At 32.3% G+C, this 72,089-nt stretch overlaps 5 protein-coding genes across 6 annotated transcripts; 4 read left to right on the top strand and 1 right to left on the bottom strand.

Annotated features, from left to right (window-relative positions):
- Positions 1-3,954: 3,954 nt before the first annotated feature.
- LOC103497426 (60S ribosomal protein L26-1-like) lies at positions 3,955-4,727 on the bottom strand. Its single transcript, XM_008459615.3, has one exon. It carries the CDS (start codon positions 4,528-4,530, stop codon positions 4,090-4,092), a length of 441 nt encoding a protein of 146 aa, XP_008457837.1. The 5' UTR covers positions 4,531-4,727; the 3' UTR covers positions 3,955-4,089.
- Positions 4,728-11,040: 6,313 nt separating this feature from the next.
- Positions 11,041-13,729, top strand: LOC103497425 (mitochondrial outer membrane protein porin 2). Its single transcript, XM_008459614.3, has 6 exons — positions 11,041-11,387; positions 11,464-11,531; positions 12,417-12,527; positions 12,643-12,729; positions 12,846-13,054; positions 13,165-13,729. Exons 1-6 carry the CDS (start codon positions 11,339-11,341, stop codon positions 13,469-13,471), a joined length of 831 nt encoding a protein of 276 aa, XP_008457836.1. The 5' UTR covers positions 11,041-11,338; the 3' UTR covers positions 13,472-13,729.
- A 9,322-nt stretch (positions 13,730-23,051) lies between these two features.
- LOC103497520 (precursor of CEP6) lies at positions 23,052-23,438 on the top strand. The gene has a single exon (XM_008459733.1). It carries the CDS (start codon positions 23,052-23,054, stop codon positions 23,436-23,438), a length of 387 nt encoding a protein of 128 aa, XP_008457955.1.
- A 15,163-nt stretch (positions 23,439-38,601) lies between these two features.
- LOC127144004 (uncharacterized) lies at positions 38,602-40,909 on the top strand. Of its 2 annotated transcripts, XM_051079387.1 has the most exons (5): positions 38,602-38,782; positions 38,872-38,950; positions 39,030-39,131; positions 39,218-39,334; positions 40,226-40,909. In XM_051079387.1, exons 3-5 carry the CDS (start codon positions 39,048-39,050, stop codon positions 40,484-40,486), a joined length of 462 nt encoding a protein of 153 aa, XP_050935344.1. In that variant the 5' UTR covers positions 38,602-38,782; positions 38,872-38,950; positions 39,030-39,047; the 3' UTR covers positions 40,487-40,909. The 2 variants fall into 2 exon arrangements, with proteins under 2 accessions (XP_050935344.1, XP_050935343.1); XM_051079386.1 differs by having other exon boundaries at positions 38,602-38,950.
- A 9,467-nt stretch (positions 40,910-50,376) lies between these two features.
- On the top strand, positions 50,377-65,726 carry LOC127143831 (uncharacterized). The gene is made up of 7 exons (XM_051079040.1): positions 50,377-50,556; positions 50,779-50,888; positions 53,377-53,506; positions 63,738-63,986; positions 64,083-64,160; positions 64,398-64,539; positions 65,545-65,726. Exons 1-7 carry the CDS (start codon positions 50,377-50,379, stop codon positions 65,724-65,726), a joined length of 1,071 nt encoding a protein of 356 aa, XP_050934997.1.
- The last annotated feature ends 6,363 nt before the right edge of the window (positions 65,727-72,089 follow it).

A 72,089-nucleotide genomic window follows, 5' to 3' on the forward strand; every position in this document is an offset into this window, starting at 1 on the left:
TTGGAGTCTTCTTCTTAAGGGAAGAAAATAGAATAGGATGAGTCTTGACATTTTGTTTAATTGTTCAATTATTTGAAATTTTATAAACATTATTTCACTTTCCAACTAGAAACCCATATATATATAAAACTTGAAAAATCCTAAGTCAAAATACAAATTTTAAATTTAATAATTAAGGAAAAGAAAGACCAAAAGACTTGGAAAAAATGTTTGATTAAATTAATGTTGTCCCTCCCTTAATCTCTCACCTAATTAATTATATAATCAAGGCATGTTCCAATAATTACAAGTAACAATAGTTAATTATATATTAGGGATAAATAAAGACCAAAGAAGTTTTTTAATTTGGATATAATTTTAGAATATATATATATATTGTGTGTGTGTGTGTGATAATGACAAATTTGTAAGCTTATTGTATAATGATTCTTTCTCAACTTTTAGAGTTTTGATTTTGATTTTGATTTTAGTTAAAATCATTGAATGAATTTATTTTATATGAAGCGTTGATCAAATTAAAAAAGAAAATTTTACAAGTATTAATCATTAAAAATCAATTAGGTTGGGCTATATATTTGATTAATTAGAAGTTTGGATTAAAATTGAGGGATATTGTAGGATATACATTATTGATACAATAGGAGTTATTTATTAGAAGTTTTGGTAATGACAATGATGGTTTTTATTGTAACCAAAAAAAAAAAAAAGATTTTCATGTTTAGGATTTGGAATGCATTACGATATATGTCTCTTGGTTATTTGTACCATAAAGTCTCGTAATATATATGTTATTTAAGAATTATTTGACTAATTTAATTGTGATGTTATACTATTCCATTGCATACAAAGTTCAAGGTTATTAGTATAGTCTTGAATAGTATGTGATTGACATATGGGGAATCGCGTACAAGAAATAACAAGATATGATGTGTAATAGATAAGGTTTAGTGAGCTTTTACTTTGATAACACTATAGATATTAGCTTTACGAGCATAACTCAACACTTATGTAGGATCAGAATCTCAATATCTGAAATTTGATCTCTCACCCTATATTATAAAAATATTGATTTGATTCAAATCATTTCTATGGAGATATGTGAGTTAGGGTATTCGAAGTTTGAGTAAGACAACAAAACCACAAAATATGCCATCCTTAAAATTTGAAGATTTAACCAAATAGGGAGTTGGAAACATATATATTGACAAGACAAAATTGATCATTTTCCGTGTAGATTATAAACCGTTCACTTAAGTGTTAATTTAAAAAATTTAATAAAAGGATCCTCACCCGTTTCATTAGTTCAAGGAAGACTTAAGTTTGTAACAGACAAATTGTCCATTACACTTTAGAGACAAAATGAAATTTGGATCCCACAGTAGTAACAAACAACTCACAAAGGAACTTGATTGACATACAACGATTATATTCATAAACATAACTTGTCCTGCAGTGGAGTGCTCTACTTAAAAGAATGCAAGATCATTTAGTTAAATACTTTAATTAACAATCAACTTTGTATCGCTATAGCTTATAATCTGTCTGTTTGCAAGGTCTCCCTGCTATGGATCAAACTAGTTGGAAGAAAAATTTAGATATTTGAAAGTATTATATAACAGTATTTTAGGGGTTTCTTCAAAGCAAAACCCAATAACCCGATTTGGGCAACCTAAATTTGTTACCTTTATTGGGTCTAAAGGTGAAATGAATGATTGGAGACACAATGGCCATGGTGGCAAGTCGACTATAGCAGCAAGGGGAGGAAGTCGGTGACACCCTGTGGAGAGTCACCACTTTGACAACGACCACTTCAATCTCAAACGTAATCTCTGTCCTCAGCTACCAAGATGATCAAGGTTGATAGCATCATAGTTTTACACCTTGGATTACGTTTGCAACTCGAGTTGAAGTTGTTTATGGGGAAATGGTTAAGATATAATGTTATACATTATCAAATCCTTACTGAAATGAGAATAATGTGTTCATTTAGTCGTGATTTATGATTTTTATTCAAGATGTTAGATTAATTGAAATTTCATTCGATTTGTTACAAGTGTGAACATCGATAAAGAAAAAACAAATAAAAAACACACTTTAGCGACAATGAAAAAGCAACACAACTAAGAATAGACTTATCAAGTGGTAAAAAAATTTAAATCTCTTAAATCTTCATAATTCATAATCACTCAAATATAATGGCTAAAACTTTTCACACTGTACTTAACTCCTAATATTTGTTAGCTTAAAGCTTAAATGAACATAGAACTACTGTAATCGAATCTACATCAAAGACAAATATCAAGCATCAATTATAACATTCACAAGGTCCTGGAAGAAAAGTACACAGTGATGATGATAACTAATGGTTATGCAAATTGATTATATTTGTTTTGGGATGGAAAACCAGATATCGATCGAGGAAAGAATGGAAGAAAATAAAAAACAAGGTGAACTACAAAGACAAACAACAAGATTAATCAATATAAGCTTTTCAATATTAATATCTTTTATTTCAACTTTTGCGTCATAAAAATGGAAGGTTATGTTTGGACGTAAATTTAAAATTGATAAAAACATGTTAAAAATCAATCATTCAAAATTCCATACTCCAATAATTCAGCAAGAGAAAAAAAAAAACAAACCAAACATAGAATCAAATTACAAATAACTCTACTCCGTGGAATACCTCTCCAAGAACTTTTCAAAAAGAGAAAAATCAATCAGACATTCTTCTTCGATAGTGTGAAATTACAACTTCAACTTTTCGAAAGCAAAGAATCGAGCTTCGGTTCAAAATTCATTCACAAGAAAACTACTAAAAACAATTTTCAATCAGTATAGATAAACGAAAAGCAAATAATTTGAGTCCTGAGTTTGCAGAAAGAGCAATTCTTAAACGTATGGACTCATTTAAAGAGCCACAGCAACTAACCATACAAAGAAAACCTCTAAACCAAAAGAATATGAACAAAAGAATTATTACAGAATTCTAGTAATCAAAGTCCATTGATTACATTGATTAACGATGCTTCAGTTGAGAAAAAGATAACTATCAATCTAAATTCAACAATATAGGCCACCCCTCCTAAAGGAATGAGTCAATGAAGTACACTCCTAACGAATATAATGCAATTTCCTAATGATATGAAAATCTTAAAGAGGGGAATGTGAAAGGCATTTCTAGGCTTCATACCATTATGAAAACAAACCAAATCCTTCACAGCATAACATGATATATATGAAGACTACAGTGCAGGTAACATAGTCGAATGACTCCCAAGATCAGTAACTATTTGGTTTTTAGTTTCTGAAAATAAAGCCTACAATTATCCCTTTTCAAATCTAAATTTATTGTTTTGTTCATTTGGGTATGTGCTTTGGCTTGATGTTCCTTGGATTGTTGTTTTGTTTGGTTTCTCCATTTTTGTAGGCTTCTTGTCATCCCCTCCTATTCATTTCATTGTATTTTTTCTTCTTTCGATGGGGTTTGTTCATCTTGCTCTCGGGTGTCTATGGTACCCTTTAGATATTTCATTTATCAAGGAAATGGTTTCTTACTAAAAAAATAGGTAGCTTTTTTTAGAATTTGACTAAGAATTCAACTCTTTTAATAATAAATGGAGAGAAAATAGACTTAAATTTTCAAAAACCAAAACCAAAATAGTTAGCATCCGGCTAAGGGATGAAACATTGGATAAAAGCAACATAGAAAATTCTTCAATTAGAAAATAGGAACCCAAAAGGCCAAAGTTCAAATCAAACTGATAATTGCTTTATGTCAATCAACAACAATGCCTGTCGCCCAGAAACTAAATCAATATCAATTCTTAATTCAAATGACAAGAACAGAGATATTAAGAAAGGAATCTTATGATATTGCATTGAAAAATTAAAAAAAAAAAAAAAAAAAAAAAACAGGTATTGAGAGCAAAGGCAGAACTCGAAGCATCAAAATTAAAAACAATAAAACATTGTCTCCTCATTCCAGAACAAATAAAGACAAAGCCTCAAGTTTGAAAGCAAATCAAAACAGAGAAAGAACTAAAAAAGAACTAAGAGGAAATTTCAAAAATTTTCACCAGATTAAAATTAGTCGACGCTTTGCATAATATCCTCAGCAGTGAATTTAGTGCCCTTATCCTTATCTGCAGAAGCACGACCCTTAGCCTTACGATCAAGCAACGACTTCCTATCCTTATCCAACTTGAGCTTCGTAATCATAACCTTCGACGGCTTAATTCCAACATTAACAGTGGAGCCATTCACCTTCTCTCTAGTGATGCGCTCAATGTGAATGATCCACTTGCGACGGTAGACCTGTACGACCTTACCTTCACGGCCTTTGTAAGTTCCTCTCAAGACCTGAACTTCGTCGTCCTTCCGGATCGGCATGGAGCGAACATTGTACTTGGAACGAAGGTCGCCGGAGAGAGGCGCACTCATCAAAATCCGCCGTACGCTCGACGGCGCGGAGAAGTGAGCCTTCCGATTCTTACGGCGGGAGCTGGAGACTCTGGGGTTGTACTTCATTGTGATTGATTAGGGTTTTTGGGTCTCGGAGGGAATTGAAGTTAACCAAAGGCAAAGAGGAAGAAAAACCTAATTTTAAAGCTTCATTTTATATTTAGGGGATTGTAGATATTGGACTTGAATTTACCAAAATACCCCTAACTCAACCAACGATCTACAAGCCTCTTTATGAGTCAATAACACAAAAGAGAGAACACCCACCCGGCAACTCCTACATACAGAGGGAAGGAGAAGGGTATTTACTTATGCATAAAAGAACTATCTCCTTTCTTAAAGACGAATTTCGTTATCCAAATCCGTGTTAAATAAATTATTGAATTTACATACTAATAACAAGTTTTAGTGGCAAGAACGAGTTGAATTTAGAGAGCATGTTAATTTCTCAAATAAACTAGTTTTTAATCGAAGTAACTAGGGGTTGAAGTTGTTTTGAATTGGAAAAGATTATTGAATGAAACAAAAGAGGATTGTAAACTTCAATGAATGAAAGATCCTAGCTTGGGTCTAAACGACATTCCATATTTTTATTTGTTCGATCATGGCAATTTCATTACTTGATCTAAATGTTAAATCCCAACCAATTTGATTAGAGACGCTAACCAAATTGTCCTAAGTAACTAATTGATACAAATTGAACCGATGGTGCATACAAAATTCAAATTAATACTAATCACGAGGGGAGTAATTTACTTTCAAACGTCTAGTTAATTATTCTATTGATTTGATTCTAAGTTTGGTTAGATCGAGACTCTTCTAATTGATTAGAATTGTAAGCTAACTCAACTTCTAGAAAAATATACTATCCAGTGTCATGATATTGTATATGAATTCAAACAAAAGTGTTTGAAATATAATATGCTTTACTAAAGATTAAAACTAAATCAAATCATCCAATACATCAAATCAAGTGCAAAGGCTCACAAACAATGAAATATGAGAAGAATCCAAACGACCCAAGCTAGAGAAGTATACCTTAGCCTCTTATCCACACGTCAGATGATGAGAAATTTGTTTGGGGACATAAACTAGTTGAAAGAGATAAGAAATAGGGAGAAAACAGTAGCAAGTCGGATGGAATCTGATATTTTAAAACTTAGCGACGAAAAAAGGTATATATAAAAACTATATGGCGTCGCGACATTGGCAGTCACTTGTGCGCAACAAGTGTTCGGAGCACCACGACACCAAAGCCCTTTCACAATAATGCGCCTTACTGCCTTACAGTGTCTTAATGCTACAAAGCAGAAGCCTAATTGGCTTCTTTTGATCACCTATTTGCGTCGGTTGATGCCATTTAACCTTGTATTTGCTCGATTAAGTCTCAAACGAACATAATATTGATTTCTACCATTGAATTGCTCAAAACCTACAACATAGCCAAATAGGATCATAAAATACTCTAACAATTCTGGTTTAAGCAGAATAAGATAACGTATTTTCGACGTTATCACTTTCAGTAATGTTACGCATGCCTTAATGCAAATCGTATAAACCGGTAGCTTCTAAAGTTCATACAACATCCATTTTGAATATGCAGTTCTTAAAGACAAGTTGAAATTCAGAGAATAAATACTCATACCTAAAAAGAAAGTCAAGAAAGAAACTAAAAATAATTACCTTTTAGACATGAAAGTTCTCTATGGTACAATTTTGCTTTTTCATATTTGAAAATAAATAGTTATTTCTCAAATTTCTGTAACAAAAAAAATGTAACTATCCAACTTTTTATACTAAGCTGAGGTCATTACTAAAAAGAAACAATAACAAGAGACACTTTCTTGAAAATAGGGAAACTAAATTTTCATTAAAAACGGAATATTGAAACACTGATACATATACGCGGAAGCAAGACTGAGTCCCCATATGGCATGCCACGGATCCTTATTTGTCGCTCGCCAGCTTTCCTCTACCTTTACCTTTACCTGAAATATTAAACATAGAAAGAGTGAGTATAAACATCTACTCAGTAAGGGACCTGCTACTAGTCCCGCTAGGTGTTTGTTAACTTCCCATTAGAGTCCTGTAAAGAAGTACCCCTAAATTGGCACGTTCTTGAACACGTGCAAACTGTGATTCCATAGGAACAAATCTGATTTTCGGTGAACCCAAAGGAACACCTAGGACAATCTGGTTTTTAGTGTACCCGAAGGAAACACTAAGACAATCGGGCTGTGAGTTACCCCGTCGAATCACTCATAATCATGTCTATGTCAATGTCAATGTCATAAGGGACTGGTAATCACTTCAGACTACATAGTCATAAAAAAAGTGGTGATCTCGAGGGACACCCATGTGGGTACGACTCTAATAGACAAAGTTAACAGAACGCCCATTCATAGCATGTAGCATATCATAAACATCATAAACAAGACATGGATTTAATCTTAACGTCCTTAATCATGTGATTAATACACCATGCATCATCATCAACGTAAATCAGTCATCATCATCAACATAAATTTAATTTAATTTTAGATTTATTTGAGGATTCTTTAAAGGTTCAACTGGCTAATTTTTTTAGATTTAAATCTTGGATTTTTCCCAACCAAGGTTGAATTGGTTTCAACCCCATTTTCTTTAAGTTAATTAATTTGGGAGAATTTTTGGATGTTAGCCAATTGCTATTTTTATTAATTAAGATATTGAGTTTTTCCTTTTATGATTAGGATAAAGTTAATTGGAGAATTTTTACTGTCAGCTAGGCAGTACTTTGTTTGGCTAAAATATCCAGATAAGAGATTCTCCTACTAGACATTCGAACTGAATCTAAGAGAACGCATGTAATTATTATTATGCATTGTTGGTATCTAAAATGCATAACTTGATGCTATTGATAATGAATGTCATTATATGGATGATTGATGATGATGATGATTGATATTATGTTTATGACTGATTTATGTTGATGATAATGACTGATTTACGTTGATGATGATGCATGGTATATTAATTACTTGATTAAGGACGTTAAGATTAATATTCATGTCTTGTTTACAATGTTTATGATATGCTACATGCTATGGATGAGTGTTCTGTTAACTTTGTCTATTAAAGTCGTACCCACTTGGGTGTCCCTCGGGATCACCACTTTTTTTTTGACTATGTAGTCCGACGGGATTACTAGTCCATTATGACATTGACATTGACATAGACATGATTACGAGTGATTCGACGGGATAACTCATAACCCGATTGTCTTAGTGTTTCCTTCGGGTACACTAAAGACTAGATTGTCCTAGGTGTTCCTTTGAGTTCACCGAAGACCAGATTTGTTCCTATGGGATTACAGTTTGCACGTGTTCGGGAACGTGCCAATTTAGGGGTACTTCTTTACATGACTCTAATGGGAAGTTAACAAACACCTAGTGGGACTAGTAGCGGCCTTACTGAGTATATGTTTATACTCACTTTTTCTATGTTTAATATTTCAGGTCAAGGTAAAGGTAGAGGAAAGCTGGCAAGCGACAGAGAAGGATCCGTGGCATGCCATATGGGGACTCAGTTTTGCTTCCGCGTCTATGTATCAATGTTTCAATATTCTGTTTTTAATGAAAATTTAGTTTCCCTCTTTTCAAGAAAGTGTCTCTTGTTATTGTTTCTTTTTAGTAATGATCTCAGCTTAGTATAAAAAGTTTGGTCGTTACAAAAAATAAAACAAAAAAGTTCTTCGAATACGTTGATAGTTGAGGGACTTAACAACAAACTCTCACCTTGTCCACTTTGGCAAATTACTCAAACACCTTTAATGTTTATGTTCACTTCCCGACTTATAATCTTTCAATATAGGGTAACTAAAGTATCTTCTATGTAAAAATTTGGTACAGAGCTTTACAGTGAGCAACCGTATTACAATTGTGAATGTAAAATGAAAAGAAAACATAACTTCTTCAGCTTATCAATACAAAAAATTTCATCAACTGCATTCTTTATCTCATTAAAACTTTGGCAAGCAAATGTTGACCATATTAACCACCTTTCTTACATCAAATCCAACAACCAATAAACAACAAGGGAAGGGGATATCAAAAGATGAGGGAAGATTAAGCTCTCAAAGATGGCTTGTGCTTCTCAAAGTTTGATAGATCATTCCCAAGAAATCTTCTTGAAGTCGATACTAACAGAAAATTTAGAAGAGTCATGAACCACGCAGCCAACACTAATAAGAGATTTAATTTAGAAAAGTCATGAACCACTCTCTCCACGTTGTCACTCATTTCTCTCTTTGTTCTAAGATGTTTTGTCATTAAACTTTCACTTGTTTTAACTATCCAGACCTGAACTTAGACACTTTATGTGGGGGGATGCATGTCAACAAAGAGATCAACCTTTCTTTGTAGATGTTCCAAGCATTCCACGAGACTTTATAAAATTTCTAAAGCTCCAATATGCACCCAAACAAAAGCAAAATTGCAAGCCTTATTGCAGTTTGCAAAGTTTTCAGCATCCACCTTCAAAATTCCAAAGGATGCCAACCAGCCTTATCCACCATAAAAATATGCCACATATTGGGATAGACTAAAGCCAAATAATCTTGTCCAGCTACAATTCCATAGAACATTGGATGTGGACTCCCAATCTTTCCTGCAAAACATACAAAGAAGAATAGTACTCGTTCTTTGCAATATTGTCATTTGTGGGAATAATATCTTGAACGATCTTCGAGACACAATGTTTTGTATTAGGAAGGGTCGACTCATAGCATTTCAAATAGATTTTCACGACGAAATTTTAAGATTCTCAATAGAAGATGATGCTTCATTAAGAGTAAATAAATAAATGCCTAAACAATAGTCACTTTTTATAGAGAACTACCCTTTTGGGTCATAGTTCCAAATGATTTTGTTTCTAAAAAGCTCATGTTTCGACATGCATTTTGAAAATGACCTCGACATCAAGGAAAAAATTACATCTTATTAAATCTTCATTCCTTCCCCATCAATGTCCCTTAAAAGGTTATTCATCACACGTTAGGACACATCTTCTTCTTCTTCTTTTTTTGGTTAATCCATGGGTCTTTCAATAAGAATGCACCAACCGTCACCCATTTTTAACCTCAACTTTTTCTTGAAAAGTTGTCTACCGCAGACTATGTTTCTACATGTGTGAAAAAGATGGTTGTTGCAAATTTGAGCCATCAAGAAGTCTTCACTTTTATAGTACCATTCTCTAAGGATCCTAGCCAATAAACAAATAGAAGATGTACTGTCAACTAATTTAGCAAGTATGACTTAGCTGAAAAGGTTAAGGTCTTGAAAACCAAATCCACGATTTTCCTTGCTAATGCATAAACTTCTAATTTCTCTAGTGAAGCTTTTGCTTACCCTCATCAGACTCCACCAAGAAACGTGCACATATCTTATCGCCAAAATATTCTGCTTTCTCAAATAAATATGAAAATTTTAAAATAAGTGAGAGTAAACTGCATGTGCTCCACCCATCTCCTTGTTTTGTAATGCTCCAAATGTTCTAAAAATGACATTGACAAAAGAAGGAAAGTTAAATTTAGTTAAATTGCAACTACCTCAATTGAAGTTGAAGAATATTGAATAAAGATATTCAATAACATTAAAAGTACTTTTGAACCATGATACTAAGGGATCGTTGATTTCAACAGACATCTTAGATTCCTAATTTTCATGGAGTGGCTGGCATCTGGACTACCATATTTGTTTTGCACTATTGTAAGATGTCCCAACATCTGAAGATTTTTGGGGATCTTAAGATCCCCAGACAGAAAACGTCTTGAGAGTTTTGGATGCCCTTTTGAAAGATGAGTTTCTAAATTCTCGACATATCTCATGTTGAGTGCAAACCAATAAGATTCCCCCAATCTATTTGTACAAGTCCCTTTGAGCTATTTGACCATTTGTGAGATGAAGGATCAAACCTCAATCCTCGAAGTTGATAATACATGTTTATGCTATTTGAGCTATATGTCTTATTAAATGACCAGTTAATCCAAACATTTAAACTAATAGGTGAAAATAAATCTAATATTATATCATCTAACATTCTCCTCACTTGTGAGCTTGACGTATATAGAATACCCAATAAATGAAAATCAATATTAATTATTGTGGACAAAGTAATATCACAAACAATTTAACACATAACTTTTTGTACCATCTACTACAATACCATGTTTAAACAACCAAGTATTAATTTAGACTACATTTAGTTTCGGGAAAATTTAATAAATTAATGATAATCTTAAAAAGTAAGTCTCATTTGATTACATTTGTTCATTAACTGTTTAGCACTTGAGGTCACCTACAAATCTATTATCAAAACAACGAAGAGTGCTTAATTTGATTGCACTTGAAAATTACGTAAGACCTACTACATTACCGTTATAAAAAATAAGAATTTGTCACATTTACAATTACAGTTACTATTATCGTTATTGGTAGGGCCAAGAGTGAAAGATAACAACAATGATAAATGCCAAATTCAAAGGGTAAATAAAATATTATAAAAAATAATCCAATCATACTTATAATTAAGATCTATTACAATTAATCTATGGATAAAAACTTTGTATGACAATGGGACGAAATTTGATTACAAATTGGTTTATGTGGTAAAAAGGGTACATTGGTGTAGTAGAAAGGAGAGATGAGGAGCGGACCATGAGAAGGCCAAAAAAATCGCGTAACTCATGGTGAAAGTGATAGGCCCCATCACTCTAAATTTCTTTATGCTTTAAAATACTTCACATTTCCCCATTTCCTTTTCTCTCTCCCCAATTCTCCGGCGGATCTTCTTCTCTCTCTCTCTCTCGTTTCTCTCTGCAATTCCGATCCCCAAGATGAGCAAGGGACCCGGCCTTTTCTCCGACATCGGCAAGAAAGCTAAAGGTAATTCCTCTTCATTCCTTTCCTTCCGATTCTTCATTCATTCATTCTTACTTACTCTTTTCCTTTTTCTTTCCAGATCTTCTGACCAGGGACTACATCTCCGATCAGAAATTCTCCGTCTCTACTTACAGCCATGCTGGAGTGGTAACAGTCATTTACTTCTTTTCTTTCCATTTCTCTGTCTCATGATTCCATAGCTCTAGTTTCAACGCATGGTTCGTTTGAGGAAGGCGTTGGTTTTCAGTTTTAATGTAATCGTATTCGATTTGGTAGTTTTAATTGTTCTTTGAAGTGATTCTGCTCTCACTGTTTCGGATAATTGTGCTATTGTACTGTTTTCGTTTCAAATTTGATTAATACTTTGCCCTCGTTTTATGGATTTTCTTTAGAAAATGTTTTCGAACTTTTATGGTAGAGATGCCTGTTTGGATCTATTAACTAATCTGAAATGTTGATGGATTTTTGTTATGTTGAAGAAATAAGAGAGAATAATTTAAGTGTCTAGCAACATTTTAAAGTTATTGTAGATCTAACAAAATATATCCTGTATGGATTTCTTCTAGTAATATGGCCTACTACTGATCTACATTTCGCTATATTTGCAAATTCTTTTGCATTTTACTATATTTGCAATTACTTTGGGTTTGATTGCTATATTTGCAACTGCTTCAAGAAATAATGAAGAAAATGTATGCATTTTTCTGGCTGATGGTACATTTCAGCTGTTATATGTTGTTATTGCTGTTGGATTTTGTTTTACCTTGTCTAAATTCTTCAGCTGTTACTGTCCTTTTCTCTTCCTCGTAGCTTAAAGTGTTGTTATTGCTGTTGAATACTCACTAACTTTAATTATATACGTTTTCTTAGCTGAAATTGTAGTTTTTGAGTAGTTTGATGAATACCATAAGTTCATTTCAGCCATCCTGCTACTAGATTCTTTCTTCAATTGCTGGTGCATGTTTGGTAATCTGATTATGCAGTGACTTCATGTCAAATTATGTTGATTCATTATTATCCTTACTCTTATAGGTCCTTACCTCAACCGCAGTGAAGAAAGGGGGACTATCAACTGGGGATATTGCAGCACTGTATAAGTACAAGAATGTTACATTTGATGTTAAAGTTGATACAGAATCAAATGTGAGTTATTTTGCTTCCTCGCTTGTGTTCATTTCACGTTTCTTTTTCCTGACTTAGGTTCATTCTATGTATTCTTGTGTTTCCATCTGACTCATTCTTCTTTTTTTTTTCTTAGATATCTACCATCGTCACTTTAAATGAAATAGTTCCATCCACAAAGACTATTGCTTCAGTCAAGATCCCCGATTCTAACTCTGGCAAGGTAAAGTCTAGCATTCTTTTTATTGGAGTATTGGAGATTTGTACTAAAATCAGAGTTGGAGATCTCTTTTATACTTCAAATAGCCTGTTTCTGATTATTCATCCTTGTTGTTGTAGTTGGAGGTTCAATATTTCCATGATCACGCAACCCTTGCTACTGCAGTTGCCTTGAATCAAAATCCCTTTGTCGATGTTTCAGCCACCATTGGTACTCCAACCATTGCCTTCGGTGCAGAAGCAGGCTACGACACCACTTCTGGTAACTTCACAAAGTACGCTGCTGGCATTAGCGTGACAAAACCTGACTCATCTGCATCAATAATCTTGTAAGATATCATTCCTATTGGGAGAAAATATCACTTTTGCCAAACCTACAAGTTCTTTTGTTATGTTGGATCTGTTGCACATTCTAATTTATAGTCTCTCCCTATCATAGAGGTGACAAGGGAGACTCAATAAGAGCTTCCTACGTGCACTATTTGGATCAATTCAAGAGGAGTGCTGCTGTGGGAGAGATCACCCGAAAATTCTCCACAAACGAGAACACTTTCACAGTAGGCGGGTCGTATGCCGTTGATCATCTGACAGTGGTGAAGGGGAAGCTGAACAACAATGGGAAGCTTGGGGCACTTCTACAACATGAAATTATTCCGAAATCTTTGTTGACGATCTCGGGCGAGATCGACACAAAGGCATTGGACAGAGTTCCCAAGTTTGGTTTGTCTGTTGCCCTCAAGCCATAATTATTTCAAAGGTTTTCTTTGAGAAAGGGACTAAAATTCTTGCGTTGCTCGTGGAAGAAGAGCACTCAATAAGTAGTTCCACAGATTCATTTCTTTAGGTACTGTGGATTTGTTTGTTTTTTCATTTACCCCCTCCCCTCTATTTTGTTTGTTTTTTCCTTTTTAGGCTTTGGAGGAATTTGGTTATTTTGACAATCTATATCCTTAATTATATTGGAGAGAGTTAATGATTTTTGATTGGTTGAAAAATATTCTAAATTCTGATTTCATTTCTTATTGCTTTTAGTTTTTTTTATTTTGTTTACAAAAGTTGTGGAGTCTATAGACTTTTATTTTCAAATATGATGAGAGGAAAATTAGTGTAAGTGAACATACTTGATCATCCAAATTGACAAAGGATGCATTGTTGGAATGAATTTGGTTTCTATTTGTTTCTTCAAAGAAAGAAAATTGATGTTCTTTTAATCTCTATTTGTTCTGTTTTGATTTGATTAGTAATTTATTTTTCTTTATTGTATAAAATTGTTTTGACAAAATTTCCCAACTTTCTCAACCATATTCAAATTGGAAATATAAAGTTGTCTATGTTTGGGTTTTTTTAGAACATTTTTTTTATGAACTATGTTTGAATTTTTTAATCATTAAAATTATGATAAAATTCATACCATGACAAATTTTTCAAACTATATTTTAATTAAATCAATTCATAACATTGTTTTTAACTAAAATGGGATCTAATATAGTTCTATCTTACTTCTAATTTAAACCTTAAATGTATCAACATGAAATAAATTTCTATTTTCGAAGGGTTCGGTTTATTGTAAAAAATCACTTGGAAGACAAAAATTTATTAAACTTTCTCCTTTTTTTACCATTTCTGTTTTTAGTATCTGCTACTAAACTGTTTTCATTGAATTTGAAAATATTTTTACCAAAACCGACTCTAATTTTCTTTTTGCCCTTTTGCTTATACTAGTAAACAACACACATGAAAAAAATTATAATTTTAACTTAATTTTATAGAACTGAAACAATCAATTCAATATTCTCCAAATTCATTATCTTCTTCTCTTATGTCTTTTTTTTTTTCCTATCGGTCGAATGTTGAATTTGATTTGTTTGCACAATTCAAATTCTATGTCTTAAAGTGGAAGATAGAAGGGTTGTTAATTGTGTAATAATATAACATTATTTAATATATGGAAGATGTGAAAGTTAGGTAGAACATTAACTAATATCGGTTATGGAATTAAAACTTTTCTTTTTTTAATAAGAAGATGAAAAGTTAACAAAGTGTAACTTTTATCTTATTGAATGTGAAAATGACTACAAACATTAAATCTATGTAAATGAGAAAAAACAAGACTAAAAAAAGTTATAATAAAATGGTAAAACATCCACCAAAATCATTTTTTTTAAATTATAAAATTATAAATTTGAAATCATAAATTTTTAAATGATTTTGTAGGTAAAAAAATTAAAGGAAAGACTTTAATATTTTTTGCTTTACACATTTTATTATCTTCATGCACACTTAATAAATCTAACAACTCTTACATAGTTTTAACAAAATCAAAGTATAAGTCACTCAACCATTTTATTAATAAAATAGCTTTAATAAAAAAATAAATGAACGAAAAAAACATAAGCAAGATTCTCATGGTTACATTAAAAAAAAAATCTCAATATTACATGATTTAAACATAAAGCGCATAGATATATGTATATGTCAACCACGAAGTTGGTTCAAGTTTTCCTAACTTCTGTTGTGTACTAAAAAAAAAATCTGTAAATGAAGAAATATACATAAGCATACTTCTATATTATACAAAAAGGTAGGCAACAAAATAAAAAAAAGAAAAAAATTAGAAGAGAATAAAAAAACATGATTTGATTTCTTCTTCACCCTAAAGAGATACAAAAGAGTTAATATGTGATTTGTGAACATGAATGGAAAAAAAGAAGATATTTATACCCAAAGATTTGAAAAGGAAGAATTTGAAAAGTTAAAAGAGATACAAAAGAGTTAATATAAGAGAAGGGAATGCGAATAGTTGGAAGATTGAAGATTAAAAGAGAGAAGAATGTGAATGGATTTGGATAAATTTAAATGACATAATTAAATGGATATAAATTTTAAAATTTTGAGAAAAGTTATATAAGGAGATGAAAAGTTAAGAAAGTATAACTTCTATCTGGTGGAATGTGAAAATGACCAAAAACATTAAATATATGTGAATGATAAAATTGCCTTTAAAGCAAAACTAAAAAAAGATATAATGAAAAAGTAAAATGAACCTAAAAAGTTTCTTTACTTTTATCCTTTTATATATACTATAGATTACTTCATCATGAAGTGAAATTACTGAATACAACCAATGATGCACAAGGGAGGAGCGAAGATCTAGCCCACGCTTCTCAATTCTTGCTCCTATTATCCCCCTCAATTTCCTTCTTCCATGGTCATAAAGTTTTTTGCTCCTCAATTCTCACTCTCATTCTTGCTCCCTGATCCATGCTTGGGTTCCTTATTTCTAAAGAAAAAAAAGAGCATATTTAGCTATTTGGGAAAGAGTTTAAAGAATTTGAAGAAGAAAATTAAATAATAATAATAATAATAAAAATAAAGTATGCAACACCTTCGATCTTGAAAATGGAAGAAACACTCGCAACCAGAAAAAAGAGGTCGAAGAAGCAAAAAAAACGACAATATGTTTCAACCATGTTCAACAGTCTAAGTTGCATGATTAGATTTTTATAAAAACAAGTTGCAAATGGAATAAGAAGGAAGAAGGGCAAACAACGAGTAAACTCCATCACACTTTCATTTTCGACTGATCTAGAAATTTTACCCAATGATAATGTAAACAAAAGAATAAAAAAGCATAGATCTTTAAAAGTTAGAGCCTCTCAAAATATGCAATCAGCTTTTTACTTACATCTGTTCTAGTAGAATCAACTAAAACAATCAATTTTATTGAAAACATTACTCCCGTCTTAATAGAATTGTATCTTATCATAACGACATAGAATAATTTGTAAAGTTGTCGTAACATTCAAGCTAATGAACTATAGTAAAACCAATAAGTGCCAAATTGAACCGATGTATGTCCAAACCATAGGGAATTAACCAAGCTCGTAATTTGACCAATTATTAATTTTTTTAAATATATGTTTTATGGTTACATAAATATCTATTTGAAAAAGGAAATTGCTATACATGAAACCAAGAAGATAACTACAATAATAATTATCAAGTTTATAATGGTAAATAAGCATAGAAGCAAACCTTTGACTTTTTTATTTATTTTGTTATTATAGTTTTTCCTCTTTTAGAAGTTTCCAACTTTTCTTCCATAAAAAAATTATCAACCAAGTAATATTTTTCATTTTATTATTAATTTTAAAATACTAAATATCTAACAAAGATTCTTTTGAATGGGGACCAACCAACCTTGTGGCAAAAACCTTTGTAGTTCGTTACATATTTATCCTTATTTTCTAGATTCTACATGTCAACACAAATAAGTTGAAAATGAAATAAGTGGTCATAGTTGGGTAACGTACAGATTCCCTAAAAGTTAAGACAATGGCACAATTACCCAAAAAAAAAAAAATTCAAAACTTATGACTTTCGTGTTTTCAGGTTTACCAAAAATGACGGGAACATCCCACCCAACCCAATTACTAAACTTGACACGATCCAAAAAAACTCCTTAAAAGTTGGTTGGATATCTGATGTATTGTTGATACTGTAACACACGTTGAGTTTAGGAGAGGGACGTGAATAAACTGAATATTACATCTAAATGAGAGGGATTCTAAGTACATGAAAATAAAGTTAAGAAAGACTTAAAAGAATTAAGAGTTAATAGTACCTATATCAACAAGATGCATCCTCATTTTTTGTGGCTCAATCATAGAAACTCTAAAGTTAAAGATGTTTAACTTGGAACAATTCTATGTTGGGTAACCTTCTTGGAAATTTTCCTAGGATGCATGTAAGTGAGAACAAAACATGCTAAAAGACAAGTAAGAATGATATTGTCAGGTCGCAAAGGAATGTTGGGGATCCAAATTCCAAATCTTGGTCTGAATTATGGGCCTAGGGTATTGAACTTGAACGTTGTTTGATAAGTGATATATCGTTGATATGTTGGTTGATTGTTAATATACTGTTGATCTACTATTAACAACAAACATAAGTTGTTTGATATGTATTGATATATTGTTGATATACTTGAAAGTTGTTTGATATATAAAATCGATTGATATGTGATATACAACTTATACTACATTATAATTGATATTCTTCAAAGAGTTGGTTGATATGTACTAATTAATATATTGTACGTTGATATAACTTTCGATAGACTTGATATACTAAAACATTCTTTAAATTTTTGGTTAATTTATTGTTGGTATACTATTGATACACTTGAAAATTTATTTATATGAGATATATATTATTACTGATACATTATTGAAGTTCTTTAAAGTTATTAAATATTTATTGATATATACGTCTAATATGCTATTAAGATAGACTTAAAAGATGATTAATACGTGATACACATTTGTTGATACACATATAATGTTGGCTTTTTGGACGATATGGTTTAGTTGAGTGAGTTGGTTGTGTGCTTACATTTCATAAGATGCCTTAATTTCAAGTTCATGTGATGATCAAATTGCATAGGATTAACCTCCCTTCCTCTTAGTTAGATTGTTCAATTACATCACACCTCTATCCCTTTTTCCTTGTCATTGTTGTTAAATCGTCTATTTCATATTCTAACCCCTTTATTATATCGTTTAAAACTTTAGAATTATCTCGTGAGAAACTACTCTTTAGGCTCCCTATAGTTGAACCATGTCTTCTATTAATTACTATAAATATTTAGTTTTTATAAATTTCTTAGGGTTGTTGATCTGGTTTCTTTTGTAGACAGTGTTGGACCTCTTGATGGAAAAGAAGATCTTTGGAAAGAACAAGTAGTATTGCCCCATGCACGACCAATTTCCAAGTAGGGTTTTATGTTTTTTTGAGATTATGTCCTTGTCCCACTACAATTTGTGATGCTTTAATTTCATTGATTGATTCTATAATGTCAGTGACCAACGATGCATGTTAAATATGTTTGACATTGCATGCTTTATCAATATGTTTGACATTCCTCTTCAATTTCATTCTAAAAATCAAAAATTGAATATGTGATTGCTTCCTTCATTTAATAGTTCCATAAAATTTATTCTATCGTAAAATGATAAATCATGCTATAGTTGTAGATATTTTAATTGAGCTCTCATCAATAATCAAATGCAATGGTGCCTAAACTAATCGTTGTTTAGGCTTTGAATTAAAGAAATCATATTTTTGTGATAAACCGATGAACAAAATAACTAATCCATCTGTTTACCTCTAAATTATCTTGGTATATCTTCTAAACAAAATCACATGCTTCCATCATCTGACCAATATTAAAGTGAACCATCGTTGTAAAACTACAATAACACACATATTGATAAATGATATCGATCAATTATCTGCCAATGTTTCTCTTTAATGTTTGGGCACTGACCAATATTAAAAGCTGAAATTTAATAATATTGTTGCATTTTATTTCTTTTGTATACTTTGAGAAACGATAATACTCACGTTTTAGGTTTAGATGATTGTATGTTTGGGTTAATTAAGTCTCTGGATATGAGCTTTATGACTTATAAGTATGCATGAATAATTTAACAATTAGATTGCATGTTATGATACCAAAAGCATTTATGATACAAATCTGTCTTATTTAATTTGGTACCATCAAACTTTGAACATGTGGTCCAAAATTGAGCATATTAATTTTCTTCTCTCTTTAGTTTGCTTTCATCTTTGAGTCAAGAATGAATAACCCAATCCAAATTTAATAATGGTTCTTTTACAAATCTTCAATTTCAAACCCCACAAGACAAAGTTTTAGTGAATAGAGATATATATTATGTAAAAACTAATCAAGTGATTCTCTCAAATTAGAATAATAGAAAGTACTTAATTCACTAACTTCATGGAGGGTGTGGAGAAAACGAAAAAAAGTCGATGAAAAAGTGAAGATATCATCGAGCTCTCTACTATATAAAAATAAACAAAATCAATAAAATAAATTTACTATATATATATATACATAAATGAAACAAAATCAATTAAAGTAAAATTGACAACATAGAATATGAGGAAAGCTCATGGTCTCATAATGAACAATGAATCTTATCCTATATTTAAATATAATGTTTAGTTACCATAATTTAGTGAATAAATAACAACAAAAATTTTAATCAAAGATCTAAAAAGTGATGCGAAAATGGCCATAGCCACCACCTTAAATATGATAAAGTGTTCAACCCACTTTCTTTTGTCCAACTCTTTTCTTTTCCCCAACTGATTCTTACTTTGAATAATAATAGACAACTTCAAGTAGAATCAATTTGTGTCATTCCTAAAAACTACTCTAAAAGATATGTACTTATTTTCAATTTAAAATGGAATCTTTATTTTATATATAGGTACATAAAAAAAAAAAAAAAGAAGAATGTAAAAGAGAAGTCTTCCTCGAGTTGGGGAAGAAAGTTTATATAAATTACACAAAAAGGTATCTATCAACTATCAAAGTAGTTTTATTCTTCTACAAGTTGCTGATGGACTGTATAGCACATGTGATCTTAGTTTAATTTTCATCCAATGCTTTAACCTTAGTTTCATTTTTGGTTTAGATGCATACTTAGTATGTAATATTATCTCTAGACAAATAAAGAATATAAAAAATGTTAAATATAGAGAATCAATACACAAATTTAAATCGTTGTCTTTTATTTATTTATTTATATATATATATATATATATATATATATATATATATATATATTTATGAGTAATGAAAGAATAATTTTATTTATTAGAGAGAATGTTACATGATACTTAATAAAATAATATCTATAAAGTTTATGTGTACTAAGGTGCTTTGTTAATCTTACTCTTTTTGCATGTGTAGTTTTCCTCTACTATTAATGAGGAGATTTCTTAGACTTAAAAGTGTTTTTTTTTAAATTCTTTTTCAATACTTAATTATTTCAAAAAAAGAAACTAACCAATCAATTTCTAAATTTACTAGACTTTATCAATATGGAAACACACATGAGCCAATCAGCCAACCCTACCTCTTCTAGTTAAATCAAGCAATCGATTATAACAGTTGCGAATTTAATTATAATAATATTCATGTATGGAAAACTTAAAAGAAAACAAATGGAGGTATTTTCCAATTCATAAGTTGATGCAATTCAAGTGCAATCATGTTGTTCAACTTTGGACTTAGCTATTTATCATTTGACTATAAGTTTTTTGTTCAAGCTAGCCACAATTGAGACGTGAAGAAAACAATAATTAAGATTAACTATCTTAGTCATTCATTCACTCATAGTGATATATATAACTAGGTAGATAATTTTTTTTTCATAAATATAACTTTGTTACCTATATATTCAAGATGATCTTACTAATTTTGCATGATTGATTATCATAGGGAAGATGATATACTCGTGATTCTAGACTGAAGGTGATATTAAATTCAAAGATTTATTTGTGGTTTGTCAAATCTCTTCACCTTAAAGTCACAGTCAAATATTCAGATTCCATCAAAAAAGTTCTATGATAATCAATCAAGCTATATTGAAAAGCATGGGTAGTACAAGCTTGATTTTATTCTTCTTTTATATTATATATATGGTCATTGTTTTTAATTTCTTATATATATACATATGTATATATAGTTTATAATTAAGGGAATCATTTAGCCAACAAAGACATCAATTCTTAGCCAACAAGACATCAATTTAAAAATTGAAATTGCAAAGTAATCAAGGACAAAACAAATGCCTATCACTTTGTTTTGTCACAATAAAGTTAGTGTACTAAAAGTTTATGGTCAACCCACACCCCCTTTCTTTGGTGAATCGGTGTGCATAATACTAGGTTAGAATCTTAGCCTCGGTTGTTAACCATTTGATTATTGATTTTTAGTTTTTGAATGTTGTTGGGCACTCGGATCATGTTCTTTTTCATTATCGTTGTGGGCTCCTTGCAATAGCATAGTGCCAAGTCTATAACAATTATATCTAAGTTTGTATAAGGAATGTATAGTTCAATTAAGCATACAAAAAATAGTCCTCTATATGCCTCATCTCGATACCCTATGGGACATCTAAGCATACAAAAAATTTGGAGATTGCTTATTTTTCTTTTTGGAGGTCATCGAATGAGGCTATTATTCCCCTTTTATGTGACTCTCGATTATGACTAACATGTAACCTTGACGATGTTAGGGTTGCTTTCGACACTCAAGATTGCAGGGTACCAAACCGAACGTAACTCTATTATTTCTCACATTTGGTATACATTTACCAACTTGGATCAGTCAGCCCCCTTGAGGTATCGACTATTACCTTCTGGGTTGTGTGTTCCTCTATATGCCTTATCTCAATACCCTATGGGACATAGGTCCATCCATGACTTTGACTTTGCTTAGACAACCTTCAACAAAGGTTAAACTATATAAATACTATTTTCATTATATTCAATAATTTCTTTGGTTTGTGGTCTATCAATTCGTGCAAAAAGTTCAAGTTTTATAGTATATATTTATTAATTACTTTTCTCTAGCAAAAGAGTCCTTTCTTATATGATGTTTTAATTCCACACGTTGAACTAAAATGAGCCGAATGAGCAAACATATATCATTAATTAAACAATAATTTGCACCATAACTTAACAACCCAAATACAACCCCTAATTATAATATGTTAGCTAGAGTTCGTAAAACTCTAACATATTATAATTAAACAATAATTTGCACCAAACATATATTATAATAATCATTTCCTAAAAAGTTTTATGGAGTGTTAAAAAATTAGATAATTCAAATATAACTCATAAACTCAACCTAAAAGAATTTGCATCATAAACACACACTTTCTTAAATACACATTCTAAAATAGTTTTGACTATTTGAACCAAATACTACTATTTGAACGACTCACACTATAATAGACCGGATCTCTCATTCATGGACTACTCAACTCCATAGACTATAATAGTCTTCCAAACTCTAATCATAACAAACTATATTATAACCAACCATATATGCACTCCAAACAACCCTTCCAAGGAACTAAAAGAATATATATAATTTAAGTTATAACAGATGTAGATTGGAAACATGTTAATTTGATACACACACTTTTAAGTACAATTGTGTAACATTTTCTAATTTGATAAGGTCCCTCCAAAAGTTGACCTCAAACCATTATAAACCGTTCAAATCAAAGTATCATTGGAATCCCCACATGCGTTATTAGTTTATTCATTATTGAATGAGAACCCTCCATTTTTAGGCATTGCTATTAACCCTATAAATTCCACCACCAAATCATCACTTTCTCCTCACTCAACAAAACCATCCTTCCATTTCATAAACCCTAAAAAATTTCTCTTCCTTAACAAAGAAAAAAAAAAGAAAAAAAAAAAACCCTTTCTCAAATGGGAAATTACCATTTTCAAACCATATGCCAGTGTGCTATTCTTCTACTTACCATCTTCATAGCATTTGGAACTTATCAAATCCAAGGAAGGCCTTTGAAACCTCATACTTCATCTCATATTCCTTCCCACTCCTCTCTCGGTGACGGTTTCAGGGAGTCCAACGTCGGTAGCAAAGACGATTTTCGCCCTACAACGCCCGGAAACAGCCCTGGAGTTGGCCATCATTCAGTTCAAAGAAGTGGCACCATGGCTGCCATTGCTTCTAACAACCAATTGGTGCACAATACGGAAGGGTTGAAGGATGATTTCCGACCAACGGCACCGGGACATAGCCCTGGCATCGGTCATGTTCTTCATGGCATTGCTTCCAAACCAAATGCTTAATTTGAATAGTTAGCCTTAAGATTCTGTATTATTGTTTTATCCATATTTTTCATTTCGTGGGTCTTGTTGTGGAGCTGCTGCATGCTAGCAGCTTTAATTTCTTGTTCTTTCTCTAAGTTCTTTAGTATATGGAAGTGATTGTTTTGTGTTATTCTGTTCTAGTAGATAGGGTTAAATTATATATTTAGGGTTTAGGGAATTTTCTTAATTAATTCAAGAAACTTTTAATGTTTAAGAGATTTACTTTTATATATTCGTCTTTGCTTATTAATTTAAAATTTTACATGGTTTAACACTAAACTAATTTTATTAACAAAATGATGAAATGAGTTATCAAAATATATTTTTTTTAATGTTCAAGTTTAATTAGTACACAATTATATAAAAATTATCTTTGTGTATATTGTTTTTCATGCATTTTTACATTTTTACCATGTTTGAAATAAAATCTAATTATTACCTGTTTCTCTTTTCCTATCGTAGTATAATTGAAATATCACACTTTTAGTTATAACATATTACTTACTAATAATGTTCAAATTTAGTCTCTTCCCAAAGAATAAATATTGAAATAATTCATATTATTAGTACTTAAAAGACAATTTTGATAAAACTTGGTTAAATAATTATTTTTTATCATCTTTGAGTTTTGAAGAATATGTGTATTTGGCTCATGCATTTTCAAAATAATCTCGAAGACATACTTCATCCCTAAATTTACAAAATGTATTTATAATCTCCGAATTCTTTAGAATAGGCTTAAAAATATTCTTAGAGTTAGAAATATTATATACAATAACAATATGAATAAAGCTTATAGCTTAGCTTAATAGAATCTAAGTTGCATTGACCAAGAGATTAGTGATTAGAACTCATCACTCTCAATTCATTTAGAAAGAAAAAAATATAGTAAGACATATTATAGTTAAAGATAAGATATCATATTGGTTTTGGTATTGGTACGTGTACGTGTATGTTCGATATTGTTAAATACTTGTACTTTCAATAAATCTTAAGTGTTTCAAGGTTATTATTATTTTTTTAATAAAAATAGACTAAATATAATTATTCTCCCAATTTCCATGAAAAATAAAATAAGTTTTCAAAATTTATAGTGAAAACACTAAAAGTAACCAAAGTTTTTGAAATAATCAACAATATAATAGAAAAGCTAAGTATGGTTTCAATTATTCCAAATTTATTAAAAACACATATGTACTAATATTAGACATTTAATTTACATCCCGTTTTATAACCATTTTTAAAATTAAGTATATAGATCTTATTTCCATTTTTCACTTTTTTTTTTGTTATCTATATTCTGTCGATGTCTTAAAAAAATAAAGTCAAAATTTTAAAACTAATTAAAAAGAGTAGCATCTTTGAAAACGTTATTTTATTTTTTGAATTTGACTAAAGATTCAAATATTATATTAAAATAAAAAGCAAATGGTTACCGAACAAAAACTTACCAACACAGGAATACATGAACTAAAGTGATGTATCAACTTGATGGTTTATTATATTTCGAGAAGAAAACAAAAATGGTACACAACACAATGTGGCAAGATAGTAATAAATACTGAAAAGGGAATATTAAAAAGTTACCATTTGTGGCAAAGGACAACCATTAAAATTATTATTATTAAACTAAACATCACACCTTTTCATATATATTTCTTTTTCCTCTCTCTCTCTCTCTCTTTCTCTACAATATTTATTTATTTGATTTCTTATTATTAGTAATATTTTACATTTAAACTGCTAAAGCCTAGATAATCATAAAACAGAAAATTTATAGTAAAATATAGCTGGTGATAAAGATAATTATATTTTAACTTATTTGTTTTTTAATATAATAAAATGACTCAAAATATTTATAAATATAGTAAAATATTACTAATAGATATTGATAAACGATATGATATATTCATCACAAGTTATGGAATTTTGCTATATTTAGATACTACAAGAATTTTTACTTTTACCGATGAAAAAAATGTTGGCCAAAATTCAAAAAACATTGCTCTAAGTTATGCCGACGTATTTTTTTGCGTTAACAATATCGTCGCCGTATCCATGTCGGGAGAAGTTCTTGCCGATACAAATACGTTTTTTTTTCTTCAAAATTTAGATATAAGTTCTTGCCGACACAATTCACGTTTATAAGTATTCAACTATTTTTTTCATTTAAAGTCGTTTTTTTTTAAATATATGTTTATCATATTTTAAAATTTAGATTTTAATCTAAAACAATTATTTAAAATGCGTTTAATAAAATGTTTATCAACCGTTAACGTTGTTTTAGTTACCCACTAAATATTCACTTGAATATAAACTAGGGTAATTATTTTAAATATCAGAACCAATAAGAATACTTCTAAATATCAAAATGTCAATGTGAATTGTTTCCAAATCATAAATACAATTAGCTTAGAGCACTAGCTCATTCACTTTACTTTTTTTTTCTTTTTATTTTCTTTAATTTTCTTATACTAAAAGAGTTAAAAGAAATTATTAAATGAATGAAAAGTTTAAGAAAAGCTAGAGACTATACTTAGTTTACATACAAATGTGTTAGTAATTACAATTGTACTAAACATTCGGAACTTTTGGAAAGACATCTGCACCATTACCGGTTTATGGTCCACAAAAAGCAAATTGCTCAAATTCTACCGCCAGACCACAATCTCCCTTAACATCAAAGCGTTTTGTTGCCCTTCTTTGTAAACAACTCTAATTCGTGATATCATTTTGGAATAAAATTAGTGATAGGATGGCTATTCTCTAGCTCCCTTCACTCTTATCCTTTAAAAAAAAATTGCATTCTATATTTGTGTTGTTGTTTTTGTTATCATTGTTTTTGTGATTTTAGTATTCTGCCTCCATTTGTACTAAAATCCATCTATGACAGTGACTATAACTGGAAATCTAAAAAGCATTACAATAAATTTTAGATATCAAACTCATTAGATATTATATAAAACTAATATAACAATTTAACTCAAATTTTAATGAAATTCTATTTGCTTGAAACAAAACTTGGGTGATACTATCTTTATGCACCCTTAATAAAAAAATTCATGTAGCAAAATATATATATAGATTTTTTTAAAAAAATAGAAAAATTTGACAAACTATCGACACTCCATATAACAAAACCACTATAAACAAAATTTATTATACTTAATTTTTTTTAAATATTTTATTTTTAACAATTTCTTGTATATATTTGAAGGGAGAGATGCATGGCTGTACCTTAATGGCCATTACCCTATTAATAAAGTTTAAATGTTATCTTAGGCCATCTAATTTTAACTATGATATATTTTGTTTATTCTTCAACTTTTGTTCAATTTAGTTCTAACATACATGAAAAAATGTTTATTTTGGTGTTTGATCTACGAACTTTAATATATATCATGTATATTATACGTATGAAGTTATGAGTATATTTTAAATACTTTATTTTTATTGATTTACGTAGTTTGCTAAGTCTATCAATGTATATCATTGATTAAATTTCTTTGTTCAATCATCGTTAAAAGGGTTTCACAAATGTGAAAGCCATCTCTATTGCCCTATAATGTTAGATACCTTCTTAAGTTTGTAATTAGAAAAACTATCAAAGAAAAAAACTAATTTTCCATTTATATGAAGTGACCACCATCATGATCAAAACCATGAACATGACTCTCGAAAGTATGGACCAAACATGAAAAGACTAACTCTTGTGTTCTCCCACGCTGTGGTGTTGTTACGAGCAATAACAAGTGTGAGGACTTTCCAAGTAGCGAGATTGTTGTTGGAGGCAACAACAACCACGGTAGTTTCATCGACTTTAGTTATACGAGGAGTTTAAGTCATTCGACTAAAGTACAAGACAAAGAATACGAAATTTTTTAGGGTTGATGATCAACAAAGTGAAACCCATTGAATGCAATAATGAACTAGTTGTACCTACACAACCTTACCAGTCCCTCCGATGGTTTATTACAGAAGATGAAGAAGAAGATGATAATAGATAGGAAGTTTGAAAAATATTCCTTCAAGGGTTGATTCTCAAAGTTCTACTTGTAAAGCCTAAGTTCAGATGAGGTGCATGAAATTCTGAACCAAGATGACATTAAAAAGGGTAATTAAGCAAAGTTTCAAAAACTTTTCTTTTTTGCTTCAGAATTTTGACTACAAATTCAAGTATTTCTTGAATACTATGCATGATGATCTCTTGCTCATAATTTGGAAATTTCTCATTTAGCCATCCTTTTACTTTTTACTGATTAGTTTTGACAATCAAAAAATCAAACAAACTTTTCAAACCTAAATAAGAAAAAGTAGGTTTTGACTGCAAATTGATATTAATATGTTTTTTTACATTTTGAAAAAAGAAAAATTATTTAAATGAAAAAACCTCTCAAATATTTAGAAATATCATAATCTACGATAGTTACAATAGTCTATCTATTGCATCACGATGGACACATTATATTTATAAATGTTTTATTAATACTATGTTTATATTTTTTAAACAAAAACATTTTTTTAAGGGCAAATCATGGAGTTGGGCAATATCATGAGCAGAACCAGAGTAGATTTGGTACTATGTTGTTCGAACTATGTCCAATCTTTTTTTAAAAAAATAATATATAATTCAAAGTTCCCTATGGAAAATTTTAAAATTAATATAAATCACGAATATGAAATTAAGAGAGAAAAAAAAAATTGTACGAGTGAATTAATTAAAAAGTATAATGGAATATGAAAGTACTTCCACCCACATGTAAAAAAGGAAAACTTGGTACACCGAAAACTGCACCCAAAATACTTTATTGGATTGGTGACACCTGTTACCAACTATATAATATACACAACTTTATATACATAATTTTAAAATTAAATATAGTTTTTGTGTAGTCCAAAAGAAAAGAAAAAAGAAAAGGGTTTTTTGTTCTTGTATTTGGTTCCATTTCATTTGATGGGCACTTTTAATTGTTTCAAAATTGTCCTAGATTTAGTTCAAATATTTTTAATGGACTTTTTATTTTAAAAATTAATGGTAAATACAATAATTAGATCTAGAGTATTAGTAATCGTAGCAGAATGAATTAAAATTTAGATCAAACTTTCAAAATCTATCGTTGATAGACCACATCGTTAACATTATTTATCAATTTTACTGTATTTGTATCTTTTTAAGAAATGTTGTTATATACTTAATTTTCGAAGTGTTTTTGACTGCAATTACTTTAAATTAGACTTGGATTTGAGCTCATATGAGAGCCTGTGGTAGTTGGGTTTTTTACCTAGATGATCTTACAAAAATGTTTCGAACTTTATATATATATATATATATATATATATATATATATTACCAGATAAATGGTAAAATCAGAAGTTTAATTTAGACAAATAACAATAAGAAAATTTAATTATTAAATTGAAAATTTTAAATAAATAAATAAATTAATTAAAACGTGATATTTGAATTAAAATATAATTCAACTCGGAGATTTTTTAAAAAGTTTAAAAAATACTAAAATAACCATTAACTAAACTAAATACCACACATAATTGAAGTATCTATCTGACATCAAATAGATTTTATCTAAACATGGTATTTAGTTTAGTTTGAAAAATGTGATTCGAGATTAGAAACATGAAAGGAGAAAGATGAAAATGATGAGATTCAAGGTTTTTATTATCATATTTCATTTAGATCGCTAATAATAACTATAGCAACAATAATGAGTATATATATATATAGTGGAGAAAAAAATTGTTTATTATAATTTAATTTGGAAAGTAGTTAGATAAAATCTAATTTGATAATAAAATATAGATTCTAAATAAAATACGATAACAAAACATCTCTGTTACTAGTTTGAATCTTAGCAATTACAACATGATTTTTATGTTGTTACTAGTTTGAACCTTAATTAAGAAAGATGTTTGCTTTTCTAAAAACCATAACTTTCAAAATTAATGAAAAAACTCTTTTAATCTTTTGAATAAATTAAATTAAATCTAATAATACGATTTTTACAAAAAAAAAAAAAAAAGAATTTACTGTTTTAAAATTTGATTAATGAAATATAGACTTTGAATTTTGTGTAAAAAGTGATTTGTCCTTTGAATGTTAGGCTATGTACATGTATGATAAGAGATTTGTCCTCCTATATATGCACACAACCCTAACGACAAAAATGGCAATAGAATTTGCACATAAGAGCTCACATTGCATCCCCAAATGTGCATTTTCCATTAGGAATTCAACATATACAACATGCTTCCATCAATATACTCACTCCTTTCATTGTGAACTATACAACTAAACTAAAACTGAAGGCTAAAAGTCATTTCTATCTCTACATCCACGTCATTTTTGGCAAGGCGTGAAAGGTGTGTGTAAAATGTAGTTATAAGGTGGTTTAAAAAATAATCATACTACAATATGTGCTAATTATATAAAGAATTAGGAAAATGACATAGACTTACTAATTCACCTTGAAAGATTATTTATAAAGATTCAAGATTGTTACAAACTAGGAAAACAAGAAATTTAAAGAATCAAATAACAAAGTAAATTCTAGGTTGTTTTAACTCAAGATAATAGAATATGCGAAAAAAATTACTCGATCAATAAAAGTGAGGCAAGAGAAATCGGTCATTCAAGGGTATTCTTTATTATTAAGATCTAAAAATGCAAATTAAAAATTATGAGGTTTTAAAGTTTCTTGGTCAAATTAATTTTGGAATCAAATTAGTTGAAAACCTTCTGACATAGTAAGAATCAAATAAATATGTATAAAAGAAATTGCTTTATTTCACACCTAATTTGTTCAACAAAAAATATAACGCATAAATCTTTATTTTAAGAAATAGCAAAGCAAAAGATTGTCATCACAATGCTAGAATTAAAAAGATCATCATTCAACAATGTTTACTTTAAATTTCAAAAAAAAAAAAAAAAAATTCATACTTTGAATTGAGTTATGTAGGAATAAAAAACATCTTATAAATATAATTTCCTCTTAACTATCTAACTAGACTATTCTAAAGTCGTTTTTACGTTAGATGTATTTTCTTGAGTTGTCACCCTTACTCTTTCCTTACTACAATAATTGGGTATTGGGTCGGACTAGAACAACCCAGCCCAATTTCTTGAGTTGTCACCCTTACTCTTTCCTTCCTACGATAATTGGGTATTGGGTCGGGCCAGAACAACCCAACCCAAAGAATTACTACTGTTTACATTACATTTTTGTACAACACACTAAAATCTGCTCATGTCGATTAGCATTCAATGGAATTATCATTTTCTCCTTTCCAAAATTTGCTCATGCAAGTCATAGGTTTAGGGTTTTGGGTTCTGGTTAGGGTTTAAGATACGAAGGCAAATGCCTCAAGGATGAAGATGATGACGGTGCTGACGTAGGAGATGAGGAGGGGTAGTGTGTAAGTGGATGTTAACGCGGCGAAGAAATCTTTTTGAACGGTCAAACCCTAACCTTATCATTTTTAAGTTCAGATGTAATGCTAGAAGATATAATACTATTTTGCAGAAGAATTGCAAAAATGAAGCACACTTTTAAAATTTGTTGTATTGGGTTAAATTAATTTTTTTTTATTTTTTTTACAATTATTTTTTAATTATATGAAATGTTCTCTTTTCTTCCTTCTTCTTAACTTTGATTTATCTTTATAACATTTGCAAACTCCATTTTTTTTCTCTTTTATTGATTATACTTTTGTGTGAAAAGATTAATGTTTTTTTTTCCTCTAAGGTTGAGATAGAATATAATTAATAAATTTCACAAATTTTTTTGTGACACACAACAAAATAAACTTGTGTTTGGAGATGTTGAATTGTGAACCATTAATTTTTTTCCTTCATTTTTTATATTTTATAATTTAATTAACATTTCTTATTTATCTTCGTATCATTAACGTAGAGCATTCTTTTGGGTCGTGTTTTTAAAGGTGCGGTCAAGTCCATCCGCTAAACTAAGCTTTGGTGTTTTAGTTCTCAATTTTGATATGTATTGTTATTATGTAGTTTGTTAGTCGGTGGTCTTGGTTGGTTGTTATAATATTTTCAATTTTTTCTCTTATTTTATTTTGTAACTTCTTTAGTGATTTTTTTCCCTAATCTAATATAGATAGGATACTCTAATCTTTTGGCTAAATGTTACTATTAGCAATAAGGTAATAAAAAAATCACAAGAGTATCATTATTTGAGTGAACCACAAGAACATAAATATGCTAATTGAAAAGATTTATGTTTGTGGTTTTGCAACCTTTCCACCTAAAATTAAATTCTAAAAAGTTCATTTTTTTTAACCAATGTTAATAATTAAGAAAAAAACCATCATTTCTCAAACCTACTTCCATACATGTGATTAAAAATGGAAAAAAAAAATTAGGAATGAAAAAATATAACTAATTATACCTTTAGCTGCTATTTTAGTTATTAATTGTTGCATGAAGCTAGCTTATCATTAATTCGAACATAATACTTAAAATTTAATTACATTAGCAAAAAAATATCATTAATGAGTTATAATTAAAATCTCATAAAATAAGTACCAAAATTTTCTAAATTTCACGTTGCGGTCGTGGAGACTTGGACTGACAAATATCTAATTATCCCTAAGGATTTCATTAATTCAATTACTTCAATATTATTTTAGTTAAGAATTGCATGCTATAAATTAAATTGGATTTTTAGTGAGATTTTTTCTCTACAATCAAAATTTCGGTTTGATTTTCATTATGATGGATGCATAAAGATTCTTGACTAAAAATATTGTAATTAAAGATGTTAGTATGCAATGCACTAATTAGTTGTTGAAAATAAAGACGAGAAATCAATTCTTCATGCTAAATTCTAGTGTAAATATTATTATTAGTGGAATTGTTTTGCCTTTAAATCTTTTATAATCTAACCATTTCTTTTAGAAAAGTTAATTTTTTCTTTTTTTTTCAAAAACAAACTAGAGAAATATATATGTTAAACTTCTAAATATCTAACATGTAAAGAAACTTTAGTAGCATGTTCTTAAGAGCATTTAAGCCTTTGTAATTTGTTCTTATCGAACATTCTAGGCTAGGCCAGATTTGTAATACCAAGTTCATAACGATGTCTTTCATCATTCTTACTCTTTACAATATCTTTTTGTTGCAGCCAAATTATATTCCATCTTATCAGATGATCTTAATAGTTTAAGTAGTTAACTTTTTTAAAGTTGAATTTTCTCTTTTAATCAATATACTTACTTCAAAATTTTTTGGAAAGAAATTTTTAGGTTTAGGAAAATATTAATGCTTGTATATATCATGATCCAAAGGACATTTATTTATATATTAGGATTTTTAAAATTTTATCAATTAGATATTTTAAAATGTCAAAATAAATTATGTGTTTGTATATTAAATATATGAATCCATAATCAACACATAAACAAAATATAAAAAAAGCACACCCAAATGTAAGTCAATTGTGTGAACAAAATTAACAAAGTCGTGTTTCTAAATTCTAAAAAAAAATTATAATTGATTTGAAATTTTCGATAACATTGTATAATAAACTTGTAAAACCAATTATAATAGGTGGCGAATGAGTACTATAGATCAACTAATACAATACTTTTGAGAGATTTATTTACCATCCGCATAATGTAAATAAATAAAATTTAGGATTGTTATTAAATATAACAAATTGAACCATAAAATATCATTATCTATTTTAATAGATTATTGTGTCATTCATTATTAATAGATACCAATAAAGACATATTAATCGCTATTATCAATAGTTAATATTTTATTATATTTAAAAATATTTATATATTTAAAAAGACTAGCAAATTTGCAACATTTGTTGATAGATTTTTCTTTTATTTAAAATTATTTGCATAAAGAAACTAGGGCAGTGGAGGGAGAGCAGTCTATGAAATTATAATTAACTTCCTTTACGTCACTTTTTCATTTTGTTCACTCATTTCTAAAATACTCTCATTTCATCCACTAATTAAACATCAAATTTCTACCAAAAAAAAGATAGACTTTCAATTTAATATAATATAATTGTAATAATTGTCATAAAATAATAATGATGATAATAAAAATAAGGTATATTAAAAATGAAAACTACTCATTATTTAATTTGTATACATCAAAATAGAAATTATGGATTATAAATCAAATCAACATCATCTTACACACAACAACGATTGGGATGGAGATCAAACCTTCCACTTATACATTAATGTATGAATGAATATTTTCAAAGATAATCTTAATGAAAAGCATCACAATTTTGATTAGATTAAGAAAATTTAGATCAAGATTGATATAAGATTATGTAAATTGATACCTTTAAAAGTTTTAGATTTAAATTGATATAATATTTTAAATTTTAATTAATATAGATCCTAAATAAATTATTGTTGAAAAAAAGAAAGTTACATTGCTCTTATTTATTTTTAGAAAAAAAAAGAAGTCATTATAGCCAAATCTTATAATGATGTGAGGCAATGAGTATTTGGACACATATCAACATCTTAACCCCACTAATGATCTTCTTATGATTCTTTTTTATTTTGTTATGTTGTTATTTATTTTGTATCATTCATTTCTCTTTTCCTTTTTCTTTGAAGAAAGAGTTTAGAATTTTGTTGTATTATTGGAAAGTATTTTGCTTTAGTCGTCTTTTAAAGGGTTCTGATAATTGATATTAACTTTAGATAAAGTTCAAAATCACACCCACCTTTGATTTATGAAAGTGAGGCCATGCACATGAGTTATAATAATAATAATAATAATGAAATAATAAAAATCTAACCACTCATTAAGGTTATGAAATCTAGTAATGATGATGTAACATTAGCTAAACATATTAGGCTATTTGATTTGTAATCTTATGTAATAGATTTGTTTTGCAAACCTTTGGTTCTTTATCTTTGAAGACTTTATTAAATACCACCAATGCACGTTGGGTTATTTAAACAAGTTGTTAGGGTTATGTTAAGTAATAAATAATATACAAAAATTAAATATACAAGTATATGAACAAAGTTAATTAATGGATCTTATGATAAAATTTTAAATATAATTGAATTGATCACTCATAACTCCAGGATCATATTGCTTTTGTTGATTATAACTTTGCTTAGAGTGTCACATGAACTTGTAAACAACAAACGTAATCCAATGAACCCTAAGGCAATTGTAAATAACCCTAACTTTGCTTTCTAGATATTATCAAAAGTAATCTTGGCTTAAATTGTTGCTAAAATTGAAAATAAAAAAAAGATTTGGAAAAGTATAATTGAGTGCAAAGTATAAGCCTAAGGCAAAAGTATTATTAAAAGTCCATTTGAGAGGATCCAATTAATATTTCAAATTTGAAACACAAAATTGTAACATTTTAAAAACCTAAATTAAATTAAAGTAAAGAATATAAAAAATGTGTCTTTGAAGTGTTGAATTGGTTATTATAGTTAGGATATACTAGTTAATGAATTATAATAGTTACTATTTGAGGTGCTTAATATCTTGATAAGAAACGCTATAATAGTTTATATTTGAGGGTAAACAATTTTTGTTTAGATAAAAAATACTAAACATTGTACCTGAGATGATAAGTGAAAAATAGCAAATATCGTAACAAAAATGAATCTAAAAGAGAGGATGAGGGTCAAAAGCAACCCCTCGAAACTTAATTGTTTTTGTATTTATGTTATTTAATTTCTTATGATTTTGACTTAGGGTAAGCTAAAACTCCTAACTCTACTGCCACCTATGAATCTTTAATTCGATAAGCTACCCTCGACTAGTGAACCACTTGGAAGCTATTTGGGGCAAAAATTATATAAAACTATAATAATCATTCCTAATTGTCGTAAATACTATAAAAGTAATAATTAGCTATAATAGATACTATTTCAAAACCTCCTGTTTGTTACGGCATTTAGCATTTGCTATAATTTTTACTATCTAAAATTTATCCTTTTTTTATTCTTGATAAATTTTTTATTATTTTTCTCCAAAACTAAAATACGGATTTTTTTTAAATAATATATTTTAAAAAATAAATGTCAAAAATAGGGTAGAAGTCAAACTATTGACAAAAATATGGTAGTTTTGTGGAAGTCGTGTACCACGTACACGACTTTGCATGCGTGGATCCCACTTTCTTTATTTTAAAATTTAAAGATATTGAAAATATATTCTTTTTTATTTATTTAATATTTAATACGTGGGTCCCATAGGTTTTTAATTTTTAAATTTAAAGATATTATATACGTGGGCCCCACCCCACCCTACCCATCATCATCTTCTTCACGCCGTCCTCACCATCTTCTTCTCATCCCTCTCCATTCGCCGTCCTCCACCATCTTCTTCTCATCCCTCTCCATTTTCCCACAGCGGTCGACGCACGATAGGGTGGAGGACGGCGGCGATTGAGGCGAGGAGAAATCGAAAAGATAAAGTGGAGGACGGCGGCGAGCGACGGAATTCATTTTTCGCCGGGAGTCAATGAATCTTCTTTTCGATTTCTCCTCGCCTCAATCGCCGCCGTCCTCCACCCTATCGTGCGTCGACCGCTGTGGGAAAATGGAGAGGGATGAGAAGAAGATGGTGGAGGACGGCGAATGGAGAGGGATGAGAAAATGGTGGAGGACGGCGTGGAAAAGATGGTAGAGAAGATGATGGGATAGGGCGGGGCCCACGTATATAATATCTTTAAATTTTAAAATTAAAAACCTGTGGGACCCACGTATTAAATATTAAATAAATAAAAAAGAATATATTTTCAATATCTTTAAATTTTAAAAGAAAGGAAGTGGGATCCACGTAAGCAAAGTCGTGTACGGGTACACAACTTCCACAAAACTACCCTATTTTTGTCAATAGTTTGGCTTCCACCCTATTTTTGACATTTGTTTTTTAAAGTACATTATTTAAAAAAAAGATCCCTAAAATACTTTACCTCGGACGCACACACAATTAGAATCGAAACTAAAATAATCTAGGCATTAAACACAAATTATTTAACTCACTTCATGTGCGGAAAGCTTCCTTAATTTTCTCTATTTAAGTTGATTTACTAACAAATTGGAAGTTAAAAAAAAAAAAGGACTCTTGCAAATATGACAATTATAGTATCATAAATTAGACCCATAGCAAATCATTTTTACATTTGCAAAAATAACAAAATTGAGGCCCAACCCGCATTTTAAAAATACGAAATTACGAAGCTACCCTTCAGTCATTACTAATACCAGTATATACGGTTGATATACCAATATATACCGTTGATACACCAATATATACTGTTGATACACCTGAATTTTTTTGCTGATGTACTCCTCGTACACTTTTTTTTACTCTCTAATACTTTACTGATACATATTATTAGTTTAAAACACTTAAAATGTTGTTGATACACTCAATCAATTAAATATACTTGAAGCACTAAGAATGATACACTTTATATATCGTTGATATACTTGTTATTGTTTCCTGATACACTCGATAGATTTAATATACTTAATCACTTGCTAAACTTCATTGATACATATTATTAGTTTGATACACTTGATATGTTGTTGATACAGTTGCTCAACTGTTGATATACTCAATCAATTAAATACACTTTGATGTACTAAGAATGATACACTTTATATATCGTTGATACACGTTATATATCGTTTATACACTTGTTATTGTTTGCTGATACACTTGATAGATTTAATACACTTAATCACTTGCTAAATTTTGTTGATACATATTATTAGTTTGAAACACTTGATATGTTGTTGATACACTTGCTCAACTATTAATATACTCAATCAGTTAAATACACTTGATGTACTAAGAATGATACGCTTTATATATCGTTGATACACTTGTTTGTTTGCTAATATATTTGATAGATGTAATACACTTAATCACTTGCTAAACTTCATTGATACATATTATTAGTTTGAAACGCTTGATATGTTGTTGATACACTTGCGAAACTGTTGATACACTCAATTAATTAAATACACTTGAAGCACTAAGCATGATACACTTTATGTATTGTCGATACAGTTGTTATGGTATGTTTACAATCTTAATAACATGTTGAACATCATTATCGCCTATAATCAACAAATTAAAACTGAAAGTTCAATACATGACTCAACCTGAATTTCAGTATGAATCAAGTTTTCAAAAGAATCAAATGATGATATCACTCCATCAACCAAAACACAATTTGTTTTGTAATCCATGTAGTAATGTTGTTCATCCCATTGACCACTTTGAAAAACAACTACTGTCAATTTAACCATAACTACAATGAACTACAACAATTTTGAGAAAATAAAAAACACTTAGTAAGTATATTAGTCAACTAATACATACAATATAAATATATCATACCGCTGATATAAAAAACTGATATAAATTAAAAAAACAGAACTGAACGTAACTAAATAAAACCAAACTGATCTATGAAGTTCTTTTTGATAAAATATATTAGGAACAAATAAAAGAACAAATAAAAAGAGATGAGGAAGAACAAATCGTAGCCCGAATTTTAATAAATAATATATGAGCAATTCACAGAAATAATATTAGGGTTTCAAAAAATGGGAAGAAATACATAATTCTTGTTTTCCTTGAAGAAAAAATGAGGAGAATAGGAGAAGAAGACGAGGAGAAGATGATAAAAAAAAAAAAAAAAGCTAACGAAGAGGGAGAAATCTAAAAGAACAAACTGAAGAGAGAAGAGAAAGACGGTGGAAAAGAGGCAGAAGAAGACGAGGAGAAGAGAAGTAGATGAATATGAGAAGTGGTGAAGAAGAACGACAGAGAAGAGAAGAAGAAAACGAAAAATGAAGGAGAACAATAAAGAAAAACGAGAGAGGAAGAGAAAACAACAAAGAAGAGTAATTTTAGAATAATGAAAAAAAAAAATAAAATAAGAAATATCAACCAAAATTAAAAAGTTGTTATATTTGCAAAATTGAAAAGATTAATGTTAATATTGTTAAATTAGATTTTTATTGTGTCGCCCAGTATAATTCTTGGCAAAGTATAATTGATGTACGAAGCAAAACCTCCAAGGCAAAAAGTAACGTTAAAAAAAAGAGTTGGAAGCGGGCTGAAACAAATTGGCAAAGAGCTTTAAAAAAATCCAAGGAGTTAATGAATGTATTGAGTGTGAATTTATAGCAAACCAACACAAGAAAGCAGAGCACACCACAATAGTTCTTCCCACTTGTCTTCTCTTTTCTTCTTCTGATTCTTTATTCTTGTTTTCGTTTCTTTGTTCTTGATTCTTTAACAAGTAATGGAAAATGGTTTACTCTCTGTTTGTTTTCATTCTCGTACTTTTGCACTGTTTTGATTAATTTTTGCTCTGATTTGCTTTCACAGACAGAGAGAAAAAATGAATGCTAGAGTTCGTGCCAAGGCTCAACTTCAGATACCGAAACCGTAATCGATTCATGAAAAAGTAAGCTCTCAATGGAAATTAAACAAAAAAAAGTGGTGTTAATTAGTTGGAAAATTGAATTTGCTTCTTGTGAAAGCAGGAAGAAAGGGAAACAGAGATGGGTGATGAGAAAGGTGGAATCGTCAAGATCAATAACAGAAGAAGATTGAATAGAGAGAAGAAAATGGCATTACTACAAGATGTATTATTTGATTTTTCCTTAAAAAACAAAACCCAATTTTTTTTAATGGAATGTTTTCTTTATGTTACACTCTTTTTGTTTTATAGGTTGATAAGCTGAAGAAGAAGCTAAGGCATGAGCAGAATGTTCAAAGAGCTTTGAAGAGAGCTTTCAATAGACCTTTAGGAGCTTTGCCTCGTCTACCTCCTTATCTTCCTCCATCTGTAACTCTCTTTCTCTTTACCTTTACAAATCTTATTGCAAGTCTCTTTGATTTTTTTCAACTACACCTTGATATGATATTTCTTTCAGTTCACCATTAGATAAATCGACGTTAGTTTAAATTTTATAGATTTTAATATTGTATTAAATAAGATCAAGTTCTGTCAAAACCAAATGACAATGAAAGTGAATTTTTTTGTCTAGATGGCCCTGCCTAAAATGAGAAAAGATTTTGCTTTTTTAGAGCATTAAGGTTCTTTCTTTTTCTTTTTTTCTTTTTTTTTTTTACATTACATTGCATCATCTTAAAGTACAATATATGAATGTACTAAAACCTTGAATTAGCACATGTGGTGTCCCTTGATGATCAATTCTTGCTACTAAGTACTAACCCTAGTTCACTCTCGATGACTCAACACTTGCTCTTACTCACAAAGTCATTACTCATTTCAAGAGTAAGAGTGAATATCGAGAAGAAATGAAATGGAAGGATACAAGATAGAAAAAATTAAATGTTTTGCTCAAATTTAATACAATATTGAAGTGAGAAGTGAGAATAAGTAATAAGGTTGAGGAGTGACGATCAAGTGTTGAGTGATTGAAAGTGAGAATCAATATCGAGAATTGAGTGTCAGTGGCTATCATGCATGCTTCGAAGGGTTGCTATGGTAATTTAGGCGATGATGCAAGCAAGCATAAGGTTAAAAAACTTACTTTTCTAAATAGTTGGCCCTTTTCACTTGAACCCTAAAAGGTCATCCATACAAAGTCTCAAAGTGTAGTCTATTACTTTATTTATGTGGTGTCTTGATCTTTTTAATTTCAATGTAGGATCCTCACCATGTTGCAATATTGTATGTCAATGATGTTATGTTGCATTTTTGTGCATGTAGACACTTGAGCTTCTTGCTGAAGTAGCTGTTCTTGAAGAGGAAATTGTTTGGCTTTCGAAACGTGTTATGAATTTTCGACATCTATATGAAGAAGCTATCTTTGCCAATACAGCTGAGAGTATCTCGATGAAATGTTTACTACACAATCAATCGAAATCTATAGCTCCATATGAGCATATCAATTTACCAACACTAACGACATTTCAACGACAACCAGGGAATTATTATGCTAGGCTCATGAATCCCAAGCAAAGCTCTTGAAAATCCAATTCACCTTCAAAGGAGAATCAGTTTGCTTCTTCTTGTTATGTGAAAGATAAAGCTTCTCCAGAGAAGAAAGCCACCAGAATTGTTAGTTCATCCAAGAAGACGAAGACTACAATCAACCATGAAGTCGTAGGGAAGGCTTAGATGCTTTGAAGTTCCAAGTTTCAATTGATTGCTATTTTGTACCATAATTACAAGTTATACTCGACATGACTTTGTGTTAAAATAGCTTTCAAGAAACTTTTAGCTTTTTCTGTTAAAAGTTAAAGGAAAGAGTCTTGACGCTTAATCATCATGATAGAGGAAACATTTTAGGAGTAAACAATGGTCCATTTTTTATAATTCCAAGTTAATATGGAAAGCAAAATGTCCAAATACTCCAGTTTTAAAAAGTTATTTGAATAACTTTTCACGAAATATAGGACCTTGAAATCTTGGTTGATATTGATATTTTTAAGTGTTCATAAGGATTAATAACCTAGATTCTGGTGCAATATATCATTGTTTTGGGGGCAGTGATAAATACAAATAAAAACGGAAAGAAACCTTTTCATTTTTTTTATTTAGTTGAAAAATAAAACAAAATAATGTTTAATATATATCTTATAAGTATAATTTAAAAATTAAATAAATTAAAATAAGCAGCGGTTGGTCAACATGGTCAAACAAATAGCGTTACACTAATCTCTCTTTTAGCATTACACTAAACAAATACATCCCCTTTGGTAGAAAACAAACCCTAAGCACTATCTTCACTCTCTTCTAGTTCTCTCCAACCCTCCCCTTCGATCAGATGACGCCGGCGACCGCCGCTACCCTCTCCTAGAGGACAGCGGCGATTGATACTCTGATCAGATTAGCCGCACTCGTCCTCCATTTTGGTCTCGGTTTAAAGGTTTTTGCTTTTTTGCTTTTATTCTTTCTTGTGTATCAACGAGGAATGTTTCAATTGGTTTGGCAGAACACACACTTATGTATATGTTTTTTTATTCGTTACTTCATATTACGATGGAACTGCTGCCAGGCCGTGTTTTTGTTTGTGTTGATGTAACGGCCCAACAAATTGGTTTTTTTCATTTCATCGTCTTAAGAGTAATTATGGAAATTTCGAATTTATTTGAGAAATTTGATTATCTTGACCTTGTAATTAATTAAGGTTTAGAGTTATTTATTTTGGTTGGTTTTTAATTATATTTTTATTTGGAAATAAATTGGTGAAGTTATTTGTTAAAGATTAAGGTTGGTTGGTTAAGGAGAGAGAGGTGAGGATTTAATTAGGGAAAAGAAAGAAAGAATTATTTTAAAAGGAGAGAAAAAGGGGGGATTTGATGAGATTTGGAGGAGGAGAGAGAAGGTGGAGTTATTGGGTGTTTAAAGGAACCTTGGGACCCGTGTACCAAAGGAAAATTTTTTTGGACCCGTGTACTCGTGTACCCGTCGCGCCGCCCGAGTCCGAAAACTCGCGGCTCGTTCACGTGTAAACCCGACCGACAACGCCTCCGCCCCGCGACCCGAACGACCCGCGTCCGCACGCGTACAGCACCTGCGCCCAAGCCGAGCCGCATTCGCGTCGTAGCCGAGCCGCTCCTCTCCGTGCCGCGCCTGTCTGCGCCGTGTCCGAGTCGATCCCAGCCTTTAAGCCGAGCTGGTTTTTGCTTCTCTAGCCGAGCCGACCCGCCTGTCCTTGAGCCGCTAGTCTGCTCCGGTCCCTTTACACCTATTTTGGTAAGCCAAATAGGTTTCTTTGCATACCAAGTCGAGACTTGAATTTCAACCTAAATAATTTAATTTGGACTAAATTAAATTAATTCTTTTAAGGAAAACCTCGGACCAATTGACTTGGAGCGTTGGATTTCTGCAGCAAGGGCACAAGCGTTGCAACCTCGACCTAGGGTAAGTTGTCTCAACTATATTTTTGAGTCCTGGGTCATTTGGCGAGTTAATTATGAAAGTTGGCGTATTGAACATTTAGGACCTCGCTGCTTGGAAAGCACATTTTCTGGCTGTTAGGATTCGTCGAGCAAATCTCCAGGTAAGAGATTTCTACTACTAGCTCTGTGATTAGAACCATGAGACCGCATACACCTCTAGTTATGCATGTTAAAGACTAGACTGTATAACACATGTAATTAATGAGAGCATGATGTGATTGATGATGTGGTTATATGATGGCATGATATTGTAATGGCGTGATTTGTTATGACTGTATGTTGGATATTGAGGTGAGATGTGAGATGATGATTAGACTGATATGATTACATGATGATGTTATGTATATGTATGCTATGATTAGGGTACCTATTAGCTTAGCCTATTAGAGTCGTACTTGCATGGGTGTCCTTCGGGATCACCACCTATTTAGGATTGCGCAGTCCGACGGGACGTCAGTCTAGCATGGATATAGATATGATTCGAGTGATTCGACGGGATCCTCGAAGCCCGATTGTCTTAGTGCTCCCCCGGGTTCACTACAGACCAGTATGTCCTAGGTGCTCCCCCGGGACACCGAAGACCAGATTTTCGTTCCCACGGGAGCGCATGTTGCACATGTTCGGGAACGTGTCAGAGATTGGGTACCATTTTCAAGACTCTAATAGGAAGCTAACAGGCACCTGGTAAGACTAGTAGTGGGTCCCTTATTGAGTATTTTATACTCACTCTCTCCGTGTCGTGTTTTTCAGGTAGGGGCCGAGGTAGGGGCAAAGGCAAACTGGCGAGCGACCAAAAGTGACCGTGGCGAGCTATAGGGATTTCTGCTTCTACTTACACCCCGTTTTAGACATTTAGTACCTGAGTTTTATTTTTCTTCCTTATTTACTATTTCTGTGATAACCCAACTCCTTATACTGAGTCGAAGTCATTACTAAATGTAGAACAAGTGGTTTAAGTCATAAAATTTAGTAAAGACGAATAAAATTTGAGAAACTTATTTATGGAAATCCAAACAAAGTAATATGCGAAAGTAAAATTTCATTCTAAAGTCCTACTCGGGCCCTATCTACTTTTCAAAAAAAAAAAAAGTAAATAATGAAGAAAATAAAACTCAGGCACTAACGTCAAAAACAAGTATAAGCGGAAGCAGAAATCCCTATGGCTCGCCACGGTCACTTCTGGTCCCTCGCCAGCTTGCCCTTGCCCTTGCCTCGGCCTCTACCTGAAAAACATGACATGAAGAGAGTGAGTATAAAATACTCAGTAAGGGACCCACTACTAGTCCCACTAGGTGCCTGTTAGCTTCCTATCAGAGTCCTGTAACTGGTACCCAATCTCTGGCACGTTCCCGAACACGTGCAACATGCGCTCTCGTAGGAACGTAAATCTGGTCTTCGGTGTCCCGAAGGACACCTAGGACAATCGGGATGCGAGGACCCTGTCGAGTCACTCGAGTCATATCTATATCCATGCTAGACTGGTGTCCCGTCGGACCACACAGTCCTAAATAGGTGGTGATCCCGAAGGACACCTATGCAGGTACGACTCTAATAGGCTAAGCTAACAGGTACCCTAACCATAGCATACATACACATAGCACCATCATATAATCATAACAGATTAATCATCATCTCACTATCCATCTCAACAACTGTCGTACAGTCATAACAGTTCTCGTCATCACAATATCATGCCATAATGTAACCATATCATCAATCGCATCATGCTATCATCAATTTCATGCATCATACAGTCTAGTCCTCAACATGCACAACTGAAGGTGTACGTGATCTCATAATTCTAAACATGGAGCTAGTAGTAGAAATCTCTTACCTGGAGATTTACTTGGCGAGTCCTAACCGCAATTCAAGTGTGCTTTCCAAGCAACGAGGTCCTAACTGTTTATTACGCCAAAATTCATAATTAAGTCCCCAACGACTAACGACTCAAAACTCAGTTGAAATGACTTACCCTAGAAAGAGGTTGAAATGCTTGAGCCCCTACCGAAGAAATCCTACGCTGCAGCAGTTACTTGGTCCAACACGTCCCTTAAGGAAGATAATTTAATTTAATTCCAAATTAAATTATTTAGTGTCCAAAAACATTGAGTCTTACTGGGAAATGCCAAAATAATTAATTAATTTACCAAAAATTGGATGGAAGGAGCCAAACTAGGCTTGGCGGCTCGGCTGGAAAAAGAACAGGGACCGACTCGGCTCGGCTTGGCGCAGGAACCGTGCGCGTGCAACTCGGCTTGCGACAGAAGGGAGGCGCGGCTCAGCTTGCAGTGCAGGCGGCGCGGTGCAGCTTGCACGCGGAGAGGGCTGGGCACGGAGCGGTATGCGGACGCGGGTTCGGCTTGCGACTCAGTGCGGCGCGCGGGCACGGAGCGGCTGACGAAGTTTTACGCGGCGGCTACGAACGGATCGGCTGCGGATCGCGAAGGGTAACGCGGGTTTGGCTTCGGGCGACGGCTGCGGGAGACGGGCTGTGCGGCGGACGTTCGGCGTGCGTGGATCGGCTTGGACGGATCTCCGACGCGGTTGGAAGATTAGCAACGGCTCGGGTGGTCTGCAGACTCGGCTGAGCTGCTGAACAGAAGGAGGAAGGCTTGGGCGGCTCGGGTACGCGGCGTGCGGCAGCGGCGGCGTGCGGTGGCTAGGGTTTTGCTTTCTCCCTTTTCTCTTTTCTTTTCCCCTCTTTCTTTCTTTGATTTTTTTGATTTTTTTTTCTTCCTTATGCACGAGACCCAAGGCTCTTTTATAATAAAAATCTTTTCTTTTCCCTTAATTAAATCAAACCAACCATCTTCCCTCTCTCCAAATCTCACAAAAAACTCAGCCAACCCACCTTTAAATAAACACAGTTAATTTTGTTACCTTCCCAAACAAATATTTTATTTTATCCTTAAACTTCAATAATTATATAATCAACCAAAGTAACTCTTTAACCTTAATTAAGTATAAGGTCAACAATAATCCAATTCCATAACAATTTGAATTTACAAAATTACTCTTGAGACGAACAAATGAAACTCCAATCTGTTGGGACGTTACAATTTCATTTCTTTAAAAGTAGATAGGGCCCGAGTAGGATTTTAATTTTTATTTATATTTTGCACATTACTCTGATTTGATTTTATAAATAAAATTATGAGGTTTTATTTGTTTTCACTAAACTTTATGACTTAAATGATGCTATTTACATTTAGTAATGACTTCGGCTCAGTATAAGGAGTTGGGTCGTTACAGTTGACAACCACTCTTATACTCTCCCTACCTTCGATGATTGTTCTGTCGATGCTTCCACTTATGCCTCCTACGATGAAGATTCTAACTCAATATTTGTTGGAGAATTTTTAGAAACTTTATGGATACTAAAACAAAAAATTCAGCGGGCCAGGCTAGAAAACTGTTACTTTTTTTTTCTTTATTTGAATAATCAATTAAAATGCCTTATTAAAGGCTTACAAAAAATTGACACTTACTAAAAATAAAAAACACGTTGTTACACCACTTACCCACTAACTTAACCTGTTAACAGAAAATAAATTAAAAAACATTAATTTAAATAATTAACTTGAATTAGTCTTCAATACTCCCTCTTGATTCAAATTTACTAATACCCATCATAGCTCTAAAGTAACAGAACTTCTCCTTTGACAAAGCTTTTGTGAGAATATCAGTCCACTGCTCATGTGTGCTAACAGAGAAACTTCTTCCTTTGCAACCAAACCACGAATAAAATGAAAGCGAATATCAATGTGCTTTGTCCGGCTATGAAATGTCGGATTTTTCGTCATTGAGATCGTTGCTTTGTTGTCGGAGAATATCACAGTTGCTCCCTCTTGCTCATGTTGGAGTTCTGTTAGCATTCTTCGCAACCAAATTGACTGACATGCTGCTGAAGTTGCTGCAGCATATTCTGCTTTCGAAGATGATAAAGCAACAGTTGCTTGTTTCTTCGAGCTCCAAGTAATAACTCCTGATCCTAAAGTGAAAACATTCGCTGAAACACTTCGCCTATCATCCAAGGAGCTCGCCCAATCACTGTCTGTGAACTCGCATAATTTGAAATCATAAACTTTCAAGTACCAAATGCCATATTCTATAGTTGCAGCAATGTATTGCATAACTCTTTTTTGCTGCTCTGAAATGATCCCTTGAAGGATATTGCATAAACCTGGAAATCACACCAATAGAATACGAAATATCGGAACGGGTATGAGTTAGATAAATGAAGCCTCCAACAAGGCTTCTAAATCGCTACGCATCGGCCATCTCTGCACCATCATTTTGTTGCAGCTTCTCATTCACATTCATTGGTGTAGTTGCTAGCTTGCAATTGATCATACCAAATTTTTTTAGAAGATCCTTGGCATACTTCTTTTGTGAGATAAATGTCCCACCATCAGTTTGACAAACTTCTAAACCAAGAAAGAAATGTAGCAAACTTAAATCTGTCATCTCAAATTTATTTTTCATATGTGATTTGAACTCAGCAACAAGAGATTTAGATGAACTAGTATAAATGATATCATCAACATAAAGACAAACAATGATGAAATCATTTGTACCTCCCTTTTTCACATACAAGGTAGGCTCATTTGCTCTCCTTTTGAATCCATTTTGCTGAAAATATCCGTCGATTTTGCTATACCATGCGCGAGGAGCTTGTTTCAACCCATACAACGCCTTTGTTAACTTATACACCTTTTCTTCGCTGTCCTTTTTAACAAAACCTTCCGGTTGTTCAACATAGACTTCTTCTTGCAGTTCTCCATTAAGAAAGGCTGACTTGACATCAAATTGATAGACCGACCATTGTTGTTGTGCTGCCAATGCTAGAACAATCCTTATGGTTTCAAAACGAGCTATAGGAGAGAAAGTTTCCTCGAAAATCAATACCATGTTGTTGTGCATATTCTTTTGCCACAAGACGAGCTTTGTGCTTCTTTAAACTCCAATCTGCAGCAAATTTCGTCTTATACATCTACTTCAAGCCAATTGCATTTTTTCCTTCGGGTAAATCTTCCATTTTCCATGTTCAATTCTTCTCAATAGCTGTCATTTCTTCCTTCATTGCTTGCTTCCATTCTTCTTTGCTTGCTGCTTCATCATAACACACTGGGTCAGAAACTATAAGAGCAAATTGAGAAGAATTATAGATATCTTCCATGGACCGAAACCTCTGATATGGCAGTTCATCCGATGTTTCATCGTTACTTGATGAAGAGTGGTAATTTTGTGGTGTTGATGGAGCACTCGACGGAGGTGTTGAGGTAGGTGTTTCCATTGAGGATTCAACCACAGTTTGTTCTCCATCATTTGTCAATTCACCATCCACCAAAGAAACATATTCTTCATTATTTTGCCAATCCTAACTAGCACTCTCATCAAACACTACATCTCTTCTTGTGAGAATTTTACCATTAAGAGGGTTATATAATCTATATGCTTTGGAATGAGTACAATATCCAACAAAAATGCATTTTTCAGATTTTTTATCAAGTTTTTGACGAACTTGAGAAGGTATCAAAGCATAAGAAATACAACCAATAACTCTTAAATGACTTACATTGGGTTTTTTGCCATACCAAGCTTCAAATGGAGTTTTATTCATGACAACCTTTGTTGGTGAGATGTTCAGTAGGTAAATGGAAGTCGAGACTGCTTCAACCCAAAAATCATTCGAAAGGCCTTTCATTTGCAACATGCTTCTTGCCATCTCCACGACAGTTTGATTCTTCCTCTCGGCTACCCCTTTTTTGCTCCGGAGTGTAAGGTGTTGTCAACTCCCTATGGATGCCATGTTCCTCACAAAAATGGTTGAAGTTGTTGAACAAAAATTCTCCACCTCTATCACTACGAAGAGATTTGATGAACACGCCACTTTGCTTTTTTACCTTTGCCTTGAAATGCTTGAACTTCTCAAATGTTTTTGATTTGCTTTCTAGAAAATTTATCCAACTCAAATAAAAACTCCCACCAAGAGACTTTGTTTGCATTGGCCCGCACAAATCAACATGAATTAGCTTGAGACACTTCGAGGCTCTCCAAGCTTTCCTAATAGGAAAAGATTTTCGAGTTTGTTTTCCATACACACATCCTTCACAGATATTAAAGCACTGATTTTCGGTAACCCAATAACCATATCTCTTCGATTTAGCAAAGAAAGCCCTTTAATATTAAGATGTCCATACCTTAAATGCCATAACTCCGATTTGTTCTTTGTTGTATTAGTTGCAGTAGCAGTAAGAGCAAAATTTTCCACATTTGAAACTTTCAGCGAAAACATTTTGCTTTCGGTCATCTTTACTTTTGCCAAAACTCGTCCTGTTTGCTTATTTTTTATAGCACACACCATCGTCAAACAAGATAGAATACCCACTCTCTATTAGTTGTCCAACACTCAGCAAATTATATCCAATATCGGGCACATACTGAACATTTGTGAGAATTCTATTTCCATGGTGAGTTTCAATTCCCACCGTTCCTTTGCCTTCTACTTGTAGTTCTTTGCCGTTTTCGAGCTCCACCTTCAACTTTTCTCCTTCGTTAAGCTCCTTGAATACAGGCTTCAAACCTGTCATGTGATTCGAACAACTGCTATCAATGAACCACACCTCCATTGTCTTTTGATCACTGGGTATGTTTGTCATAAAAATCTTATTTTCACCCTTTTCATTATTCTCAGATACTTCATTCTCTGTTGTGAAATTAGCTCTCTGATTTTTGTTCCATCAGTCTGCCTTTACATGACCGAACTTCTTGCAATGGTAGCATTGAATATTAGCTTTGTTGCTTGATTGCACTCCGAACTGCCTTTGTTCTTCATTTCGATTACATCTTTTTCTGGTACCACGACCTCGACCACGATATCCTCCTCTTCCTCGGCCTCGAGTCATGACATGATCACTGTCATTATACTTTGGAACTACATCCTTTACCTGAAACGCTTTTTCTTCGTTTCTTTCCATCGATCTATTGATTCTCAACTCATATGCTTGAAGAGATTCCATTAATTCAATAAATGTGTAAGTGGACAGATCCTTTGATTCTTCTATTGCAACCACAACATGATCAAACTTTGGAGTCAAACTTCTCAATACTTCTCCACTATAGTCTGATCTGTAATCGTCTCGCCGTATGTTTGCATCTAACTAATAATTGTTGTTGCCCGTGATAAAAAATCAGCAATTGATTCTCCATTTTTCATCATTAAGGTCTCAAAGTCTCGTCTAAGTGATTGCAATTTAACCACAAGTACTCTTAAATCTCCTTGAAATGCATTTTGCAAAATCAGCCACGCTTGTTTTGACGTTGTTGCAGCAGCAATCCGGGAAAAAACAATGTCATGGACTGCTTGTTGAATAATCATCAACGCCTTCGAGTCTTTCTTCTTGTTCTCCCGCAACTTGCCTTTGTCGTCAGGATCCGCATAACCTTGTTTTACTAAGTCCGAAGTCTTGAGATCTGAGAAGAGTCTTCATACGAATACTCCAAAACTCGTAGCCTTCTCCTTTGAAGATTGGAATGAGTGGTTGTGCTGTACCCATAGCATTGCCATTCTTGCCCCATCTTTTCTCGCTGTGTTTTACACTCAACTCACTCTCTCGAACTTATCTCTGATACCAAATTTGTTGGAGAATTTTTAGAAACCTTATGGATACTAAAACAAAAAATTCAGCAGGCCAGGCCAGAAAACTACTTTCTTTTTTTTTTTATCTGAATAATCAATTAAAATGCGTTATTAAAGGCTTACGAAAAACTGACACTTAAAAATAAAAAACACGTTGTTACACCACTTACCCACTAACTTAACCTGTGAACATAAAATAAATTAAAGAACATTAATTTAAATAATCACGTAATTTGAATCAGTCTTCAATAATATTTGTCGATGCTTCTGAGTATTATGATGAGGAGGAGAATGAAGATTTTGGGTCATCTATGCAGTCTCGTGGGGAAGTTGGTGGAAAGTCGTCACCGAAAAATGATAGAAGAGAGATTTTAGAGCTTGAGTTCCCCGATGATTGTTTGTTGTATCTTCGGAAGATTAAGAATACTAGTAGTGGTTCGATATTTTATTTGAACCCCAAGGTCAAGCTGAATCATGTTTCACGCGATGAGGTTGGTTGTTTTATTTTGTTCAGAATACAAACTATTTTTTGGGATTTAGGCTGTATTCATAATTATTCATAATATGGATTGGATACATAAGTTAGCACATTCAGCATTATACTGTGGTTACCTATTTCTGAAAATAAGCAAACGTTTGGGAAGCTTTTGTGTTGTCTTTGGATAAGTTTTTTTTCATTTTCGTACAATAGCGTTTCTTTGATTGTTTTGTAGGCTTATGACGCCTCCAGAATGATTGTTTCTAAAGTGAACGTTGATGCCGATGAGAACGTCTACAAAGTTGCGTCCAAGATTGTTGGTGTAATGCCCCAAAAATTTTCGAGGTAAATTTTATCGTTTTATGTGATTTTTCGGGAATTTAAAATTTTGGTGTTAATTCTTGGTTGGTTTTGAAGAGGGAAGAAAAAGAAATTGAGGGATATGAAATTTTTAAAAAATAATATAGTGTAAATTTATATAATAATAATATAATATTAATTATATTATTATTATTATTAATTATATTATTGTTATTATTAATTATATTATTATTATTATTATTATTATTTAATATATATATATATATATATATATATATATATATATATATATATATATATATATATATATATATATATATATATATATAATTTTTTTTAAAACCCTAAGCACACCGCGCGCCCCCACCCCCCGACTTCTTCTTCTTCTTCCTCCATCCTTCACCCGACGCCGCCGTCCACTACCTCCATCCCTTCTTCTACATCATTTTGCATCACCGTCGACATCCTCCGTCTCCAGCTCGATCGTTCTTCACCGTCTGCATGACCTCGTCTTCCGCCCACGAACGGCCAACCACCGACGGTCCTTCAAATCGGTCATCCGATCGTTCGCAAGCTCGACATCCCCGACGATCCCTCTCTTCATCTCGTGCATCCGAGCAGGCCACCGACTCCTCATCCCCGACCATCGACCGGCCGCTTACGCCCAGTCGTCGCCGGCGCCGGTTCTTCTTCTGCCACATTCAAACCGGTTCGCGCTGCACACTCGACCTGAGTCACCCTTTTTTTCAAGGATCGAGCCAAGCTAGCCGAGTTGCCATCTGTACCCGAGCCAAAAATCGAGCCGAGCCGCGAGCCGCGAGCTAAGTCGAGTCGAGGACCCAGCCGAGCCGCAAGCTGCAAGCCGAGCCGAGCTACGATCCAAGCCGAGCTCCCTGTTCATCGAACCACCTGAGCCTTCTTCCCTCCACTTCGGGTCACGGTGAGTCTTCGGTAAGAATTATTTTGGTGAGTTTCCCAATGTTGCTATAATCGATTCGAGTTTAGATATTGGAGTAAGACATGACCCTATCTTTCGTTCCTTGAAGCTATTAGGGAATGGACGCTCAAGTTCTCGAGTCCCACGGTAAGTTTATTTGGGGATAGCTCCCTTTACTCGGGTAAGCCGACGTATGTTGTTTCGAATGATTTAAAAAGTGACTTTTACTAGTGTCATCGTTTAAACCCTTATGATTTCGTTTAGGTGGATTCGTTGGGCGTGGACTCAATCAAGGGGCATAACCAAGTGTCAGGTAAGGGATTTCTTACTACTAGACCTCGGATCGAGGCTGGAAACATAGTAATCCACAGGGGATTATACATTGAAAACTGTACTGAATGAATTGACGCATGTTTGACTAATACATATCGTATATATGCTCTTGTCTGATTAAAGGTAGCGTGACCGCTAGTTGTAGCTTATGTGCCATCGTGTGTAATGAGATGTTTACGGATAGACACCGATGCCCGGATGTTCTGTGTATTGTAGTTATGTTAATGGGCTATGTTGTGAACGGGAATTGTATGTCGATGAACTTTAAAGTCTTAATGTTAGGTATGTGGTAGTCTATTATCCGGATACTGGTTATGGAGTTATGTCGTGGAAGGACTAAGAGTCCGATTCTGATTTGATTAGTTGACTGGATCTAAAGAATGTCACAATGATGTGTGAAATGGATATGGATATAGCAACTGAGGATATAGTTGTTTAAACCTATACTGTCTGACTGGCGAAGCCTATGATGAAGTTGTAATATGAACGTTGTCGGAGTGTGACTGTTGTAGACGGTTTAGTATGGATTGAGGGGTAACGGTTAGCTTTATCTATGGGGTAGTGTACCTTACTGATATGTGTATACTTCGGGATCACTAGACTGATATGTGCATCCTTTGGGATCACTAGACTGATATGTGCATCCTTTGGGATCACTAGACTGATAGGTGTATCCTTCGGGATCATTAGAATGATACGTGCATCCTTCGGGATCACTAGACTGATACGTGCATCCTTCGAGATCACGAGACTGATATGTGAGTTCTACGGAACCACTAGACTGTTTGTGTAGGGTACTCTTGAATAGGAAGTTAACGGTTATTCCCTAACGGGCCCAGTAGTGGGTCCCTTATTGGGTATATCTTATACTCACCCTTTTTTCTCTTTAACTTTTCAGGTAAGGGTACAACGAGGGGCAGACCGACGAGGGACAAGAAGGATGCGTGAAGGCCATATGGACGCGTCTGGTTTTCTTTATGCTTTCGCTGATGTATTTTTGTTACTCGTTATTTTCATTGTCAAATCGAGTCACGGTTAGAATATTTGGTTTGTGATTTTGTGTTTGATGATTTGAGCACTGTATTTTGGAACTCTCATGAATGTGATTTAAAATAGGGCCTGAAACTGCTTTTGTCATATTTTAAAACGTCTTTAATGAATCGTAATAGGTCTTTTTTTGAGTTTGTGTGTTTTGTGGTCGAGTCTTAGTACTGAGTAGTGACCTCAGCTTAGTCTGGAAAGTTGGGTCGTTACAGTTGGAGGCAAGGTTCAAAATGTTGTTGACCCTAAAAAGGCTGCACTTCTTGACGACGATGATTTATTGCAATTTGGTTCTGATGTTGAGGACTTAGAAGAAGACTTTGTTGTTCAGGCAAACTTGTGTGAAGATATGAAGGATGACACAACGAACAATAAGTTTAGTATGGTTGAGGATGATGAGAGAACAACAGGAAGTCTTTTAGTTAACAGCAAATCTTTTGGTGAGTACATTTTTTAAGATGCAAATATGGAACATGTGGAAGAAGCAGGCGATGACAGCGATGTTGATAAGTCATGAACTCGTCGGCTTTTGGACGATCAATTTGACATTGTGAGTTCCCAATCGTTATGCATTGCAGTTCTGTAGATTTCTGGTTCTCACATTATTGTGATTATTAACTTTTTTCGGTTTGTTCTGACTTCTGTACTTGTTTGGGTTAAGAGTTTCAATTATGACATAATTGAAGAATGCTTTTTGTTTGTAAATTTCATATTGTGGTTTGATTTTTTGTACTTAAAGTATACACCCTCAAATTTACTAATAATGATTTTTAATTCCAACTTTCACTCTTTTTTAGTACATTTTTAATATCTAGGCTAGGTCTTGAGCAATTTTTTCCTTAAGTACACCCTTGCATATCAGCTTATTATTATATTTCCATCACCTAGAAAGGAAATATGTAAACCTTAGTAGAGGGATCCTAGCATGGTCGTTTCTAATCACCAAAGTTGTCAAACAATTACATGATTTTGAACATCATTGTTTAAGTAATAGCTTTGTTGTGTTTTCAAAACGATGATGTTCACTTTGACATACTTTTCTAGTTATTTCTTAATCTGAGCTTAATTGAATTGATTAATACATTAATCTGAGCTACATAAATGTTCGAGTTAGCTTTTTTTTTTTTTTTTTTATAATGAAAATCCTAGCTTTCATTTGAGATCAAATGAAAGAATACAAAGTAAAAATATATAAAACCAAAAAGGGGTTCAAATAACCAACAAAGAGGACCTAAAAGGTAATTAAAAGACACTTTTATATAACTTTTTTTTAGAGAGGAAAGATAACTTTTCATTGATAAAATGAAAAGAGACTAATGGTTAAAATTACTAGAAAATGATAATAATAAGAAAAAGAAAGACAACAATATATAAGACCACAGCCCAATACAAAACAAAGATCAACCATGAAAGTTAAAAGCTCCCATTTTAGACAATAGAGTAGCCAACTAGATTAAGTTTAATAGCATGCAAAGATTTCCCTTGGATAATAAAAGAATTTTGCCTCGGTGCGTGAATCAGACTTCAAGTATTCCATTGAAGAAATTTTGTCATTCTTTAGATAGGATTATCAATGTGAGTTAAGTGGTTTGATATTACATCAAGTGATATGTCATAGACATGGACAAGGGAAAATAACATTGAATTAAGGGGTGAATTTGGACTACAAGTTCTTTATTAAAGAAATCTTCTCATTCTTTGTATAAATGATTAGCCAATCAGACAAAGTGTTGAAATAGTCCACTAAGTGATTTGTCATAGACAAGAATATGGGAGGATAACAAAAGACCACGCAATTGAACTAGAAAAAGGACACAAGAAGGACTATTAAGTAGAATAATGTACGTAATGAGAAAGGAAGACTAGGAAAAAGACATATGAAGGACTATGAAGTAGAATAATGTGTGTAATGAGAAAGGAAGATAAGTGGAGATACATGAATTTTGGATTGAGGAGTGAGGTTAGACTACAAATTTTTTTATTAAAGAAGTCCTTTCATTCTTTGGAAAAAAGATTAGCTAATTAAGTTGATTGTTAATATAAGGCACAAAGTGATCTGATTTGGTCATGAATTTGGGAAAAGAAGATGGTTTATGGAAATAAAATTTAGAAAAGGGTTATGGAGACTTATTAAATGGAAGAAACATAAATTAGGAACGAGAATTTTGGACTAAAGTGTGACATTGGACTTTAAGTTTTCGATTAAAAGACTATTTTCATTCTTTAAGTAAAGGATTAATAGGGTAGAGTAAGTATGATTAAGTGATAGGTCATAGATTTGGATATGAAAATATAACACTAGACTACATAAGTTAAATGGAGAAAAGGCACATGGAGGACTATTGGGTTGAATACACATAATAAGAAAAAACGGACTATCTTAACATGCAGGTTTATGTCTATGTATGTTGTGAGGAAGGAAGATGAATAAGAATATAAGAATTTTGGATTAAAGGCTAAGTTTAGTGAATTGGATTAAGTGTTTATATAAGAGATGAAATGATTTGCCGCGGACATGGATATGCGATAAAAAAGTTCAGTATACATATTACATTGGAAAAAGACACATGGAGTACTGTTAATTGCAAAAAAAAAAAAAAAAAAGTTTTAGAATATAGAAGTTTTGGATAAAAGAACTTCTGGAATTCTTTGGGGAAAGGATTATCAAATTGAATTAAGTGTTGAGATAGTGCATTAAGTGATTTCATGGACATGGATATGAAAGGATAACAATACACCATGCCACTGAACGAGGAAAGGACACATATAAGATTAGCATTTATTCAATTATAAGTTTTTGATTACATAAGTCTTTTCATTTCTTGAAATAAGATTAGCTAATTGGGTTTAATTTTAATATAATTCACGAAGTGACTAGACTTGGTCATGGATAAAAATAAATGGCTATAGAAATGAAATTGAAAAAAAAAATCAAATGGAGAACTATAAACGACATTAAAAATAAAAATAGGATAAGAGAGTGTTGTACTAATGCGTTGCATTGTGTGGACTTCAAATTTTAGATTAAATAACTCTTGTCATTGTTTGGAGAAAGGATTGTCAAATTGGATTAAGTGTGTAGACAACGCACTAAGAATGAGATTAACTAATTAAATTAAGTTTTTACTTAAGCGATTAGGTAAGATCCCATGGACATGGGTATAGAAAAAAAGCTTTGGCTATGCAAATATAATTGGAAAAAGATACATGGTCAACTATAAACAACACAAAAAGAAAAGTAAGGATATGTGAGTTTTAGACGAAATTATGTCATTGGACTTCAAGTTTTAGATTAAAGAACTCTTGTCATTTTTTGGAGAAAGAATTATCAAATTTGATTAAGTGTGGAGACAATGCACTAAGAGTGAGATTAGCGAATTAGATTAAGTTTTTACTTAAGGGATTAGGTGAGATTCCATGGACGGCTATAAACGACACAACAAGGAAAGTAAGGGATATATAAGTTTTGGATGGAAGTGTGACATTGGACTTCATGTTTTGGATTAAAGAACTCTTGTCATTGTTTGGAAAAAGAATTATCAAATTGGATTAAGTGTTGAGATGGTGCACTAAGAGTGAAATTAGCCAATTGAATTAAGTTTTTACTTCAAGGATTAAATGAGATCTCATAGACATGGTTATAGAAAAGAAAGTTTGGTTATGCAAATATAATTGAAAAAGAGACATGAAGGGTTGTAGACGACACAAGGAAAAAGTTAGGATATGGGAGTTTTAGATTCAAGTATGGTATTTGACGTCTAGTTTACATTTGAGTAACTCTTGCCATTATTTGTAGAAATGATTATCAAATTTGATTTATTGTTGATATAGTGCACTAAAAGTGATATTAGCCAATTGGATTAAGTTTTTATTTAACAAATGTAGTTATTTACAATGGACATGGGTATAGAAAGAAAGTTTGGCCATACAAATGATATTGGAAAAATACATTAAGGACTGTAGAAAGGATTATCAAACATGATTTAGTGTTGATGCAGTAGGAAAGGAAGAAAAGAGAAAGTGGAAAAGGGAAAATACCAAAATAAGAAAACGGAAAAAGAAAATACCAAAATAAAAGATAAGAAAATAACAAAAAAAAAGAAAGTGAGACTGCGGTGATGGTTATTGATTTGCTAAAAGAGCAGATGATGGTATCAAAAAGTCTGTATTACTCGGACTAGGGTAATGATGGATAATAAATACTTTTTGGTACCATCATCTGTTAAAAACCAAATCAATAATCATTAACACTTTTTTTGTTATTTTCTTGTCTTTTATTTGGGTATTTTCTTTCCCATTTTCTTACTTTGACTAAGAGAATAAGATTAGCCAACTGGATCAAGTTTTTTTTAACGGATGACATGATTTGTTGGGTACAAGTATATAGTAAAAAAAGTTTGGCTATGCAAATAAAATTGGAGAAAGACAAATGAAGGACTATAAACGGCACAAAAAGAAAAGTAAGGATATGCGAGTTTTTATTGAAGTGTGACATTGAACGTTATGTTTTGGATTAAAGATCTCTTTCCATTGTTTGGAGAATGGATTATTCGATTTGATTAAGTGTTGAGATATTGTACTAAGAGTGATATTTTGCTTATGGATTAAGTTTTTATTTGAGGTATTAGGTGAATTGTCGTGGACATGGGTATAGGAAAAAATGTTTGGCTATACAAATGAAATTGAAAATATACACATGGAGGACTATCGATGACACAAAAAGAAAAGTACGAATATGCGAGTTTTGGATGGGAGTGTGGCATTGGATTTCATCTTTTTGATTAAAGTACTCTTGCCATTGTTTGAAAAAAAAATTATCAAATTGAATTAAGTGTTGAGATGGTGCACTAAGTGAAATTTGCCAATTGGATTAAGTTTTTACTTAAGGGATTAGATGAGATCCCATGACCATGGTTATAGGAAAAAAAGTTTAGCTATGCAAATATAATTGGAAAAAGAGACTTTGAGGAATGTAGACGACACGAAAAGAAAAATTGGGATATGCGAGTTTTGGAGTGAAATGTGACAATCAAATTTAAGTTTTGGATTGAAGAACTATTGTCAATTGTTTGGAGAAATGTCAAATTAGATTAGTGTTGAGATAGTACATTAAGAGTGAGAATTGCCAATTTGATTAAGTTTTTATTTAAGTGATAGGATTGAAGTGTGACATTAAACTACAAGAAAATATTATTAAATTGGATTATTGATGTGATAGTGCACTAAGAGTGAGAGTAGCTAATTAGATTAAGTTTATTTTAATGGATGAGGTGTTTTGCTACACAGATGACATAGGAAAAGGATATATGGACAACTCATAGAGGAAACAAAAAGAAAGTTAAGATATGAGAGTTTTGAATTGAAGTGTGACATTGGACTCTTAGTTTAGGAATAAATTACTCTTGCCATTGTTCTTTTTCTTTGAAATATATGGACTGTGACATTGGCATTGGACTTAAAGCTCTTAGTGAAGTGTGACATTGACATTGGACGCTTAGTTTAGGATTGAAGCATCATTTTTAATGATAATATATGAGACTTAAAGCTCAAAGTACAAGATTATTGTACTAAGAGTAAAGGACTAGGGGAATGCAAACTAAAGTGAAAACATAGGCAACAAGAAGAAGAAAGCCTAAACAAACATAATCAAACAGAAACGTGACAAACAAGATTAAGGCTTTTGAAGACGAAACAATCGTAGAAAGCTAAAAATATAGCAAAAACTTGACAACTCTTTCAATTGGCATTCGACTTAAAGCTCTTAGTGAAGTGTGACATTGACATTGGACTTTTAGTTTAGAAACATAACAAGAAGAAGAAAGCCTAAACAAACGAAGTGAAATAGAAACATAACAAACAGGATAAAGACTTTTCAAGACAAAACAACTGTTGAAAGATAAATACATAGCAAAAACTTGACCAATCTCTCAAATGGCATTAACATTGTCATTTGACTTAAACGCTCTTAGTGAAGTGTTACATTGGCCTCTTATTTCAAGTTTAGGATTAAAGAACTCTTGTCATTGTTTAGACAAAAGAATTATTCAATTTGATTATGTATTGTACACTAACGGTGAGGCTTGCCTAAAATTTTTATTTGAGGGATGATATAATTTTTTGTGGACATCGATATAGGAAGAAAATTTTGGCTCTAACAAATGAAATTGGAGAAAGATACATGGAAGACTATAGACTTCACAAAAAGAAAAGTAAGGATATGCGAGTTTTGGATTGAAGTGTGACATTTGAGTTCAAGTCTTGGATTAAATAACACTTACCAATTGTTTAGAGAAATGTCAAATTATATTAGTGTTGAGACAGTAAATTAAGAGTGAGAATTGCAAGTTTGATTAAGTTTTTATTTAAGGGATAGGATTGAAGTGTAACATTGAACTTCAAGTTTAAAATTATCTCTTGCTATTGTTTGGAGAAAAGATTATCAAATTGGATTAGTGATGTGATAGTGCACTAAGAGTGAGAGTAGTAACCAATTGGATTAAGTTTATTTTAAAGGATGAGGTGTTTTGCCTGGGGCATAGATATACGGAAAAAAATTTTGCTACACAAATGACATAGGAAAAGGACATATGGACGACTCAGACGAAACAAAAAAGAAAGTTAAGGTATGAACGTTTTGGATTGAAGTGTGTCATTGACCTCTTAATTTAGGATTAAAGCCTCTTTTTTAATGATAATAATGAGACTTAAAGCTCAAAGTACAAGATTATTGTACTAAGAGCAAAGAAAATAGAGGAATACAAGCTCGAGTGAAAACTTAGGAAACAAGAAGAAAGTCTAAACAAAAGAAACCAAATAGAAATGTAACAAACAAAATAAAGCCTTTTCAACACAAAACAACTGTAGAAAGCTAAAAACATATCAAAACCTTGACAACTCTCTCAAGTTGCATTGGCGTTGTATTTTTAGTTTAGGATTAAAGCCTTCTTTTTAATGATAATATATGAGACTTAAATCTCAAAATACAAAAGTATTGTACTAAGAGCAAAGGAACTAGGGGAATACAAACTAAAGAGAAAACTTAAGAAACAAGAAGAACACCTAAATAAACGAAGTCAAACAAAAATGTATCAAACATAATTAAGCCTTTTCAAGACAAGAGAAATGTAGAAAGCTAAAAACATAGCAAAAACTTGACATCTCTCTCAAGTGGCATTGCATTGGCTTTGGACTTAAAGTTCTTATTGAACTGTGACATTGACATTGGACTCTTAGTTTAGGATTGAAGCCTCTTTTTTAATGATAATGTATGAGATTTAAAGCTCAAAGTACAAGAATATTGTACTAAGAGCAAAGGAACTAGGGGAATACAAACTAAAGTGAAAACTTAGGCAACAAGAAGAAGAAGGCCTAAACAAACGAAGTCAAATAGTAACGTAACAAAGAGAATAAAGTTTTTTCATGATGAAACAACGGTAGAAAGCCAAAAACATAGCAAAAACTCTTGTCATTATTTGTAGAAATGATTATCAAATTGGATTAAGTGTCAATATAGTGCACCAAGGGTGGGATCAATCAATTGAAGTATTTCAATATACTTCAAGTTTTGATTTAAATAGCTCTTGCCTTCGTTTAGTGAAAGGATGATCAAATTGGATAAGTGCTGAGAAAGTGCACTATAAGAGTGACATATGATAATGGGATTAAGAATTTGTGTATGGAATTATGTGATTTTCCATGTATATGGTTATTGGAAAAAAGAGTTCGCTATGCAACTTTAATTGGTATAAAAACACATGGAGGACTGTAAATGGCACGTAAAAAAAAGTAAGGATATATGAGTTTTGGATTGAAGTATGACATTGGACTTCAAGTTTTGTATTAAAGAATGTTTTTTGTTTTGACAAATGATTATTAAATTGGATGTCGTAAGATACTATGAGTCAGTTTAGCAATTTGGATTAAGTTTTTCTTTAAAGGACAAGTTGATTTGCTTTGGACATGAATATTGGAAAAATTGTTTGGCAATAACATTGCGAAAAGACGAATGGAGGACTATAGATGACAGAAAAAGAAAAGTTAGAATATGAGAGTTTTCTAACGTTGTGTGACATTGGACTTAAAGTTTAAGATTAAATAACTCTTGCCATTGTTTGGAGAAACAATTATTCAAATTTATTAATTGTTTAAGTAGTGCACCAAGAAGAAATTTTCATATTGGATTAAGTTTTTATTTGAGAGATGAGGTGATTTTCTATGGATATGGATATAGGAGAGGACCGTAGACGATGCAAAAGGAAAAGTTAGGATTTTAGAGTTTTAGATTGAAATGTGGCATTTTACTTCAAGTTTAAGAATAAGGAGTTGGTTGCCATCTTTTGGAGAAAGAATTATCAAATTGGCTAAGTGTTGAGGTAGTAGGAAAGGAAGAAAAGAGAAAGTGGAAAAAGAAAATACCAAAATAAAAGACGAGAAAAAAACAAGAAAAGTGAGACGGCGACGATGATTATTGATTTGATTTTTAGCAGAGGATGATGGTATCAAAAAGTTTGTATTACCCATCATTACCCTAGAGCCGGACTAGGGTAATGATGGGTAATAAATACTTTTTGGTATCATCCTTTGTTAAAAACCAAATTAATCATCACCGCTTTCTCACTTTTCTTGTCTTTTATTTGGGTATTTTTTTTCTACTTTCTTACAGTTTAACTAAGAGAGTAAGATTAGCCAATTGGATTAAGCTTTTATTTAAAGGATGACGTGATTTGTCGTGGACAAGTATAGAGTAAAAAAGTTTGGCTATACAAATAAAATTGGAGAAAATAAAATGGAGGACGATAAACAACACAAAAAGAGAAGTAAGAATATGTGAGTTTTGGATTGAAGTGTGACATTGGATTTCTGTTTTGGATTAAAGAACTCTTGCCATTGTTTGGAGAATGGATTATTCAATTTGAATAAGTGTTGGGATAGTGCACTAAGAGTGAAATTTGCCTACTATATTAAGTTTTTATTTGAGGGATGAGGTAAATTGCCATGGACATGGGTATTGGAAAAAACATCTGACTATACAAATGAAATTGGAAACAGACACATTCTCATAAATGACATAAAATGAAAAGTTAATATATAAGAGTTTTGGATTGAAGTTTGACATTTTACTTCTAGGTTAGCATAAAATAAGTCTATTGTTTCAAAAAGGATTATTAAATTGGATTAAGTATTGAGATAGTGCACTAAAAGTGAGATTATCCAATTGGATTAAGTTTTTATTTAAGGGATGTGTTTCGTCGTCAAAATGGATATAGGAAAAAGAGTTCGGCTATACAAATGAAATTGGAAAAAGTCACATTGAGGACAATAGACGGACCAAAAAGAAAAGTATGGATTGAGGTATGGTATTGGACTTCAAGTCTTGGTTTAAAGAACTCTTACTATTATTTGGATAAAAGATTATCAAATTGGATTAAATGTTAAGATAGTGCACCAAAATTAGATTTGCCTACTGGATTAAGTTTTAATTTATGGAATGAGATCATTTGCTTTGGACATAGTTATAGAAAAAAACGGTTGGCTATACAAACAAATTGGAAAAAGACACATGGGTAACTATAGACGACACAAGCCAAAAGTAACAAGGGTATTGTACTAAGAGCAAAGGAACTAATACAAACTAGTGAAAACTTAGGCAACAAGAAGAAGAAAGCCTAAACAAATGAAGTCAAACAGAAACGTAACAAACAGAATAAAGCATTTTCAAGACGAAACTATTATAGAAAGCTAAAAACATAGCAAAAACTTGACAACTCTCTCAAGTGGCATTAACATTGACATTGAACTTAAAGCTCTTAGTGAAGTGTGGCATAGACATTGGACTCTTAGTTTAGGATTAAAGTTTCTTTTTTAATGATAATACATGAGAATTAAAGCTTAAATTACAAGAGTATTGTACTAAGAGTAAAGGAACTAGGGGAATACAAACTAATCTAAAAACTTAGGCAACAAGAAGAAGAAAGCCTAAACAAACAAAGTCAAAGAGAAACGTAGCGAACATAATAAATCCTTTTCAAGACGAAACATTTTTAGGAAGCTAAAAACATAGGAAAAACTTGACAACTCTTTCAAGAGGAGCTCGTTTGAATATAATAACTTGCTCAGTCAAATCTTCAATATGAGAAAAGAACAAGAAGTGCCAAGGAGAAGCAACTGACTGTCTAAAAATTTTTCTTGTCAGTGCCATCCAGAACTTAAAGGAACTCGGTTAAATTTTTCGAAACAAACAAAAATCGATTCCAAAAGAATTCCCCAGAAAGAACTCCTTTTTTGGCAAGTGATTAAAACGGAGACTAAAACGTAAAAGCCATATCAAGCAAGCTACCATAAACAACAAGGCTTAAATTTATCCATCCAAACGAGAAATTTGGATTGAGGAACTCTTGCCATTGATTGAGGAACTCTCCAATCTTCAACGTTCGGCCCCTCCCCTCCGGTCAGACCAGCCGCACTCGTCCTCCATTTTGGTCTCGGTTTAAAGGTTTTTGCTTTTTTATTTTTATTCTTTTTTGTGTATCAATGTTTAAGGAATGTTTCAACTGGTTTGACAGAACATACACACATATGTATATGTTGTTTTATTCATTAATTCATATTGTGATGGATCTACTGCCACGGATCGTGTTTTTGTTTGTGTTGACAACCACTCTTATACCCTCCCTGCCTTCGATGATGGTCCTGTTGATGCTTCCAGTTTTGCCTGCTACGATGAAGATCCTAACTCAATATTTGTCGATGCTTCTGAGGATTATGTTGAGGAGAATGGAGGTTTTGGGTCATCTATGTCTTCTCGTGGGGAAGTTGGTGGAACGTAGTCACCAAAAAATGTTAAAAGAAAGATTTTGTGGCTTGAGTTCCCCGATGATGGTTACAATTCTTTTCTGCATCTTTTGGAGATTAAGAATACTTGTTGTGGTTCGACATTTTATCAGAATCCCAAGGCCAAGCTGAATCATGTTCCATGCAATGAGAAGGTTGGTTGTTTTATTTTGTTCAGAATACAAACTAATTTTTGTCATTTGGGCTGTATTCATAATTATTGGTAATATGGATTTGATACGTAAGTTAGCACATTCAGCATTATACTGTGATTACTTATTTCTGAAAATAAGCAACAGTTAGGAAGCTTTTATATTGTCTCTGGATAATTTTTTTTTCCTTTCATACAATAGCGTTTCTTTGATTATTTTGTAGGCTTATGATGCCTCCAGAATGATTTTTCTAAAGTGAACGTTGATGCCGATGAGAACATCTACAAAGTTGTGTCCAAGATTGGAGTCAGGGTTCAAAAGGTTGTTGACTCTGAGATAGCTACACTTTTTGATGACGATAATATGCTATTTGGTTTTGATGGTTAGGACTTAAAGGAAGACTTTGTTTTTCAGGCAAACTTGTGTTAAGGTAGGGAGGATGACACAACAAATAATAAGTTTAGTGTGGTTGAGGATGATGAGAGAACGACAGAAACCTTTTAGTTAACAACAAATCTTTTGGTGACCACATTTTAAAGGATGCAGATATGGAACATTTGGAAGAAGTAGGCCATGGCAGGAATGTTGATAAGTCATGAACTTTTTGGCTTTTGGACGATCAATTCATCACTGTGAGTTCCCAATCATTATGCATTGTAGTTCTGTAGATTTCTGGTTCTCACATTCTTGTGATTATTAACTTTTTTCAGTTTATTTTGAAATTTTAGACTTCTGTACTCTGCTTGTTTGGATTCAGAGTTTCAATTATGGCATAATTGAAGAATGCTTTATGTTTGAAAATTTCAGATTTTGGTGTGATGTTTTGTACTTAAAATATACACCCTCAAATTTACTAATAATTGCTAGGTCTTGAGCAATTTTTGCCTAAAAGTTCTGTTTTTTTTTTTTTTTTTAACTAGAGTTACTCTTTGAGGGATCTCTTTGTTTTTCGAACGCTCCTGTTTGTATGTCTATCAACTGTCATAATAAAGCAACAATGAATTACCAGAGAGAACGTGAATGTAGTATTTCGGTATATTTTAGTGGGAGATTGTGGAAGGCTCTTGAATGCCTCCACGAGTAACCATTTCTTACAATTTTTCATCTCAATGATTTCGAGCTCGTCATGGGACCAATCATTCCCTTTTCTTCTTTGATTGAGATATTTTTTATCATATTTCCTGTCAACAGTTTTCTGTCAGGATTTTATATTTACCTCAACTGTTTTTTATGGATGCAGCTGTTGAACCAGGACTATGCATCTAACGACAGTGATGGCACTGATTGCGATGAACTTTGTATAGCCGAAGAGGAAAAGTCCCTTGCCTAAAAGCTCAATCAAGCCCTTGGCAATCATAGTAAGGATGATTTGGAACTTTTAAGCAAGGATATAAGGCTCCTGCGGATATATTGAGTGGTAAAGAAGGACTAGAAGATGAAGAGCTTTTGCCGTCTGCCAGTTATGTAATTCATCGGTGTATGGAATATGCTGAGAAATATCAAAATGAAGACGATGGCATTGAAGATGAATTTTTATTTGAAGAGAGCAGTGATGAATATGAAATTTAGAACTGTGAGACTATTGTCTCTACATGTCTAATCTCAATAACCATCCTGGGAAGATCATGGCTCCTGAAATGACCAGAAGGGGAAGAAGTTGGCTGAAACTGTCATTGGAGTTCTTAATTCCAATAATCCTATGATAACTCTTTGGGGGAAAAGAGAAGCTACCAATGAACTTTCTACCTCATGGTCGAAAAGTAGACAAAGTGAAATATACTAGCAACTTGTGAACTGAACCTCAGAAGAGGAAGTCGCATGGTCATGAGTCTAAGGAAGAGGAGAGAAAGGTAAGCTGGCTTACTTTATACTTTTCTGTTTTATTTTATTCGTGTAGTCTTCAAAGAATTGGAGATATTTGTACAGTATTTAGGTCCTGCCATGTGTATATATATAATTACTTTCTCATTAAATAAAACAATTTACCATATATAATTATATTTGTTCCATAATTAATCATGTAAAAAGTGGGGTTTTCCTAATTTACTCCTAACAAATTATTTTTGGTAATTTTTTTTAGCCAAACTTAAATTTTGGGTAATTATATTATATATATAATTACCTAAAACAATTTACCTTATATAATTATATTTACATGAAAAATAGACAAAGCCTTCCACGCCTATAAAGAGTCATGGTGCTTGGTCATCTCTCTTTCAAATCAGTGCCTTCTCCTCAAACAAATCCTTTGCGTTGATTTCTTTCAAACTATAACCCTTCATAGTTGCTTTGATTGCATTAACCTTTGTTTAAATGATTTTGTTTTTATGCTTCTAATTTTCAGAAGTATACCTGTTGAATAAGAAATTTTGGAACCAATCACAAATTGCCACATCATTTACTAAAATAATTGTATTTGGGATTAACTAAAAATTGGTATGTGTCCCAAATTAAATTTAAAGACAAATTGTACAATTCTAACAATGTCACGTGTCTTTATTATTGCAATTGGATCAAATTAATTATTTTTGTTCAATTAAATATTATTTACTTAGGCTAAAATTCAATTGAGCCTAAAAATAAGCTTAATTTAGCCCAAAATAAAATATGACCAAAATCCATGTGATTAAGCCCATGGGTATGGTCCATGGACCAAACCAGACTCAAGTCCATAAAAGCTCACCAAGGAACTCTATAAATAGAGGAGTTCTCTTCATTTGTGGAGGGAAAAATTTTTGACTCCATAAGGTATAGAGAGAATTCTCCCAAGAGATAGAAGACTCCTCAATTCTGAAGCTCCTTTGAAGATTGAAGCTCCTTCGAAGATTGAAGCTCCTTTGAAGATACAAGCTTTCTTCCAAGTCTCCAACTTCAAAAACACCCTTAAAGATTGAAACTCCTTGAAGATACAAGCTTTCTTCCAAGTCTCCAACTTCAAGAATACCTTCGAAGATTGAAGCTCCTTTGAAGATACAAGCTTTCTTCCAAGTCTCCAACTTCAAGAACACCTTCGAAGATTGAAACTCCTTTGAAGATACAAGCTTTCTTCCAAGTCTCCAACTTCAAAAACACCTTTAAAGATTGAAACTCCTTGAAGATACAAGCTTTCTTCCAAGTCTCCAACTTCAAGAACACCTTCGAAGATTGAAGCTCCTTTGAAGATACAAGCTTTCTTTCAAGTCTCCAACTTCAAGAACACCTTCGAAGATTGAAACTCCTTTGAAGATACAAGCTTTCTTCCAAGTCTCCAACTTCAAGAACACCCTCGAAGATTGAAGCTCCTTTGAAGATACAAGCTTTCTTCCAAGTCTCCAACTTCAAAAACACCCTCGAAGATTGAAGCTCCTTTGAAGATACAAGATTTCTTCCAAGACTCCAACTTCAAGAACATCACGTGCTTCGCTTCCTCAAATCAAGCATAAGCATCCAGTCGAGAGAGAATCAGAGGATTAAATTCTAAAGATCGAACCACATCGCATCAAATCAACGTAAATACATCATCAACACAAGTTCAACTCCACAAATCAAATTTCTCCATAAATCTCGTGTGAACAATACTGTATGCTTCCTTTTTTATCATTTCTTTATCTTTTTTTTTTTTTTCAAATTTCTTAGAAAAACACCCTGGAAATTTTGGATCGCTTGTTTTTCCAATTTTTCTTAAAAAGTGAGCAATGATACAATGGAATTTTCATTGTCAGTAAATAAGTTTATTATCTTGTAAAAGCAGAATGATTGTCAAATGTAATGGGTAGTAATTACTGCGTCGGGAAAGCACAATTCATGCGTCGGCCACAAGACATCGGGAAATAAGGGGTATTCCCGACGCCGACCTAACGCATCGAGAAAGGGCTTAGGTATTCCCGACGCCGTAAGTGTGCGTCGGGAAAAGAAAGTAGTGCGTCGGAAAAGGCCTAGGTTTTCCCGACGCCATAAGTAATGCGTCGGAAAAAGCCTCACGTGGAAAATAAGGGGTATTCCCAAGGCCTTGGTTTTTCCGACGCCGTAAATGTGCGTCGGGAAAGGCAAGTAGTGCGTCGGGAAAGGTCTAGGTTTTCCTACGCCGTAAGTAATGCATCGGGAGATCCTCTGGATATTTATTTCGTTTATGTTTTACACAGAACTGAAAACGAAAGGGAGAGGGTTCAGAGAAGAGAGAAACATTCGTCGTCATCCGTTCTATCGTCGTTGTAGTCCCTCGCCGCCGTCCGTCACTGCGGCCGCAACTTCAACTTCAGCCTTCCTCCGTCCGTAGCTCGCCATCAACCTTCTCTTTGCTATCTTTCAAGTTCTTCTCTCTTCATTCTCACTTTTTCAGGATCCCGTTTGTCACCCTATAGCTAAGTCAGTCAATGACTTTCAAAACAAATATATCTTAAATGATTTTTTTTTATTGAAACAACTTTCATTTGAATAAATATGTGTGCGTCTGCGCATCATAGGGTTGGCCTAACATTGGACAAACAAGAAAAATCTCAAGTTTAACGAACCTTTTCAAATGCCTTTTCTCGAGCTTTCAGTATAGTGTAGGCAAAACAATTCCTTAACAAAGTTGCACGGTAAAGCCTATCGGGTGAGGCTTTCCCAACGCAGTACATGACATCGGAAAAGTAGACGAGGCTTTTCCGACGTCGTGGATTGCATCGAGAAAGACGGAGTCGAGAGAGGCTTTCCCGACGCGTGACCAACACAGCGTCGGGAAAGCCTATCCCGACTCACTTCCCTTGACGTTTGTCTCGATGCCGAGGACTGCGTCGGGAGATCCTTTCCCGACGTATTTTTCACTATCCCCAACATTTTTCAATGTCGGAAAAATTTCGATTTCTTGTAATGTAATGTTCTACTTATTCTTATTGACTCAACAAATCTACCAGACATTAGGGGTGTAATCGGATTGGGTTGGGAGACATTCTCAACCCAACCCATATTTTTGGGTTGGTTGGGTTGGCAAATGGCAACTCAAATAACCCGAATTTAGTTTCCAACCCAACCCAACTCAACTCATATTGGGTTGGGTTGGGTTGTTGGGTTGTATTTTTTTTTTCATTTCTAAATTTTAATTTTTGTAAGGTTCAATATTGTTCTTTTTTAAAAAAAAAAGAATCAAAATCATTATACATTCAAATATCAAACATACATAAATTCAAAGTTTCAAGAGTTACAAACATACATAAATTCAAAATTCATAAACATACATAAATCTAAACATTTGTCCTAAATTCAAAGTTCTTAAACATACATAAATCCAAACATATCCATAAATGTTCATGAAATACAACTTTAATAATAATCAGAAAGTTCTTAAGCATTAGTTGATAAGCTAAATATAAATTTCTAAAGATCCAATAAGCATCCCAAGAATTCAAATTTGTCCTGAAAATTCAAAAAACATACCAAGTAAGTAGTTTAAATATATAAAATAAACGAAATGAAGAAAATACAAGTATTCAACTTACCATGAAAATTGTCGACCCATAGATAATGTTTAGATCATATTTGTGATGTGATGGAAGACTTGATATTATCTAAAAATACAAAATAAAATTATAAAATGTGTCATATAACTATATAAGAATACAATGTTCAATAAAAATAAAAGTTGAAGACAACACTTACTGTTCTCAATTTTTTCACAAATTTCTATTTCTTCAAGCTTTGGACAAAGATCCAATAAGGTTATTTTATCGGGAACCCAATTTTGTGTACAAATCAAAGCTTCCACTGTTTTAGGTGATAAGGAACTCCTAAAAGAATCCAAAATCCTTCCTCCAGTACTAAATGCAGATTTAGAAGCCACAAAGACACCGGAACGACAAAAATATCTTGAGCAATTCTTGATAGAATTCGGTATTTAACCTTGTTTAACTTCCACCAAGTCAAAACATCAAAATGATCATTTAGCTGCTCACAAGGGTTAGATAGATACCGATCAACGTGATTCCTCAATTCTAAAGTATTTTGTTCTTGTCTTCTTCTTTTGTAGCGTGATAATACTCTACAACTTGCATCAGTTTCCACCGTAGTTCTCGAACTCAATAGTCTCAAACTATCACTTGATTCTACTTATTTAGAAACAACATCTTGACCACTCAAATCATTATGAAATGCAAAATCATTAACTTGTGATTTGTAACAATTATACAAACGCATCAAATAAGCTTCAATCTCATCAACAAGAACTTTAACCATGGAATCATCATGTACACTTTCAAAGCAAAAGCCAACATAGTTCAATTTATATCGAGGGTCAAGCACCACAACTAGAAATACAAGCTTGTTAATTTTCTCAATTGACCTCCAATACTTGTCATATTTTGACTTCAATATTTATAGCCATCATACATAAAAATAGAGTTATGTTCATTGCTCCAACTAATTAAAAGATCATTAATCCGCTACATCTCATGAAAGAAAGAATTGGAAGTCACATATAAGGAACCACTAATCTTACTAGTGACATTATAAAAAAACCTTCAAAAACATGACAAAAACTTCAACATTCTTCCAATCTGAATTACTTGGTGGCCCAATCCTTTTCTTCCCATGTTCATCTTCTGCAAAATAGTCTTGGTAATCGAACTCTTCTTCCTTTAATATTTGAAAAGCTTTTTCAAATTTAAGTGCATTCTCAAGCATAAGATATGTGGAATTCCATCTTGTTGAAACATCCAAACAAACAAGAGCTTTGCAATTAATTTTCTCTCGTTCCACACAAGTTTTAAACTTTTTTAATCTTTTAGGAGATGATCTAACATATCATACAACATTACGAACAGAAGCAATTGAATCATGCATTTCTTTCGATCCCTCGTTTACATTCAAGTTAATTATGTGAGCACAACATCTCATGTGTAACAGTTCTCCTTCCAATATTAAGGTTTTCCAACTTCTAAGTCTTTTCTTCATATACGAATTTGCCCAATCGTTCAAACTTGCATTATCAACAGTTATAGAAAAGACTTTATCGATCCCCCATTCTAATAAACAACTCTCAATGAGCTTTCCAATAGTCTCTCCCTTGTGGTTCGCAACTTGACAAAAGTTAAAAAAAAAATTATGCAAAACCCAATCTGAATCAATGAAGTATTCAGTGAGTATCATGTAGTTAACATTTTGCAAAGAAGTCCATGTGTTAGCTGTCAAACACACCCTTTGAGAATTGCTAACTAAGAAAGATTTAAACTTATTCTTTTCATCAAGGTACAATTGATATATATCTTTAGCAATTGTTACTCTTGATGGAGGGTCAAACTTAGGACATGTCACTCTACAAAAATGTCTAAATCCCTCATTCTCGATAAACTTTAATGGCAACTCATCAACAATTATCATTTTAGCACATGCTTTCATACATAATTGTTGACTAAAAATAATAGTCACAAAATTACTACCACTTTTTCCACCAGTAGAAGGTTGAAGAGTCAAAATGGTTTGTCCTGATTATACTTCCTTATATGGGTACTTCTTACACTGATTTTTTATGTGCTTCCATAATGTGCTAGCTCTACATGAAGCAGTATCACAACAATATTCTTTATCACAATAATTGCATGTGCACCTAGAACTATTCTTTTCCAACTTTGTGAAATGATCCCATATAGTGGAAGTTATTTTCTTAGTGGCTCTAGCTCTCTTCTTATCAGGTAGTGGTGGTTTGCTTGAACTCACAGTTCATGTTGCGTTATTAGTAGAAGGGGCAGGACTAGGACTAAGACTCAGGCTAGTTTCACTATGTTGTCCACTACTTGTCTCCATGGTCTAAAAGAATATAAAAACTAAAATCAGATCAAACATACAATCATCCACATTCCACAATCACCCAAACAAAAGCAGAATGTAAATAGTTTTTAGAATGTAAACAGTTTTTATAATTATAGTATAAAACTATATCAATCTTTAAAACTTCATTATGGCTAATTGTAGTTACAAAAA

This window comes from Cucumis melo, chromosome 11, assembly GCF_025177605.1.
Source record: "Cucumis melo cultivar AY chromosome 11, USDA_Cmelo_AY_1.0, whole genome shotgun sequence".
NCBI lineage: Eukaryota > Viridiplantae > Streptophyta > Magnoliopsida > Cucurbitales > Cucurbitaceae > Cucumis > Cucumis melo.

Bases quoted from the DNA above. Each gene is read 5' to 3' on its own strand.
- LOC103497426 (XM_008459615.3), bottom strand. From the start codon at position 4,530: ATGAAGTACAACCCCAGAGTCTCCAGCTCCCGCCGTAAGAATCGGAAG.
- LOC103497520 (XM_008459733.1), top strand. From the start codon at position 23,052: ATGGGAAATTACCATTTTCAAACCATATGCCAGTGTGCTATTCTTCTA.
- LOC127143831 (XM_051079040.1), top strand. From the start codon at position 50,377: ATGCAGTCTCGTGGGGAAGTTGGTGGAAAGTCGTCACCGAAAAATGAT. The intron at 50,889-53,376 runs GTAAATTTTATC...TAGTCTGGAAAG, and splicing joins ATGCCCCAAAAATTTTCGAG to TTGGGTCGTTACAGTTGGAG. The intron at 64,161-64,397 runs GTTGGTTGTTTT...TGATGCCTCCAG, and splicing joins ATGTTCCATGCAATGAGAAG to AATGATTTTTCTAAAGTGAA.
- LOC103497425 (XM_008459614.3), top strand. From the start codon at position 11,339: ATGAGCAAGGGACCCGGCCTTTTCTCCGACATCGGCAAGAAAGCTAAA. The intron at 11,388-11,463 runs GTAATTCCTCTT...TTTTCTTTCCAG, and splicing joins CATCGGCAAGAAAGCTAAAG to ATCTTCTGACCAGGGACTAC. The intron at 13,055-13,164 runs GTAAGATATCAT...TCCCTATCATAG, and splicing joins TCATCTGCATCAATAATCTT to AGGTGACAAGGGAGACTCAA.
- LOC127144004 (XM_051079386.1), top strand. From the start codon at position 39,048: ATGGGTGATGAGAAAGGTGGAATCGTCAAGATCAATAACAGAAGAAGA. The intron at 39,132-39,217 runs GTATTATTTGAT...TTTGTTTTATAG, and splicing joins AAATGGCATTACTACAAGAT to GTTGATAAGCTGAAGAAGAA. The intron at 39,335-40,225 runs GTAACTCTCTTT...TTGTGCATGTAG, and splicing joins CTCCTTATCTTCCTCCATCT to ACACTTGAGCTTCTTGCTGA.